Source organism: Lampetra fluviatilis (assembly GCF_964198595.1).
Source record: "Lampetra fluviatilis chromosome 74 unlocalized genomic scaffold, kcLamFluv1.1 SUPER_74_unloc_2, whole genome shotgun sequence".
NCBI lineage: Eukaryota > Metazoa > Chordata > Hyperoartia > Petromyzontiformes > Petromyzontidae > Lampetra > Lampetra fluviatilis.
In genome coordinates this window covers 58,119-130,207 of record NW_027620434.1, presented here as the reverse complement: position 1 = coordinate 130,207, position 72,089 = coordinate 58,119, and the positions used below count along the sequence as shown (strand labels likewise).

General features: G+C 43.3%; 2 protein-coding genes and 1 pseudogene across 3 annotated transcripts; 1 reads left to right on the top strand and 2 right to left on the bottom strand.

The window, feature by feature from the left end:
• Nucleotides 1–23,587: 23,587 nt before the first annotated feature.
• Nucleotides 23,588–57,417, top strand: LOC144953877 (uncharacterized). The gene is made up of 7 exons (XM_078884527.1): nt 23,588–23,914; nt 28,680–28,960; nt 40,299–40,476; nt 44,723–45,181; nt 49,449–49,739; nt 53,697–54,198; nt 57,341–57,417. Exons 1-7 carry the CDS (start codon nt 23,588–23,590, stop codon nt 57,415–57,417), a joined length of 2,115 nt encoding a protein of 704 aa, XP_078740653.1.
• Nucleotides 57,418–58,515: 1,098 nt separating this feature from the next.
• On the bottom strand, nt 58,516–59,371 carry LOC144953876 (uncharacterized). Its single transcript, XM_078884526.1, has 2 exons — nt 59,309–59,371; nt 58,516–59,187 (listed from the first exon to the last, which is right to left on the bottom strand). Exons 1-2 carry the CDS (start codon nt 59,369–59,371, stop codon nt 58,516–58,518), a joined length of 735 nt encoding a protein of 244 aa, XP_078740652.1.
• Nucleotides 59,372–63,497: 4,126 nt separating this feature from the next.
• LOC144953875 (uncharacterized) lies at nt 63,498–69,386 on the bottom strand (annotated as a pseudogene). The gene is made up of 3 exons (XR_013640925.1): nt 69,345–69,386; nt 66,580–66,652; nt 63,498–65,679 (listed from the first exon to the last, which is right to left on the bottom strand). The product of XR_013640925.1 is annotated as an uncharacterized LOC144953875 (transcript).
• Between the last annotated feature and the right edge of the window lie 2,703 nt (nt 69,387–72,089).

Here is a 72,089-nt window from a genome sequence, read left to right as displayed (position 1 = left end):
TGTGATGTTGCTGCTGTTGTTGTTGCTGCTGTTGTTGCTTCTGTTGCTGTGATATAGGCAGGGAAGTGGTGTTCCGTGATGGGATGACGCCTTTGATTAAAGCCTCCGATCAAACTCACCCGATTGATGCCCTTGATCGTCGCGTTTGATCAACTCTGATATTGTAGACTCTCACATGTTAAGCTCTATCATAGTGAAACATAATATTATAATCTATGAACTACAACCTATTGGGTTTCACTCCCTCGTCGAGAAGGCCGCTCTCTTCCTTTTCTAAAGTTACATGCTAATTTCTCTGCATTCACTTTAAATCGAGGACAAAGTTTTTTCCATTAATTCAAAATAAGCGCAAAATTACACACTGAGATGCACTTACATATTCATGCATGAAGCACAATGGGCACATTACCCTTCGGTATGTTAATAGACATGCGGATTGTGCCTTCCAAAATTAACAATCGAATGCAAATATCCTGAAAGACAAAGGATTGGATCCTAGGGGGGGAGTTATAAGGCGGCTCAGAAGCAGAGCTCAATGCCATTTCGAGAAAGAACTTGATGAGGTTGGACGCTCGACTCGTCGCTCTGCTGATCGCCCTTCAACCGCGAGACAACGCAGCCTGGCGAGCAGAATTGCTGTGTCGACAGTTAGGCGACTTCGTTCGGAGAGTTCGTGGCGACATCTTCAGACGGGTTTATATATCGTGAATCTCCAAGTAAGTATCTATTTTCGCGGATAAAATCTTAAACGTGACCGTCGTCAAATTTACGGGATTTTTTTGCGTCTCGGTTAGACGCGAGTGTCGTTCTTGTTTTAGCAGTTAACAAAATCCAAAACTCGACGCTAAACATCCTTGCGGCCGATAGCGTACTTTTGACTCAATAACACCGCTGCTGTTACTACGCTCACATGGAGCAAAGACGCTCTCCACAGCCCCACGCACACGGGGGCAAGGAACAATTCAATTGCTCTGTGTGTGGGAAGGCATTTTCATGGTCATCAAGTCTTAAGAGACACCAGAGAACACACACGGGTGAGAAGCCATTCCTGTGCTCTGTGTGTGGGAAAACATTTGCACACTCATCACATCTTCAGAGTCATCAGAGAACACACACGGGCGAGAAGCCATTCCTGTGCCCTGTGTGTGGGAAGACATTTGCACAGGCATCAAATCTGCAGAGTCATCAGAGAACACACACGGGCGAGAAGCCATTCCTGTGCCTTTGTGTGGGAAGACATTTGCACAGGCATCAAATCTGCAGAGTCATCAGAGAACACACACGGGCGAGAAGCTATTCCTGTGCCCTGTGTGTGGGAAGACATTTGCAGACTCATCAACTCTTCAAACTCATCAGAGAACACACACAGGCGAGAAGCCATTCCTGTGCCCTGTGTGTGGGAAGACATTTGCGCAGGCATCAACTCTTCAAACTCATCAGAGAACACACACGGGCGAGAAGCCATTCCTGTGCCCTGTGTGTGGGAAGACATTTGCACAGTCATCACACATCAACAGGCATCAGAAGGTCCACAATGATAGGAAACTGAAATCAAAAGCTGAAATTCAAGGTGCTGCAATGAGTCCTGAAGAAGTTTCCACCTTCGATCCCATGCAGTTGGATCCCGAGAGATGGCTGGATGTAATGGAGTGGCTCGAGAGTCAACCAGAGAGCTCGGGGTGACTGAAAAAATATTATGTCATGTTGTTATACCTATTAAGCCATATCGAGTACTTTTGTGTGTCATTTTGACCATTTTAGTTTTACAGTTTTTGTGAGAGCTTAATGGCGTGCCGGGTGGTCGTTTGTAATGTTATCGGATTACTTGCCGAAGTGGTGTGATGAGCACTGGTTGTGAGAGGGTTCAATTGTAGTCGTTTAGTGTTCCTGTTGAGCTAAAGTTGGAATGCGTCTGGAGGTATATCTTTACTCAACATTTTAACGTTTTTTTCAAGTATATAGCTTTTTTTGGTTGGTATTAATCGACTTTAGATATACGATTTAAGGATGTACATTGATGACGCGTTCGTTGGATATATGGCCTTGACTTCAACATAGACGCACAGTGAACCAATGTGGTGAACTAATAAGGAAATCATGGGGAATGATACTTTAACGCTTTGGTATTCCTGGAACGGAAATGGTTTGCATTGTACTGGAAATGTGTGAACATAGGACATAATAAATATTCCCTTCGAGTTTTGAAGTAAAAATGATTGCAGATGAATAAAAACGTATTTTTAACAAATGTTTGTCCGTTCTTTATTTTATAATGTTCCTAGCAAAAACATATTAAGCGAGTTTCAGGTGGAGGATCTCCGTCACACAAGTGTGCCCTTAACCGGCAGCATCTTGGCTGTCTACCCGATTAACACGTGTTTCTTGAGGGGAAAGGTCCCGTAGTTAATCGTTTCTCCACGTACCAGTCCTTAATCCCGAAGTGTGCCGGGGATAAACTGTACTCTATAACATGTAAACTGTAACACTATAAACGATAATACTAAACATAAAACGAGTATAACTAGTGTTTTAATTTAGAACGATTTGAACGGAGGTAACGTATTAGAATCTCATTATAAGCAGTAGAATCACAGTGTGGTCTTATTAGAATAGCACTTTGCTCATGTATGTATAGTGTACGTGCAAGGATCGGATTAAAATCATTACAATTACACTACGGTCGTTATAGAATCACGATTTTCACTGCTGGATGAATGTTACATCTCAATGGTATCGAAGAACAATAGACAGTTTTCTACTCATAAATAAACGCATAAACACATTATAAGCTCATGAGCTTATGAATCGTTACAATTATTATAACAATCACAAATTGTAACAAAGCGAAATTCCCACTAAGCAAAACATCACGCTCACGTGGCGGATTATTTATCAAACTGCAACACTAAAGTGGCAGAACTCAACAAGAAATGCGCACGACAACAAGTTCAACAACAATGGACAAATCCTAAAAACAGACCACACGCACGTTAGTAGCTGTTAGAAGAAGACAACACCTAGCACCTTCAACTTTACACATTATACAGCCCCAAAGATCCAACTCGAAAATTAGGCGGTATATGACACCATTTGAACTTCCTACTTTCGTTCTCGATTAATGAAGATATTCTTGGCAAATACTATCGCTTTCGCTTGTGATGTACCTCCTAATTATGGCCTCAGGTTCAAAAAAACAAAAATTAATGCGAATTCCTCCATTATTCCAAGCTGCACAATTCAGGGTTGTGGGCCGCTTTGAATGCTTCAATTTAATCACAGTAAATGCTTCAAACCACATCAGGACACTCAACCTAGAGCATATTTGAAGCAACGTGATGAGATGGCTCAGAGTTTATTCTAGTGTTAACGATATTTTAGCAATATACTAAGAATTAGTCAACATAGCAGGTGTCTTGTTCTCCGTAATCAACCAAAATTACGACAAATCTTGTCATAAATGAGTGTGAGCTAATTATTCGGTAGTATTCGCTAATCACCGTCACACAAGTCTGCCCTTAACGAGCAGCATCTTGGCTGTCTCCCCATTAACATGTTCCTAGACGCGAATGGCCCCGTTATAAATCGTTTCGCAGCATTCTGTTCCCTAATCCCGACGTATACTGGAGATCACCTGTACTCTATAACATGTCAACTGTAACATTATAAAAGATAGCACTAAACATTAAACTACTATAAACTGGTTTAATAATTTATTACACCATTAACGGAGGTACGGTATTAAAATCTCATTAGAAGTATTTGAATAGCACTCTGCTCATAAATATGTATAGTGTATGTTCAATCGAACAGGTTTTTGGGGTTAAATTGCGTAAGTAAAAAATATATATTGTTAAACCCGCCACCACCCAACACATCAAAATAGTAAGGTTTGTCACTTAAACATAAAATGACAATTCGTTACTAAAGCATGTCTATTCCGGTCACTATTCTTCAATTAGGATTACCGTTAGCAGGCTATTTTAGTACACACAATCGACAGAAAGTACAAGGTCAATGGGTTCACTTAATTCGCATGCCTAATGTACGTTGATTACCATATAAATAACCCAAACGGCAATGGGTACCCATAGCCATATATATATATATGCATCCATCACATCTACCTCTCTATTTACTAAACGAAACAGGAGGACGTCTCCACAAAACTGGCCGTCGCCTAATGAAGATTGTTGTTATTACTGGCGAAACGTCGTACTCAGATTGTATATGTTGTGGCTTGGCTCTCAAACACACCATTGTGCTGGACGTGACAACCCTTACTAATTAGGTGTGTTGGGTGGTGGCGGGTTTAACGACGCATTTTCATATTTAGGCAATTTATGGATACGGTATTCACATCTCATTATAAGTATTATATTCGCACTTTGCTCATATGTATGTAAAGTGTTCGTTCAATCGAACCGGGATCGGATATGCGAATTGTGGGAGGTGCAGGGTAAGAATCGCATTAAAATTCCTAGAATAACAATAGTATTAGCATTTTACTGTGCTTGAATGTATGTTATGTGCAAATGCAATCATTTGTCGTAAATGCGAGGCAGTTGTTAAGAGGTGCACGTTGAATCCAGTGTTAACGTTAATTTTAGTATTATATTTAAGGACACTATTGTTTATAATCATTCGCCTGGACATGGCACGTGCCTGGTTCTACTCGATCAACCAAAATTAGTACGATGTCGGTCATAAAGGAGTGCGAGTTCATTAATGAGTAGTATTCGCCTAGCCCCTATGACACTAACCCACACAGTTATGGTGAGACAAAGTAAACTTTATTCGCTCAAACCTCAGCTCAGACATGATCATAGCAATCATTTACAAAGACGTGTGGGGTCCTGCCGGGCAGCAGAAAAATCAGAATCAGAAGTAGCTGCATTGCCCTCGAAATGTGATGTTGCTGCTGTTGTCGTTGCTGATATCGTTGTTGCTGCTGTAGTTGCTTTATTTGCTGTTATATACGCAGGGATGTGGTGTTCCGTGATGGGATAATGCCTTTGATCAAAAACTATGATCAATCGCACCCGATTGACGCCCTTGATCGGCGCATTTGATCAACTAAGACATTGTAAACTCTCACATGTTAAACTCAAACATGTAATATTATATATCATGCTCTCATGCCCTTTGTATTGCACCCGTTGGGTTGCACTCCCTCGTCGAGGAGGCCGCTCTCCTCCTTTTCTACGGTTACATGCTTATTTCTTACATTAACATCATGCTAATCTCTCACACTGTGGTCGTACGTATGGTAAGTAAATATGCGAACCAGGGGTAGGATGTGCAGGATTAGAATCGAATTACAATTATTCGAATCCCGCTAGTCGTATTAGAATCACACTGTCCACTGAATGTGTCGAATCAATGTAATTTTTTTTAAACTAGAATGTCGTTGTCCATGTGGGGAGATGGAGCGCAGTGGATCGTATCGTCTAAGCTGCTTTTCGGAATCCGTGTGATCACCCAGTCACATCGCCTAACTCCAGTCAAAGCGCCTTACCCAAACTACATCTCCCCAACAAGGCAGCCTTCCCGCTGCTGTGTATTGTGTTTATGGGATAACAGAGGTGTGTATTATCCCATACGCCTTGCCCAAAACGACTGATTGTCCGCTTAACACCCTAGCCCATAAACCACTATTGGTGACAGTGTTGTTTGAGAGCAGCTATTAAAGTCGCTGCGGCAAACTTGGTGGTGGCTGGCAAAACCATGCCTCGCTGTTTGTCTCCGGAGTGCTGCATTCACTTGAATCCCATTTATTCAAAATAAGCGCACAATTACACACTGAGATGCACTTACATATTCATGCATGAAGCACAATGGGCACATTACCCTTCGGTATGTTAATAGACATGCGGATTGTGCCTTCCAAAATTAACAATAGAATGCAAATATCCTGAAAGACAAAGGATTGGATCCTAGGGGGGGGAGTTATAAGGCGGCTCAGAAGCAGAGCTCAATGCCATTTCGAGAGGGAACTTGATGAGGTTGGACGCTCGACTCGTCGCTCTGCTGATCGCCCTTCAACCGCGAGACAACGCAGCCTGGCGAGCACAATTGCTGTGTCGACAGTTAGGCGACTTTGCATCGGGAGAGTTCGTGGCGACATCTTCATATCCCGTGAATCTCAAAGTAAGTGTCTATTTTCGCGGATAAACTCTTAAACGTGTTTGTCGTCACATTTACGGGATTTTTTGCCTCTCGGGTTAGACGCGAGTGTCGTTCTTATTTTAGCAGTTAACAAAATCCAAAACTCAACGCTAAACATCCTTGCGGCCGATAGCGTACTTTTGACTCGATAACACCGCTGCTGTTACTACGCTCACATGGAGCAGAGACGCTCTCCACAGCCCCACGCACACGGAGGCAAGAAGCCATTCAATTGCTCTGTGTGTGGGAAGTCCTTTTCACGACCATCACATCTTCAGAGACACCAGAGAACACACACGGGCGAGAAGCTGTTCCTGTGCCCTGTGTGTGGGAAGACATTTGCACTGTCATCACATCTTCAGAGTCATCAGAGAACACACACGGGCGAGAAGCCGTTCCTGTGCTCTGTGTGTGGGAAGGCATTTGCACACTCGTCAACTCTTCAAGACCATCAGAGAAGACACACGGGCGAGAAGCCGTTCCTGTGCTCTGTGTGTGGGAAGGCATTTGCAAAGTCATCACATCTTCAGAGTCATCAGAGAACACACACGGGCGAGAAGCTATTCCTGTGTTCTGTGTGTGGGAAGACATTTGCACACTCGTCAACTCTTCAAAACCATAAGAGAACACACACGGGCGAGAAGCCATTCCTGTGCTCTGTGTGTGGGATAGCATTTGCACAGTCATCAACTCTTCAAGATCATAAGAAAACACACACGGGCGAGAAGCCGTTCTTGTGCTCTGTGTGTGGGGAGGCATTTGCACAGGCATCAACTCTTCAGCGTCACCAGAAAACACACACGGGCGAGAAGAAATTCCCGTGCTCTGTGTGTGGGAAGGCATTTGCACAGTCATCAACTCTTAACAGGCATCAGAAGGTCCACAATGATAGGAAGCTGAAATCAAAAGGTGAAATTCAAGGTGCTGCAATGAATTCTGAAGAAGATTCCACCTTCGATCCCATGCAGTTGGATCCCGAGAGATGGCTGGATGTAATGGAGTGGCTCGAGGATCAAACCGAGAGCTCGGGGTGACTGAAATATAATGTTGCATGCGGTTATACCTTTTAAGCCGTATCGAGTACTTTTGTGTGTAATTTTGACCATTTCAGTTTTACAGTTTTTGTGAGAGTTTATTGACGTGCCCAGTGGTGGTTTGTAATGTTATCGGATTACTTGCCGAAGTGGTGTGATGAGCACTGGTCGTTAAGTGTTTCTGTTGAGCTAAAGTTGGAATGCGTCTGTAGGTACATCTTTACTCAACATTTTAAGCGTTTTTTTTTCAAGTATATAGCTTTTTTTGATTGGTATTAATCGACTTTAGATAGCCGGTTTTCAGGATGTACATTGATGACGCGTTCGTTGGATATATGGCCTTGACTTCAACATAGACGCACAGTAAACACATGTGGTGAACTAATAAGGAAATCATGGGGAATGAAACTTTAACGCTTTGGTATTCCTGGAACGGAAATGGTTTGCATTGTACTGGAAATGTGTGAACAAAGGACATAATAAATATTCCCTTCGAGTTTTGACGTAAAAATGATTGCAGATGAATAAAAACTTATTTTTAACAAATGTTTGTCCGTTCTTTATTTTATAATGTTCCTAGCAAAAACATGTTAAGCGAGTTTCAGTTGGAGGATCTCCGTCACACAAGTGTGCCCTTAACCGGCAGCATCTTGGCTGTCTACACGATTAACACGTGTTCCTTGAGGGGAAAGGTCCCCATAGTTAATTGTTCATCAACGTACCAACGGAGGTAAGGTATTAGAATCTCATTATAAGCAGTAGAATCACAGTGTGGTCTTATTAGAATAGCACTTTGCTCATATGTATGTATAGTGTACGTGCAAGGATCGGATTAAAATCATTACAATTACACTACGGTCGTTATAGAATCACGATTTTCACTGCTGGATGAATGTTACATCTCAATGGTATCGAAGAACAATAGACAGTTTTCTATTCATAAATAAACGCATAAACACATTATAAGCTTATGAATCGTTACAATTATTATAACAATCACAAATTGTAACAAAGCGAAATTCCCACTAAGCAAAACATCACGCTCACGTGGCGGATTCTTTAACAAACTGCAACACTCAAGTGGCAGAACTCAACAAGAAATGCGCACGACAGCAAGTTCAACAACAATGGACAAATCCTAAAAACAGACCACACGCACGTTAGTAGCTGTTAGAAGACGACAACACCTAGCACCTTCAACTTTACACATCATACAGCCCCAAAGATCCAACTCGAAAATTAGGCGGTATATGACACCATTTGAACTTCCTACTTTATTATCGCTTTCGCTTGTGATGTACCTCCTAATTATGGCCTCAGGTTCAAAAAAACAAAAAAAAATAATGCGAATTCCTCCATTATTCCAAGCTGCACAATTCAGGGTTGTGGACCGCTTTGAATGCTTCAATGTAATCACAGTAAATGCTTCAGACCACATCAGGACACTCAACCTAGAGCATATTTGAAGCAACGTGATGAGATGGCTAATAACTTCAAGTTTATTCTAGTGTTAACGATATTTTAGCAATATAGGTAAGTACAATATATGTACATAGCAGGTGTCTTGTTCTCCGTAATCAACCAAAATTACGACAAATTTTGTCATAAATGAGTGTGAGCTAATTCTTCAGTAGTAGTCGCTAATCTCCGTCACACAAGTTTGCCCGTAAACGAGCAGTATCTTGGCTGTCTCCCCATAAACATGTTCCCAGAGGGGAATGGCCCTGTTATAAATCGTTTCGCAGCATCCTGGTCCCTAATCCCGAAGTACAGTATACTGGAGATCACCTGTACTCTATAACATGTCAACTGTAACATTATTAACGATAGCACTAAACATTAAACTACTATTATTTTAAAGCGTCGCAATGTATAGTTTCCGTTGCCGAGCGCCCCACCACGTCGGACACACCAGACTTGGGCTGTACAGGACATGGGGATGAGCTGTCCGGGTGGGGACGGACATAAGTTTTGAGGCGGGACGGGTGGACGAACCAACGGCGACGCCCTATCTACATTTTACACACTTAGGCCGTTTCACCTCTATGGCTTCAGCTGTATCATTATAAACGATATCACTCAACATTAAATGACTATAAACTGGTTTTCTAATTCATTACACCATAAACAGATGTACGGTATTCAAATCTAATTACAAGTATTATAACCACACTGCTCATATGTATGTAAAGCGAACGTTCCATCAAACCGGGGGTTGGATATGCGAACTGTGGGGGGTGCAGGGTTAGAATCTAATTCAAATTCCTAGAATAACAATATTGTCGTATTAACATTTTACTGTGCTTGGCTGTATGTTACGTGTAAATGCAAATTGTTAGTCGTAAATGCGAGGCAGGGGTTAAGAGGTGCATGTTAATCCAGTGTTAACGTTTATTTTAGCATCATATTTAAGGACAATATTGGAAATAAAAGTTCGTCTGGACATGGCACGTGCCTTGTTCGTCTCGATCAACCAAAATTAGTACAATGTCGGTCATAAAGGAGTACGAGTTCTTTCATGAGTAGTATTCGCTGAGCCCCCAGATACTAACCTACACACAGTTATGGTTAAACAAAGTAACGTTTAGTCACATAATTCTCAGCTCAGACATGATCATCGCAATCATTTCCAAAGACGTGTAGCCGAGCAGCCAAAACAGCAGAATCAGAAGTAGCTGTGTCGCCCTCAAAATGTGTTGTTGCTGCTGCTGTTGTCGCTGATGTTATTGATGCTGCTTTAGTTACTTCTGTTGCTGTTTAGCGTCGGGTGGTGGCTCATTTACTCATCACCACCCATAATCATCAACACAAATCATCAATATCAACACCCATTATCATCACCAATCATCATTATCACTATCAACTCACCACCACCACCACCCAACCATCACAACCAACATTCATCATAACCACCACCAATCATCCATCATCATCAACATCCATCATCAACACCCATAATCACAACAACCCATCATCATCACCACCCATCATCATAACCTCCCCAATCATTGCCACCACCCATCATCATCACTACCACCCATCATAATCACTACACATTATCATCACCACCCATCATCATTACCATCCTTCATAATCACCACCCATCATTATCACCACCACCATCCATTATCAAGAAATATCATCATCACCACCCATCATAAATTAACAAACACACACAGCTACAAACAGAGATATGTAACCTGACACAGACATAGATAACAGACACACACAAATAAACAATCTCATTAACCACTTAATTATAAAAAGCCCATATTACCACTGCCAGGATAGGTGCACACAGACAAATCCTTTACACAATAATAATTTACATGGAACTCAAATTCACACTTAGTACAACCACCTCACTCACTTAAATATAACTACAGATCAATAACTATAATACAAACCTGAATTTAAAAGTAAATAAACCAATGGGATGGTGTGTATACGCTTGAAATGTAATGAATGAATTGCAAGTTAATAATTCCAATTAAACAAAAAATAACTACGAACAAATATGAAGCCTGAGGCCTAGGTATATGCCAGGCCTGATGGCCAGGCATCGCTTCAGTCCTCGCCGCAGTAACGGCTGTTTCCGGTGACGCACACCACCCGCACTGCACCACGTGGTGCGCCCGCCAAGCGCGTGGGGGCGGAGCCTCGCTGTAGTGACGTCACGACCGTTACGTCATAGCCACGCCTCCACCCGCAGTCGAGAGGAATGCGCACGAGTGAGCAGCAGAAGAAGCCTTTGCAGAGCGAATCCTCAACGAGGTGAGCGTCCCTGTTGACGATGTGTGTTGTTTATTTTTATTGCACGTTTTGACTACAAACTAAAGCTTCATTATTTTTGAATATTTTGGTATTTGGATTTTCTGCAACCAAATTAGGACTATTAGTTAGGTTACTTGGCATGCTCTGATATGTTGCTGTTACTGTCATTGTTTAGACCCAAAGCAAGTCAACATTTAAAACGTTCATAACGAACCTGTTTAAATGTCATATAATATGATTAACATGTCCATAATGATTGTGTTCTGATTGCCTGCATAATTGTGCCCTGCATTGCATGTATTGAATGTTATCTAACACGGGGGAAGAGTTTGCCTTTTAGTTCAGACCCAAGCTGCTGCCATAGACGTCTCTTATCTGTGATGTCACAGCCACATGGGCGGTATCTCTGACATCACGTGACCTACGACGTCATTCTCGGGTCATAACAAATGATTTAAGTATGGTCATTTGACCCCAATGACCTACAAGACATAGGGGGACCTTTATCAAGCAGTCGATTTATACAAATGGGCTGTGCATCAACATGCTTGTCTGGTTTTTGGAGCTTTCGTGACTGCAGGAATTATTCTTTGGTTCTTTCGGTAAAGTCACGTATAAAGATAAAATAATAAATTAAATAATAGCATACGACGTTTCGATTGCAACACAAGCAATCATCATCAGGTATAATGAAATAGCGACACAAAATCTAACCAGAAAACCACAGACAGACATATAAGCAGACAGATATCACCAAGATACACGGAGAGAACAACACAGGTACAGAGAGGGGTGATCGTCTCTGTGGGGTGGCCTTAAATAGACAGAGGGGGGCGGAGGCAGAGAGAGGGAGGGGTTAGAGAAAACATTTACATGTCAATGAGTACGAAGAGACGCATAGTAAAGTACGCAGGCTTAGAGGGAGAAAGAACACGCTAAATTAAACAACCTAGCAAAGTATCGAAATGTTATGTAAAACGACACAGAGAGTCGGTCAACACACAATTAACGCATAGCCTGGTCGATTACGTATTTCAAAGATTGCTAAGTTAGAATTTAAGTGTGAAAATTCTGCCTCCGCCCCCCTCTGTCTATTTAAGGCCACCCCACAGAGACGATCACCCCTCTCTGTACCTGTGTTGCCCTCTCTGTGTATCTTGGTGATATCTGTCTGCTTATATGTCTGTCTGTGGATGAGTGAGTGATCTGACGCACGCGTGAGTGGGTAAACAAGCGAGTGAGTGGACTTGTAAAGCAAACGGCACGAAAGTGATTTGATTAGTACAGCGAGTGGTCAATATGTAATAATTGAGAGGATGAGTTATTCAAAAGGCTGCTAAATCTTAGCGTTTTTACAACCTCTCCAGGCCCTCCAACATCAAACAGAAACGACTTCTTCCCAACAACATGGACAGACAACGCAAGTGGACTGAGATCTTGGAGGACTATGATGGTAAGTCCAAAATACCTGCAGTGCGTGGTTTTTGTGCAGAGGAGGCAGCTCCCTGATTAATTTATTTTAGTAGACGTGGCGGTGATGGGAAGAGGTAAAGGTCAAGTGTGCAGACAACATGGATTTAGAACCGAGTTTCAGCCATATTGGTTTAAATGAGGGTCTCAACTTTATGAAATTGATGATCTCAACATGCTTACAAAAATATTACTTGTAAAGTTTTACTGCCATGTGATTAATATTTCTCAACAGCAGGTCATGTTATGTGTTAAGAGGTAATTACAGGGATCTTAGTTCCGTGAATCTCCACGTGCTTCGTTCTCTAAGACATTACTCGTCCTTTGAATTAATTTTGTTTTCCGTAGCCCGGGAGTCATGGCGCCAGTCGACCACGTGGGGGGACATTATGGATGAAGTGGACCCTTTCCCAGGCCAAAGCTATGAAAATCGTTCCCCAAAGGTGTGTATGGGGTCTATGGGAGTCAAACACCACATTCTCTCCACACTCCCACACCATTGCACCAAAACATCACTACACCTCACATCACCACACCATCTCTTCACATCACCTTTCTCATCACACCACACCACCACCAACTCAATACAATATACTCTTAGGTTTTTTCGGTAAAGTCACGTATGTGACTCTTTCTTAGGTTTTGTCGGTAGTCACATACGTGAGTATGAATCCTTGCAGTCACGAAAGCTTCAAATCGATAATCAATACAATATCATAGAGCCTCATAAAGCGTCAATACCATCACAAGCCACCATCTCTCCAGAACATTCCACAATTTCACCTCTCCATATCACAACACAATCTCCCAACACCATCACTCCATCCCTCCATCATCACGTCATGCCATGAGTTAATGTGCATGTTTGCATCCGTACATAGATGTGCCAGTATGCATTTTTGTTTGTCTATGTGCCCGTCTATGTTTGTGTGCCTGCGAGAATATATTTTGTCCTGAGTGAACATGTCTTAATAGTCATGTGCTTATCTTCGCGTGAACAGAGGAGCATTGGGGAGGTGAAGAACTTCAGCGGAGTGAAGCGTCTCCAGGAGGACAAGCGCCTTGCGAAGGAGAAATGCACAATGGAAGAGAAGCGCCCCAATGAGGTGAAGTGCCTCGCCAAGGTGAAGCACCAAACGGAGCAGAATTGCCTTCGAAACAAAATCCTCAACGACGTCAAACGCGTCATGGAAAAGCGCCTCCTTGAAGAAACGCGCTTCATGGAGGAGAAGCGCCTTCGCGAGGTGAAGCGTCTCAAGGAGAATCATCTGGAGGAAGAGAAGCGCCTCATAGATGTGAAGCAGGTCAAGGAAGAGAAGCGCCTCATGGAGGAGAAGCGGGTGGAAGAAGAGAAGCGCCTTGTCGAGGATCAGCGCCTCATTGAGGTGCAGCGGGTCGAGGAAGAGAAGCGCCTCATGGAGGAGAATCGCCTATTTGAGGTGAAGCGTCTCATAGAGCTGAAGCGTCTCGAGAAGAAGAAGAAGCGTCTTGAGGAGAGGCGCTTTCGCAAGGTGAAGCTCCTCGAGGAGAAACGTCTCATGCAGGAGAAGCGCCTCGTTGAGGTGAAGCGTCAAGAGGAGGAGCACTTGATGGAGGAGAAGCGTCTTGTGGAGCAAAAGCGCCTCGAGGAGGAGGAGGAGCGTCTCGCCAAGATCGAGCGACAATGGCTCCAGACCGATACCACCAGCAGCACCACCACCACTGCCACCGCCACCACCGCTACCACCACCGCCGCCACATACTCCAATCCTGTGTGGGGCCCAATTGCTCAGAGCTTTGGAGAAGAGGGCTTCCAAGAAGATAAAGAAAACTCCGGAGTCGCTGAGCCACGGTAAACCAGTCTGCGTGTGCATCCCCTGTGTGTTTATTTTTGTTATTTATTGCCATGCTTCTCACGCAGCATCAGCCTTACTCGGTCACAAAACTTTTTTTCAGGAGGATCCTGCCAAGTCTGCTCGCATTTTGCAACAAAGTTGCTACTGTTTGCGATCCAAATTGAACGATTTGCATTGCTTGTGTGGGTTCAGTAACAGGGAGAAAGCTGCAGAACCTTCCCAGAACAGGTGGCTGCATAATCCACACGGAGAATGTGGCCAAACGTGGAAATCAAACCCAGGTCAATGTTGCTGTGACGCACAGGTGCTCAAGCCCTGTCGCGCTCTCAAAATTCACAGACACTGGAAACCCCACGTGTACATTCCGCTATTCTGTGGACAGATGTATTTTTCATAACCGAATTCTGGGTTAGACCACGTAACAAAGTGGGCATATCTTCACCATGTAACCCTCCATCCACCGTGAGATTTTCGCTGTCTATCGCCTGTTTCCAGGCCAGCTGCCAAGTCGCCTTGTAATGCACAGCGACAGCTACCACTGAGAGGGGTGTCCAATTTAAAACGCGATGAGATGAGAGATGCGAGAGGCTCATCGCATGCAATGGATGTGTTGAAGCGGCCAAATGGTCGTGCACGCATTCTTCACCGCTTTCAGTTCAGATCTTGCTTCCCGCCTTGGCTATTATTGCTGCTGCATTGACCACACAGATCCACACCCATTCCGTCACAGTGGACGTTCAGGATCTCTATCGATGCCATTTGAAATGCTTAGGGCATTATGTGCAAGGGGTCAATTAGAATATACATATAGAAACATGTCAATCTAGATTTTCATTTTTCGTGACTGCAGGGATCCATACTCTTTGGTTATATCGGTAAATTCACATAGGTATGAAATAAAATAAATTAAATCACGTTTCGATGGCCATGTCGTTATTGCAAGAAAGTTTCTTTCTGTGGTTTCCCACCTGATGATGATTGCTTGTGTTGCAATCGAAACGTGACTTTACCGAAAGAACCAAAAATGTCACTTCAAATTATTCAGCTGAATTTGCACAGCAACGCCACCCACTACTGTGAAACTACAGCAGTCTGTGTGAGACACAGCTGCACCTATCTCAAGGAGATCCTTGCGCCATGAGAATGACAGCACCAATACTAAGCACACTCACTGGCCATGTCGTTATTGCTGTTTCTATTCAGCTCGAATTAATCCGCCACACATTCTACCCACGGACGATGGGAAGATGGCCATGTCTGCCGTAGCAGGAAGGTGGAACGGTGTCGTGTTGTCTCTTCACAGATCTGAGCCAGCTCAGCCCTCTTCCTCACTCGTCCAGGCCTTTGAAGTGAAGACAGAGGTTATGGAGAAGGAGACGAAGGAAGAGGTGAAGGAGATGATGGAGTATGAAGTAGAGACAAAGGAGGAGAAATCGGAGGAAGAGAAGGCAAAGGAGGACGAGATTGTGATGGTGACAATGGAGGAGAACACGGAGGGAGAAGAGAAAGACAATACAGAGATGGAGGACAAGGAGACAACAAAGGATGAACATATGGTCGTGGTGGAGGACATGAAGACGACGGACAAAGGGGAAACAATGGTGGTGGAGGAGGAAGAGAAGACGGTGTCGGAGATGGTGGTGCCAGAAGTTGAGGAGGAGATGAAGGAGGAAGAGATGTTGCTAGCGGAGGAGAAGAAGATGGAGAAGATGGAGGTGGCGCAGGAAGAGGAGGAGGATAAGATGGTGGCGGAGGATGAAGAAGAGGGGATGGAGGAGGATGAGACGGAGGAGAAAACGGAAGAGGTGCAGGTGGAGATGCACGAAAAGAAGAGGAAGCGAGGGGGCCTCGCTCGCATGGCGAGAGCGATCGCCTCACTCCTCCGCCGCGTGCTGCTTTGTGGTGACAGGTCCACCGCCCAGTAGGGGTGGTGGCGGTGGTCGTGCATCGGTGCCAACCGTGACCACTATCACCACACTACCCACCCAGTGATACTCGCTACACACACCACACGGTTCCCCAGAGAGACGGTGCCACTGGGACCACAGCTGGGGAATGAAGCTGAGCAGCAGATGCCAGGACTACAGCGGAGAATGACTGCTGCCAGGAGACCTCACATCACACACACACACGGGACTATGTCATTAGCATAGCCGGCCCCACACTGGGCCCCTTCCATGCTGGTTTTCATCCAGGCAGTCCTCATGGGATGACCTTGCCATGGTTTCCAGGACATGGTCGTATTAGCATTTTATTGTGCTTGAATGTATGTTATGTGCAAATGCACATCATTAATTCTAGATTTGAAGCTTTCGTGACTGCAAGGAATCATCTTCTTAGGTTTTTTCGGTAAAGTCACGTAGAAAGTAAAATAAAATAAAAACAAAAATCACGACGTTTCGGAGGCAACACAAGTCTCCGTCATCAGGTGGGACCGTCACAGCCAGATTAGCTGTATCAAGTGAGGCAATGATTCAAGGGATTACATCTTGAATCATTGCCTCACTTGATACAGCTAATCTGGCTGTGACGGTCCCACCTGATGACGGAGACTTGTGTTGCCTCCGAAACGTCGTGATTTTTGTTTTTTATTTTATTTTACTTTCTACGTGACTTTACCGAAAAAACCTAAGAAGATGCACATCATTAGTCGTAAATGTGAGGGAGGGGTTAAGAGGTGCACGTTTAATCCAGTGTTAACATTTATTTTAGCATCATATTTAAGGACACTGTTGTTGATAAGAATTCGTCTGGACGTGGCACGTGCCTTGTTCTACTCGATCAACCAAATTTAGTACAATGTTGGTCATACAGGAGTGTGATTTCATTCATGAGTAGTATTCACAGAGCCCCTATGACACTAACCTACCTAAAGTTATGGTTAAACAAAGTAATCTTGAGTGACTTAATTCTCAGCTCAGACATGATCATCGCAATCATTTCCAAAGACGTGTGGGGTCCTGCGAGAGCAGGTCCCGACTACAAACAGCTGGGCGGCAGAATCGGAAGTAGCTGCGTTGCCCTCGAAATGTGATGTTGCTGCTGTTGTTGTCGCTGCTGTTGTTGCTGCTGTTGTTGCTTCTGTTGCTGTGATATAGGCAGGGAAGTGGTGTTCCTTGATGGGACGACGCCTTTGATTAAAGCCTCTGATCAAACTCACCCGATTGATGCCCTTGATCGTCGCGTTTGATCAACTCTGATATTGTAGACTCTCACATGTTAAACTCTATCATAGTGAAACATAATATTATAACCTATGAACTACAACCTATCCATTGTAACGCTGTAAAAGAATATTACCTATTGGGTTTCACTCCCTCGTCGAGAAGGCCGCTTTCCTCCTTTTCTAACGTTACATGCCAATTTCTCTGCATTCACTTTAAATCGAGGACAAAGTTTTTCCATTTATTCAAAATAAGCGCACAATTACACACTGAGATGCACTTACATATTCATGCATGAAGCACAATGGGCACATTACTCTTCGGTATGTTAATAGACATGCGGATTGTACCTTCCAAAATTAACAATCGAATGCAAATATCCTGAAAGACAAAGGATTGGATCCTAGGGGGGGAGTTATAAGGCGGCTCAGAAGCAGAGCTCAATGCCATTTCGAGAGGGAACTTGATGAGGTTGGACGCTCGACTCGTCGCTCTGCTGATCGCCCTTCAACCGCGAGATAACGCAGCCTGGCGAGCACAATTGCTGTGTCGATAGTTATGCGACTTTGCGTCGGGAGAGTTCGTGGCGACATCTTCAGACGGGTTTCAGACACCGATATATATCGTGAATCTCCAAGTAAGTATTTTTTTCGCGGATAAACTCTTAAACGTGTTCATCGTCAAATTAGCGGGATTTTTTTGCGTCTCGGTTAGACGCGAGTGTCGTTCTTGTTTTAGCAGTTAACAAAATCCAAAACTCAACGCTAAACATCCTTTCGGCCGAAAGCGTACTTTTGACTCGATAACAAAACTGCTGTTACTACGCTCACATGGAGCAGAGACGCTCTCCACAGCCCAACGCACACGTAGACAAGAAGCCATTCAATTGCTCTGTGTGTGGTAAGTCCTTTTCATGGCCATCACATCTTCAGAGCCACCAGAAAACACACACGGGCGAGAAGCCATTCCTGTGTGTGGGAAGACATTTGCAGACTCATCAACTCTTAAAAGTCATCAGAGAACACACACGGGCGAGAAGCCATTCCTGTGCCCTGTGTGTGGGAAGGCATTTGCACAGTCATCAACTCTTCAAACTCACCAGAGAACACACACGGGTGAGAAGCCATTCCTGTGCCATGTGTGTGGGAAGGCATTTACACAGGCATCAAATCTTCAAACTCACCAGATAACACACACGGGCGAGAAGCCATTCCTGTGCCCTGTGTGTGGGAAGACATTTGCAGACTCATCAACTCTTAAAAGTCATCAGAGAACACACACAGGCGAGAAGCCATTCGTCAACTCTTAACAGGCATCAGAAGGTCCACAATGATAGGAAACTGAAATCAAAAGCTGACATTCAAGGTGCTGCAATGAGTCCCATGCAGTTGGATCCTGAGAGATGGCTGGATGTAATGGAGTGGCTCGAGAGTCAACCAGAGAGCTCGGGGTGACTGAAAAAATATTACGTCATGTGGTTATACCTATTAAGCCGTATCGAGTACTTTTGTGTGTAATTTTAGTTTAACAGTTTCTGTGAGAGTTTAATGACGTGCACAGTGGTGGTTTGTAATGTTATCGGATTACTTGCCGAAGTGGTGTGATGAGCACTGGTTGTGAGAGGGTTCAATTGTAGTCGTTAAGTGTTCCTGTTGAGCTATAGTTGGAATGCGTCTGGAGGTATATCTTTACTCAACATTTTAAAGTTTTTTTCAAGTATATAGCTTTTTTTGGTTGGTATTAATCGACTTGACTTGGCCTTGACTTCAACATAGACGCACAGTGAACCAATGTGGTGAACTAATAAGGAAATCATGGGGAATGATACTTTAACGCTTTGGTATTCCTGGAACGGAAATGGCTTGCATTATACTAGAAATGTGTGAACAAAGGACATAATAAATATTCCCTTCGAGTTTTGACGTAAAAATGATTGCAGATGAATAAAAACGTATTTTTAACAAATATTTGTCCGTTCTTTATTTTATAATGTTCCTAGCAAAAACATGTTAAGCGAGTTTCAGTTGGAGGATCTCCGTCACACAAGTGTGCCCTTAACCGGCAGCATCTTGGCTGTCTACCCGATTAACACGTGTTCCTTGAGGGTAAAGGTCCCCGTAGTTAATCGTTTCTCAACGTACCAGTCCTTAATCTCGAAGTGTGCCGGGGATAAACTGTACTCTATAACATGTAAACTGTAACACTATAAACGATAATACTAAACATAAAATGACTATAAACTAGTGTTTTAATTTAGAACGATATGAACGGAGGTAAGGTATTAGAATCTCCATTATAAGCAGTAGAATCACAGTGTGGTCTCATTAGAATAGCACTTTGCTCATGTATGTATAGTGTACGTGCAAGGATCGGATTAAAATCATTACAATTACACTACGGTCGTTATAGAATCACGATTTTCACTGCTGGATGAATGTTACATCTCAATGGTATCGAAGAACAATAGACAGTTTTATATTCATAAATTAACGCATAAACACATTAAAAGCTCATGAGCTTATGAATCGTTACAATTATTATAACAATCACAAATTGTAACAAAGCGAAATTCCCACTAAGCAAAATATCACGCTCACGTGGCGAATTCTTTAACAAACTGCAACACTAAAGTGGCAGAACTCAACAAGAAATGCGCACGACAAAGCTAACAACAGCAATGGACAAATCCTAAAAACAGACCACACGCACGTTAGTAGCTGTTAGAAGAAGACAACACCTAGCACCTTCAACTTTACACATTAAACAGCCCCAAAGATCCAACTCGAAAATTAGGCGGTATATGACACCATTTGAACTTCCTACTTTCGTTCTCGATTAATGAAGATATTCTTGGAAAATATTATCGCTTTCGCTTGTGTTGTACCTCCTAATTATGGCCTCAGGTTCAAAAAACCAAAAAAATAAATGCGAATTCCTCCCTTATTCCAAGCTACACAATTCAGGGTTGTGGACCGCTTTGAATGCTTCAATTTAATCACAGTAAATGCTTCAGACCACATCAGGACACTCAACCTAGAGCATATTTGAAGCAACGTGATGAGATGGCTAAGAACGTCAAGTTCATTCTAGTGTTAACGATATTTTAGCAATATAGGTAAGTACACTATATGTACTAAGAATTCGTCAACATAGCAGGTGTCTTGTTCTCTGTAATCAACCAAAATTGTGACACATTCTATCATAAATGATAGATAATTCTTCAGTAGTAGTCGCTAATCTCCGTCACACAAGTCTGCCCTTAACCAGCAGTATCTTGGCTGTCTCCCCATAAACATGTTCCTAGAGGCGAATGGCCCCGTTATAAATCGTTTCGCAGCATTCTGGTCCCTAATCCCGAAGTATACTGGATATCACCTGTACTCTATAACATGTCAACTGTAACATTATAAACGATAGCACTAAACATTAAACTACTATAAACTGGTTTAATAATTTATTACACCATTAACGGAGGTACGGTATTAAAATCTCATTAGAAGTATTTGAATAGCACTCTGCTCATAAATATGTATAGTGTATGTTCAATCGAACAGGTTTTTGGGGTTAAATTGCGTAAGTAAAAAATATATTTTGTTAAACCCGCCTCAACCCGACACATGAAAATAGTAAGGATTGTCACTAAAACAGAACATGACAATTCGTTACTAAAGCATGTCTATTCCGGTCACTATTCTTCAATTAGGATTACCGTTGGCACGGCTATTTTAGTACACACAATCGACAGGAAGTACAAGGTCAATGGGTTCACTTAATTCGCATGCCTAATGTACGTTGATTACCATATACATTACCCAAACGGCAATGGGTACCCAGAGCCATATATATATATGTATCCATTAACACCGCCCCTCCCCCACTTCGCGCAAGAAGAGCACACACGTTTTGTCATCACATCTACCTCTCTATTTACGGAACGAAACAGGAGGACGTCTCCACAAAACTGGCCGTCGCCCAATGAAGATTGTTGTAATTACTGGCGAAACGTCGTACTCAGATTGTATATGTTGTGGCTTGGCTCTCAAACACACCATTGTGCTGGACGTGACAACCCTTACTTATTAGGTGTGTTGGGTGGTGGCGGGTTTAACGACGCATTTTCATATTTAGGCAATTTATGGATACGGTATTCACATCTCATTAGAAGTATTATATTCGCACTTTGCTCATATGTATGTAAAGTGTTCGTTCAATCGAACCGGGGATCGGATATGCGAATTGTGGGAGGTGCAGGGTAAGAATCGCATTAAAATTCCTAGAATAACAATAGTATTAGCATTTTACTGTGCTTGAATGTATGTTATGTGCAAATGCAATCATTTGTCGTAAATGCGAGGCAGTTGTTAAGAGGTGCACGTTGAATCCAGTGTTAACGTTAATTTTAGCATTATATTTAAGGACACTATTGTGTATAATCATTCGCCTGGACATGGCACGTGCCTGGTTCTACTCGATCAACCAAAATTAGTACAATGTCGGTCATAAAGGAGTGCGAGTTCATTAATGAGTAGTATTCGCCTAGCCCCTATGACACTAACCCACACACAGTTATGGTGAGACAAAGTAAACTTTATTCGCTCAAACCTCAGCTCAGACATGATCATAGCAATCATTTACAAAGACGTGTGGGGTCCTGCCGGGCAGCAGAAAAATCAGAATCAGAAGTAGCTGCATTGCCCTCGAAATGTGATGTTGCTGCTGTTGTCGTTGCTGATATCGTTGTTGCTGCTGTAGTTGCTTTATTTGCTGTTATATACGCAGGGATGTGGTGTTCCGTGATGGGATAATGCCTTTGATCAAAAACTATGATCAATCGCACCCGATTGACGCCCTTGATCGGCGCATTTGATCAACTCAGACATTGTAAACTCTCACATGTTAAACTCAAACATATAATATTATATATCATGCTCTCATGCCCTTTGGATTGCACCCGTTGGGTTGCACTTCCTCGTCGAGGAGGCCGCTCTCCTCCTTTTCTACGGTTACATGCTTATTTCTTACATTAACATCATGCTAATCTCTCACACTGTGGTCGTACGTATGATAAGTGAATATGCGAACCAGGGGTAGGATGTGCAGGATTAGAATCGAATTACAATTATTCGAATCCCGCTAGTCGTATTAGAATCACACTGTCCACTGAATGTGTCGAATCAATGTAATTTTTTTTAAACTAGAATGTCGTTGTCTATGTGGGGAGATGGAGCGCAGTGGATCGTATCGTATAAGCTGCTTTTCGGAATCCGTGTGATCACCCAGTCACATCGCCGAACTCCAGTCAAAGCGCCTTACCCAAACTACATCTCCCAAACAAGGCAGCCTTCCCGCAGCTGTGTATTGTGTTTATGGGATAACAGAGGTGTGTATTATCCCATACGCCTTGCCCAAAACGACTGATTGTCCGCTTAACACCCTAGCCCATAAACCACTATTGGTGACAGTGTTGTTTGAGAGCAGCTATTAAAGTCGCTGCGGCAAACGAGGTGGTGGCTGGCAAAACCATGCCTCGCTGTTTGTCTCCGGAGTGCTGCATTCACTTTAATCCCATTTATTCAAAATAAGCGCACAATTACACACTGAGATGCACTTACATATTCATGCATGCAGCACAATGGACACATTACCCTTCGGTATGTTAATAGACATGCGGATTGTGCCTTCCAAAATTAACAATCGAATGTAAATATCCTGAAAGACAAAGGATTGGATTCTTGGGGGGGGAGTTATAAGTCGGCTCAGAAGCAGAGCTCAATGCCATTTCGAGAAGAAACTTGATGAGGTTGGACGCTCTGCTGATCGCCCTTCAACCGCGAGACAACGCAGCCTGGCGAGCACAATTGCTGTGACGACAGTTAGGCGACTTTGCGTCGGAGAGTTCGTGGCGACATCTTCAGACGGGTTTCAGACATCGATATACCGTCAATTTCCAAGTAAGTGTCTATTTTCGCGGATAAACTCTTAAACGTGTTCGTCGTCAAATTTAGGGGATTTGTTTGCGTCTCGGTTAGACGCGAGTGTCGTTCTTGTTTTAGCAGTTAACAAAATCCAAAACTCAACGCTAAACATCCTTGCGACCGATAGCGTACTTTTGACTCGATAACACCGCTGCTGTTACTACGCTCACATGGAGCAGATACGCTCTCCACAGCCCCACGCACACGGAGGCAAGAAGCCATTCAATTGCTCTGTGTGTGAGAAGACATTTTCATGGCCATCACATCTTCAGAGACACCAGAGAACACACACGGGCGAGAAGCCGTTCCTGTGCCCTGTGTGTGGGAAGACATTTGCACACTCGTCACATCTTCAGAGTCACCAGAGAACACACACGGGCGAGAAGCCATTCCTGTGCCCTGTGTGTGGGAAGGCATTTGCACGGTCGTCAACTCTTCAAAACCATCAGAGAACACACACTGGTGAGAAGCCATTCCCGTGCTCTGTGTGTGGGAAGGCATTTGCACGGTCATCAACCATGAACAAGCATCAGAAGGTCCACAATGATAGGAAACTGAAATCAAAACCTGAAATTCAAGGTGCTGCAATGAGTCCTGAAGAAGTTTCCACCTTCGATCCCATGCAGTTGGATCCCGAGAGATGGCTGGATGTAATGGAGTGGCTCGATGATCAAACCGAGAGCTCGGGGTGACTGAAATATAATGTTGCATGCGGTTATACCTATTAAGCTGTCTTGAGTACTTTTGTGTTTAATTTTGACCATTTTAGTTTTATAGTTTTTTTGAGAGTTTAATGACGTGTACAGTGGTGGTTTGTAATGTTATCGGATTACTTGCTGAAGTGGTGTGATGAGTACTGGTTGTGAGATGGTTCAATTGTAGTCGTTAAGTGTTCCTGTTGAGCTAAAGTTGGAATGCGTCTGTAGTTAGATCTTTACTCAACATTTTAAAAGGTATTTTTTTCAAGTATAAAGTTTTTTTTGGTTGGTAATAATCGACTTTAGATAGTCGATTTCAGGATGTACATTGATGACGCGTTCGTTGGATATATGGCCTTGACTTCAACATAGACGCACAGGTGAACAAACGTGATGAACTAATAAGGAAATAATGGGGAATGATACTTTAACGCTTTGGTATTCCTGGAACGGAAATGGTTTGCATGGTACTGGAAATGTGTGAACATAGGACATAATAAATATTCCCTTCGAGTTTTGACGTAAAAATGATTGCAGATGAATAAAAACGTATTTTTAACAAATGTTTGTCCGGTCTTTATTTTATAATGTTCCTAGCAAAAACATGTTCAGAGAATTTCAGGTGGAGGATCTCCGTCACACAAGTGTGCCCTTAACCGGCAGCATCTTGGCTGTCTACCCGATTAACACGTGCTCCTTGAGGGGAAAGGTCCCCGTAGTTAATCGTTCATCAACGTACCAGTCCCTAATCCCGAAGTATGTCTTGGGATAAACTGTACTTTATAACATGTAAACTGTAATACTATAAACGATAACACAAAACATTAAACGATTATAAACTAGTGTTTTCATTTATAACCATATAAACGGAGGTAAGGTATTATAATATCATTAGAAGCATTAGAATCACAGCGTGGTCGTATAAGAATCGCTAATATGTTTGTATAGTGTACGTGCAATGATCGGATAAAAATCATTACAATTACAACATGGTTATATTACAATCACGATTTTCACTGCTAGATGTAATCGAATAACAAAAGACGGAATATATTTATATAAATACACGCACAAACTCATTATAAACTCATCAGATTATGAATGGTGACAATTATTAAAACAATCACAAATTGTGACAGAGAAATTCCCACAAGCAAAACACCACGCTCACGTGACGAATTCTTAAACAAACTGCAACACTCAAGTGACAAAATTCAACAAAAAAAGGCCGCAATTAAAAGAAAAACATCAATGGACAAATCCAAAAAACAGTCAATACATAGACGTTAGTAGCTGTTAGAAGAAGACAACACCTAGCACCTTCAACTAAACACATTATACAGCCCCAAACAGCCAACTCGTAAATGGGGCGGTATATGACAGCCTTCGCTGCTGTCGACGGGGCCTAGCAGCGAGTGTTTAACTCCATTGTTTCAGAATCCGTGTCATCACCCGGTCACAGCGCGTTAGCCAAACTACGTCTCCCGAACAAGGCAGCCTTCCCTATGCTGTGCATTATAGCAATATATTTACGGACGCACTTGAAGATAACAATTCGTCTAGAAAAGGCAGGCTACTTGTTCTACCAACATGATTTCAATTTATATCCGAAATTAGTTTGGCTTCATTCATGAGTAGTATTCACTAAGCCCCGATTGCACTAACCTACATCCAGTTATGATTAAACAAAGTAAACGCTCATCCCAGCTCAAACATGATTATAGCAATTATTTCCAAATCCGTGTCGGGTCCCACGAGAACAGGGCACTTCAACAAACTCTCAAATTGTAAACTCACATTGCATACTCTAACATTATAAACTCTAACAATATAACCTTTAAACTATGAGCTATACATTGTAACGCTTTAAAATAACACTACAAACTAGTATAGTAAACTAAAATGTTGTGAACTCTAACAATATTAGCTATGAGCGATATATTATAACGCTATAAAATAACATCATAAATTTTGTTAAAGATTAGAACACCGAACATTGAAGTGTGATATTCGAATTCGAATTCTAGCCTCACACTGTGATCCTCTAAGAATCACACTTTGCTCGTCAGTATGTAACATGTCTGTATGTAATATGCATGAATGTAATATGTCTGTATGTAATATGTATGCATGTAAAATGTATGTATGTAATATGGACGTGCGAACCAATGGTGGAATATGTGAAACATGAAGGTGCATGATCAGGTTGGGATTAACATTTTTATTAACACTTTGGTGGTATTAGGATCAAGCTGTCCACTGCTGGATGAATGTTCCATCTCAATGGCATCAAATAGCAATATTCAGTATGAATATGTAAAATAATCGCACAAACCCAATATTAGCCCGTGAAATAATGAATCGTTACAATTGTAATGACTCCGGACTCAGACTGCAGAGGGTTCTTTTATTTAATCTTAATTTGGAGCTTTCGTGACTGCAGGAATTACTCTTTGGTTCTTTCGGTAGCCTTTAACGCGGTTTCAGACCCCAGGCGTCACGATATGGCAACGACGACGAGACAGCAACCAGCCAACACAGCCCCAAACCTCGTTCCTCCTCCTCTCTTATTCTCGGCGTGAACCTCCGCCCACACTTGGTCTCGCATTCCCTTCTCGAACTCTCTCTATCTTGTTGTCACCACTTGTCCCTTAGTTGATGCACTGTCTTTACATCACCCACCTCTATGACCTCTACCTGACCCCGCCATGGGCGAAGCAACTTGGGGGATTTTCCCGGTGGCACCTGTAGGCAATACAACCATGCCCTGTCCCCCACTGCCCATGGAAGCACGTGTTCCCGCCGCCCGAGTTCTTTTCATTAGTGGATTGCGCTCTGGTGGTTAAAGGTCCTCGTTATGAATCGTTTCGCAACGTTCAGGTCCAGAATACCGAAGTATACCGGGAATCACCTGTACTTAAAAACATGCAAATTGATAACACTATAAACAATAACACTAAACATTGAACGGCATCAAAATTATCAACTGGTTTTATAATTTATAGCACCATAAACGGAGGTACGGTATTTAAATCTCATTAGAAGTATTACAATCGCACTCTACAGATATGTATGTAAATGATCTGTTCAATCGAACCGGGGGTCGGATATGTGAACTGTGGAGGGTAAATGGCAAGAATCGCATTCAAATTTTAGGATAACAATATGGTCGTATTAGCATTTTACTGTGCGTGAATGTATGTTATGTGCAAATGCAAACCGTTAGTCGTAAATGCGAGGGAGGGGTTAAGAGGTGCACGTTTAATCCAGTGTTAACATTTATTTTAGCATCATATTTAAGGACACTGTTGTTGATAATAATTCGTCTGGACATGGCACATGCCTTGTTCTACTCGATCAACCAAAATTAGTACAATGTGGGTCATACAGGAGTGTGATTTCATTCATGAGTAGTATTCACAGAGCCCCGATGACACTAACCTACCTAAAGTTATGGTTAAACAAAGTAATCTTGAGTTACTTAATTCTCAGCTCAGACATGATCATCGCAATAATTTCCAAAGACGTGTGTGGTCCTGCGAGAGCAGGTCCTGACTCCAAACAGCTGGGCAGCATAATCGGAAGTAGCTGCGTCGCCCTCGAAATGTGAGGTTGCTGCTGTTGTTGCTGCTGTAGTTGCTTCTGTTGCTGTAATAAACGCAGGGATGTGGTGTTCCGTGATGGGATGACGCCTTTGATTAAAGCCTTTGATCAAACTCACCCGATTGACGCCCTTGATCGTCGCATTTGATCAACTCTGATATTGTATACTCTCACATGTTAAGCTCTATCATAGTGAAACATAATATTATAACCTATGAACTACAACCTATCCATTGTAACGCTGTAAAAGAATATTACCCATTGGGTTTCACTCCCTCGTCGAGAAGGCCGCTCTCTTCCTTTTCTAAAGTTACATGCTCATTTCTCTGCATTCACTTTAATTCAAAATAAGCGCACAATTACACACTGAGATGCACTTACATATTCATGCATGACGCACAATGGGCACATTACTCTTCGGTATGTTAATAGACATGCGGATTGTACCTTCCAAAATTAACAATCGAATGCAAATACCCTGAAAGACAAAGGATTGGATCCTAGGTGGGGAGTTATAAGGCGGCTCAGAAGCAGAGCTCAATGCCATTTCTAGAGGGAACTTGATGAGGTTGGACGCTCGACTCGTCGCTCTGCTGATCGCCCTTCAACCGCGAGACAACGCAGCCTGGCGAGCACAATTGCTGTGTCGACAGTTAGGCGACTTTGCGTCGGGAGAGTTCGTGGCGACATCTTCAGACGGGTTCCAGACATCGATATACCTTGAATCTCCAAGTAAGTGTCTATTTTCGCGGAACGTGTTCGTTGTCAAATTAGCGGGATTTTTTTGCGTCTCGCTTAGACGCGAGTGTCGTTCTTGTTTTAGCAGTTAACGAAATCTAAAACTCAACGCTAAACATCCTTGCGGCCGATAGCGTACTACGCTCACATGGAGCAGAGACGCTCTCCACAGCCCCACGCACACGGAGGCAAGAAGCAATTCAATTGCTCTGTGTGTGGGAAGTCCTTTTCATGGCCATCACATCTTCAGAGACACCAGATAACACACACGGGCGAGAAGCCGTTCCTGTGCTCTGTGTGTGGGAAGGCATTTGCACAGTCATCAACTCTTCATAGTCATCGGAAAACACACACTGGTGAGAAGCCATTCCGGTGCCCTGTGTGTGGGAAGACATTTGCACACTCATCACATCTTCAGAAGCACCAGAGAACACACACGGGCGTGAAGCCATTTTTGTGCTCTGTGTGTGGGAAGGCATTTTCACAGTCGTCAAATCTTAACAGGCATCAGAAGGTCCACAATGATAGAAAACTGAAATCAAAAGCTGAAATTCAAGGTGCTGCAATGAGTCCTGACGAAGTTTCCACCTTCGATCCCATGCAGTTGGATCCCGAGAGATGGCTGGATGTAATGGAGTGGCTCGAGAGTCAACCAGAGAGCTCGGGGTGACTGAAAAAATATTATGTAATGTGGTTATACCTATTAAGCCGTATCGAGTACTTTTGTGTGTAATTTTGACCATTTTAGTTTTACAGTTTTTATGAGAGTTTAATGACGTGCCGAGTGGTGGTTTGTAATGTTATCGGATTACTTGCCGAAGTGGTGTGATGAGCACTGGTTGTGAGAGGGTTCAATTGTAGTCGTTAAGTGTTCCTGTTGAGCTAAAGTTGGAATGCGTCTGGAAGTATATCTTTACTCAACATTTTAAAGTTTTTTTCAAGTATATAGCTTTTTTTGGTTGGTATTAATCGACTTTAGATATACGATTTATGGATGTACATTGATGACGCGTTCGTTGGATATATGGCCTTGACTTCAACATAGACGCACAGTGAACCAATGTGGTGAACTAATAAGGAAATCATGGGGAATGATACTTTAACGCTTTGGTATTCCTGGAACGGAAATGGTTTGCATTGTACTGGAAATGTGTGAACATAGGACATAATAAATATTCCCTTCGAGTTTTGAAGTTAAAATGATTGCAGATGAATAAAAACGTATTTTTAACAAATGTTTGTCCGTTCTTTATTTTATAATGTTCCTGGCAAAAACATGTTAAGCGAGTTTCAGGTGGAGGATCTCCGTCACACAAGTGTGCCCTTAACCGGCAGCATCTTTGCTGTCTACCCGATTAACACGTGTTTCTTGAGGGGAAAGGTCCCGTAGTTAATCGTTTCTCAACGTACCAGTCCTTAATCCCGAATTGTGCCGGGGATAAACTGTACTCTATAACATGTAAACTGTAACACTATAAACGATAATACTAAACATAAAACGACTATAACTAGTGTTTTAATTTAGAACGATATGAACGGAGGTAAGGTATTAGAATCTCATTATAAGCAGTAGAATCACAGTGTTGTCTTATTAGAATAGCACTTTGCTCATATGTATGTATAGTGTACGTGCAAGGATCGGATTAAAATCATTACAATTACACTACGGTCGTTATAGAATCACGATTTTCACTGCTGGATGAATGTTACATCTCAATGGTATCGAAGAACAATAGACAGTTTTCTATTCATAAATAAACGCATAAACACATTATAAGCTCATGAGCTTATGAATCGTTACAATTATTATAACAATCACAAATTGTAACAAAGCGAAATTCCCACTAAGCAAAACATCACGCTCACGTGGCGGATTATTTATCAAACTGCAACACTAAAGTGGCAGAACTCAACAAGAAATGCGCACGACAACAAGTTCAACAACAATGGACAAATCCTAAAAACAGACCACACGCACGTTAGTAGCTGTTAGAAGAAGACAACACCTAGCACCTTCAACTTTACACATTATACAGCCCCAAAGATCCAACTCGAATTCCTCCATTATTCCAAGCTGCACAATTCAGGGTTGTGGACCGCTTTGAATGCTTCAATGTAATCACAGTAAATGCTTCAGACCACATCAGGACACTCAACCTAGAGCATATTTGAAGCAACGTGATGGGATGGCTAAGAGTTTATTCTAGTGTTAACGATATTTTAGCAATATAGGTAAGTACACTATATGTACTAAGAATTCGTCAACAAAGCAGGTGTCTTGTTCTCCGTAATGAACCAAAATTACGACAAATCTTGTCATAAATGAGTGTGAGCTAATTATTCGGTAGTATTCGCTAATCACCGTCACACAAGTCTGCCCTTAACGAGCAGCATCTTGGATGTCTCCCCATTAACATGTTCCTAGACGCGAATGGTGCCCGTTATAAATCGTTTCGCAGCATTCTGGTCCCTAATCCCGAAGTATACTGGAGATCACCTGTACTCTATAACATGTCAACTGTAACATTATAAACGATAGCACTAAACATTAAACTACTATAAACTGGTTTAATAATTTATTACACCATTAACGGAGGTACGGTATTAAAATCTCATTAGAAGTATTTGAATTGCACTCTGCTCATAAATATGTATAGTGTATGTTCAATCGAACAGGTTTTTGGGGTTAAATTGCGCAAGGAAAAATATATTTTGTTAAACCCGCCAAATGAAAATAGTAAGGATTGTCACTAAAACAGAACATGACAATTCGTTACTAAAGCATGTCTATTCCGGTCACTATTCTTCAATAGGGATTACCGTTGGCAGGCTATTTTAGTACTCACAATCGACAGGAAGCACAAGGACAATGGGTTCACTTAATTCGCATGCCTAATGTACGTTGATTACCATATAAATTACCCAAACGGCAATGGATACCCATCGCCATATATGTATATATGTATCCATTAACACCCCCCTCCCCCACTTCGCGCAAGAAGAGCACACACGTTTTGTCATCACATCTACCTCTCTATTTACGGAACAAAACAGGAGCACTTCTCCACAAAACTGGCCGTCGCCTAATGAAGATTGTTGTAATTACTGGCGAAAAGTCGTACTCAGATTGTAAATGTTGTGGCTTGGCTCTCCAACACACCATTGTGCTGGACTAGCAACGAATTAGCCTGTCCTGTTTACGTGACAAACCTTACTAATTGGGTGTGTGGGTGGTGGCGGGTTTAACGACACATTTTCATATTTAGGCGATTCGTGGATACGATATTCGAATCTCATTAAAAGTATTATAATGGAAATCTGCTCATATAAAAGAAAGTTTACGTTCAATAGACCCGGGGGTTGGATATGCTAACTGTGGGGGTGCAGGGTTAGAATCGAATTCAAATTCCTAGAATAACAATACTGTCGTATTAGCATTTTACTGTGCTTGACTGTATGTTTTGTGTAAATGCAAATTGTTAGTCGTAAATGCGAGGCAGGGGTTAAGAGGTACATGTTTAATCCAGAGTTAACGTTTATTTTAGCATCATATTTAAGGACAATATTAGTAATAAAAATTCGTCTGGACATGGCACGTGCCTTGTTCGTCTCGATCAACCAAAATTAGTAGAATGTCGGTCATAAAGGAGTGCGAGTTATTTCATGAGTAGTATTCGCTGAGCCCCCATGCAGATACTAACCTACACACAGTTATGGTTAGACAAAGTAAAGTTTAGTCACTTAATTTTCAGCTCAGACACGATCATCGCATTCATTTCCAAAGACGTGTGGGGTCCCGCAAGAGCAGGACCTGGCTACAAATAGTCGAGCAGCAGAAACAGCAGAATCAGAAGTAGTTGCGTCGCCCTCGAAATGTGTTGTTGCTGCTGCTGTTGTCGCTGATGTTATTGGTGCTGCTGTAGTTACTTCTGTTGCTGTTATGTATTGGGTGGTGGCTCATTTACTCATCACCACCCATAATCATCAACACAAATCATCAGCATCAACACCCATTATCATCACCAATCATCATTATCACTATCAACTCACCATCACCAACCATCACAACCAACATTCATCATAACCACCACCAATCATCCATCATCATCAACACCCATAATCACAACAACCCATCATCATCACCACCCATAACCATCACCACCCATCATCATAACCTCACCAATCATTACCACCACCCATGATCATTACTACCACCCATCATAATCACTACACATTATCATCACCAACCATCATCATTACCACCCTTCATAATCATCACCCATCATCATCACCACCATCCATTATCAAGAAACATCATCATCACCACCCATCATAAATTAACAAACACACACAGCTACAAACATAGATATGTAACCTTACACAGACATTGATAACAGACACACACAAATAAACAATCTCATTAACAACTTAATTATAAAAATCCCATATTACTACTGCCAGGATAGGTGCACACAGACACATCCTTTATTCAATTATAGTTTACATGGAACTCAAATTCACACTTAGTACAACCACCTCACTCATTTAAATATAACTACAGATCAAAAACTCTAACAAAAACCTGAATTTAAAAGTAAATAAACCAATGGGATGGTGTTTATATGCTTGAAATGTAATTAATGAAATGCAAGTTAATAATCCAATTAAACAAAAAATAACTACGAACAAATATGAAGCCTGAGGCCTAGGTATATGCCAGGCCTGATGGCCAGGCATCGCTTCAGTCCTCGCCGCAGTAACGGCGACATCAAAGACAGCACAAAGCGAGGGGGCAAATGTTTAACGTCGAACAGAGGGCTCTGCTGTTTCCGGTGACGCACACCACCCGCACTGCACCACGTGGTGCGCCCGCCAAGCGCGTGGGGGCGGAGCCTCGCTATAGTGACGTCACCTCTGTTACGTCATAGCCACGCCTCCACCCGCAGTCGAGAGGAATGCGCACGAGTGAGCAGCAGCCGAAGAAGCCTTTGCAGAGCGAATCGTCAACGAGGTGAGCGTCCCTATGGGAACCTCATTTGCCAGTAAAAATATGATAATTGTTTTTTTTACCCTTCTATCTGGCAACAAAACTGACACCTTTTTACAGTGCGCCTTTTAGCGTCATCAGGTCCAACCCATGTGAGACTAGGCTCTAAGGAAAGCTGTCTCGGGTGTGGACCAATCAACTTCAAGGACAGTGCACATTATCAGAGTTATGTTCTTTTGTTTGTATTATGACTGCAGTTATTGCGGTCTATGCAAACATGACTCCTTGTAAAAAGGTGTCAGTTTTGTTGCCAGATAGAAGGGTAAAAAAACAATTATCGTGAGCGTCCCTGTTGACGATGCGTGTTGTTTATTTTTATTGCACGTTTTGACTACAAACTAAATCTTCATTATTTTTGTATATGTTGGTATTTTGATTTTCTGCAACCAAATTAGGACTATTAGTTTGATTACTTGGCATGCTCTGATATGTTGCTGTTACTGTCATTGTTTAGACCCAAAGCAAGTCAACATTTAAGTACGTTCATAACTAACCTGTTTAAATGTCATATAATATGATTAACATGTCTATAATGATTGTGTTCTGATTGCCTGCATAATTGTGCCCTGCATTACATGTATTGAATGTTATCCAACACGGGGGAGGAGTCTGCCTTTTAGTTCAGACCCTAGCTGCTGCCATAGACGTCTCCTATCTGTGATGTCACAGCCACATGGGCGGTACCTCTGACATCACGTGACCTACGACGTCATTCTCGGGTTATAACAAATGATGTACGTATGGTCATTTGACCCCAATGACCTACAAGACATAGGGGGGCCTTTATCAAGCAGTCGATTAATACAAATGGGCTGTGCATCAACATGCTTGTCTGGATTAGAGGTTAAACATCACGGTTATGTCTGGCGATTATGTTTAATGCAATAGGCAGTTGGAATAAATATGTTCGCGTGGGTGGATGAGTGAGTGATCTGACGCACGCGTGAGTGGGCAAACAAGCGAGTGAGTGGACTTGTAAAACAAACGGCACGAAAGTGATTGGATTGGTACAGCGAGTGGTCCAATATGTAATAATTGAGAGGATGAGTGATTCAAAAGGTTGCTAAATCTGAGCGTTTTTACAACCTCCCCAGGCCCTCCAACATCAAACAGAAACGACTTCTTCACCACAAAACATGGACAGACAACGCAAGTGGGCTGACATCTTGGAGGACTATGATGGTAAGTCCCAAATACCTGCAGCACTTGGTTTTAATGCAGAGGAGGCAGCTCCCTGATTAATTATTTTTAGTAGACGTGGCTTGGTGGTGAGGGGAAGAGGTAACGGTCAAGTGTGCAGACAGCATGGATTTAGAACCGAGTTTCAGCCATATTGGTTTAAATTGGGGTCTCAACTTTATGAAATTGATGATCTCAACATCCTTACAAAAATATTACTTGCAAAGTTTTACTGTCATGTAACTAATGTTTCTCAACAGCAGGTCATGTTATGTGTTAAGAGGTAATTACAGGGATCTCAGAATTAGTTGCGTGAATATCCACGTGCTTCGTTCTCTAATACATTACTCGTCCTTTGAATTAATTTTGTTTTCCGTAGCCCGGGAGTTATGGCGCCAGTCGACCACGTGGGGGGACATTATGGATGAAGTGGACCCTTTCCCAGGCCAAAGCTACGATCATTCCTCCCCAAAGGTGTGTATGGGGTCTATGGGGGTCAAACACCACATTCTCTCCACACTCCCACACCATTGCACCAAAACATCACTACACCTCACATCACCACACCATCTCTTCACATCACCTTTCTCATCACACCACACCACCACCAACTCAATACAATATACTCTTAGTTTTTTCGGAAAAGTCACGTATGTGACTCTTTCTTAAGTTTTTTCGGTAAAGTCACATACGTGAGTAGGAATCCTTGCAGTCACGAAAGCTTCAAATCGCGAATCAATACAATATCATAGAGCCTCATAACGTGTCAATACCATCACAAGGCACCGTCTCTCCAGAACATTCCACAATTTCACCTCTCCATATCACAACACCATCTCTCAACACCATCACTCCATCCCTCCATCATCACGTCATGCCATGTATTAATGTGCATGTTTTCATCCGTACATAGATGTGCTAGTATGCATTTTTGTTTGTCTATGTGCCCGTCTATGTTTGTGTGCCTGCGAGAATATATTTTGTCCTGAGTGAACATGTCTGAATAGTCATGTGCTTATCTTCGCGTGAACAGAGGAGCATTGGGGAGGTGAAGAACTTCAGCGGAGTGAAGCGTCTCCAGGAGGACAAGCGCCTTGCGAAGGAGAAATGCCCAATGGAAGAGAAGCGCCCCAATGAGGTGAAGCACCTCGCCAAGGTGAAGCACCAAACGGAGCAGAAGTGCCTTCGAAACAAAATCCTCAACGACGTCAAACGCGTCATGGAAAAGCGCCTCCTTGAAGAAACGTGCTTCATGGAGGAGAAGCGCCTTCGCGAGGTGAAGCGTCTCAAGGAGAAGCATCTGGAGGGAGAGAAGCGCCTCATCGATGTGAAGCGGGTCAAGGAAGAGAAGCGCCTCGTGGAGGAGAAGCGGGTGGAAGAAGAGAAGCGCCTTGTCGAGGAGCAGCGCCTCAATGAGGTGCAGCAGGTCGAGGAAGAGAAGCACCTCATGGAGGAGAATCGCCTCATGGAGGAGAATCGCCTCTTTGAGGTGAAGCGTCTCGAGAAGAAGAAGAAGAAGCGTCTTGAGGAGAGGCGCTTTCGCAAGGTGAAGCTCCTCGAGGAGAAACGTCTCATGCAGGAGAAGCGCCTCGTTGAGGTGAAGCGTCAAGAGGAGGAGCACTTGATGGAGGAGAAGCGTCTTGTGGAGCAAAAGCGCCTCGAGGAGGAGGAGGAGCGTCTCGCCAAGATCGAGCGACAATGGCTCCAGACCGATACCACCAGCAGCACCACCACCACTGCCACCGCCACCACCGCTACCACCACCGCCGCCACATACTCCAATCCTGTGTGGGGCCCAATTGCTCAGAGCTTTGGAGAAGAGGGCTTCCAAGAAGATAAAGAAAACTCCGGAGTCGCTGAGCCACGGTAAACCAGTCTGCTTGTGCATCCCCTGTGTGTTTATTTTTGTTATTTATTGCCATGCTTCTCACGCAGCATCAGCCTTACTCAGTCACGAAACTTTTTTTCAGGAGGATCCTGCCAAGTTTGCTCGCATTTTGCAACAAAGTTGCTACTGTTTGCGATCCAAATTGAACGATTTGCATTGCTTGTGTGGGTTCAGTAACAGGGAGAAAGCTGCAGAACCTTCCCAGAACAGGTGGCTGCATAATCCACACGGAGAATGTGGCCAAACGTGGAAATCAAAGCCAGGTCAATGTTGCTGTGACGCACAGGTGCTCAAGCCCTGTCGCGCTCTCAAAATTCACAGACACTGCAAACCCCACGTGTACATTCCGCTATACTGTGGACAGATTTATTTTTCAAAACTGGTTTCTGGGTTAGACCACATAACAAAGTGGGCATATCTTCACCATGTAACCCTCCATCCACCGTGAGATTTTCGCTGACTATCGCCTGTTTCTAGGCCAGCTGCCAAGTCGCCTTGTAATGCACAGCGACAGCTACCACTGAGAGGGGTGTCCAATTTAAAACGCGATGAGATGAGAGATGCGAGAGGCTCATCGCATGCAATGGATGTGTTGAAGCGGCCAAATGGTCGTGCACGCATTCTTCACCGCTTACAGTTCAGATCTTGCTTCCCGCCTTGGCTATTATTGCTGCTGCATTGACCACACAGATCCACACCCATTCCGTCACAGTGGACGTTCAGGATCTCTATCGATGCCATTTGAAATGCTTAGGACATTATGTGCAAGGGGTCAATTAGAATATACATATAGAAAAATGTCAATCTAGATTTTCATTTTTCGTGACTGCAGGGATCCATACTCTTTGGTTATATCGGTAAATTCACATAGGTATGAAATAAAATAAATTAAATCACGTTTCGATGGCCTTGTCGTTATTGCAAGAAAGTTTATTTCTGTGGTTTCCCACCTGATGATGATTGCTTGTGTTGCAATCGAAACGTGACTTTACCGAAAGAACCAAAAATGTCACTTCAAATTATTCAGCTGAATTTGCACAGCAACGCCACCCACTACTGTGAAACTACAGCAGTCTGTGTGAGACACAGCTGCACCTATCTCAAGGATAGCCTGGCGCCATGAGAATGACAGCACCAATACTAAGCACACTCACTGGCCATGTCGGTATTGCTGTTTCTATTCAGCTCGAATTAATCCGCCACACATTCCACCCACGGACGATGGGAAGATGGCCATGTCTGCCGTAGCAGCAAGGTGGAACGGTGTCGTGTTGTCTCTTCACAGATCTGAGCCAGCTCAGCCCTCTTCCTCACTCGTCCAGGCCTTTGAAGTGAAGACAGAGGTTATGGAGAAGGAGACGAAGGAAGAGGTGAAGGAGATGATGGAGTATGAGGTAGAGACAGAGGAGGAGAAATCGGAGGAAGAGAAGGCAAAGGAGGACGAGATTGTGATGGTGACAATAGAGGAGAACATGGAGGGAGAGGAGAAAGACAATACGGAGATGGAGGACAAGGAGACAACAAAGGATGAACAGATGGTCGTGGTGGAGGACATGGAGACGACGGACAAAGGGGCAACAGTGGTGGTAGAGGAGGAAGAGAAGACGGTGGCGGAGATGGTGGTGCCAGAAGTTGAGGAGGAGATGAAGGAGAAAGAGATGGTGCTAGCGGAGGAGAAGAAGATGGAGATGATGGAGGTGGCGCAGGAAGAGGAGGAGGATAAGATGGTGGCGGAGGATGAAGAAGAGGGGATGGAGGAGGATGAGACGGAGGAGAAAACGGAAGAGGTGCAGGTGGAGATGCACGAAAAGAAGAGGAAGCGAGGGGGCCTCGCTCGCGTGGCGAGAGCGATCGCCTCACTCCTACCCCGCGTGCTGCTTTGTGGTGACAGGTCCACCGCCCAGTAGGGGTGGTGGCGGTGGTCGTGCATCGGTGCCAACCGTGACTATCACCACACTACCCGCCCACCCCGTGATACTCGCTACACACACCACACGGGTCCCCAGAGAGACGGTGCCACTGGGACCACAGCTGGGGAATGAAGCTGAGCAGCAGATGCCAGGACTACAGCTGAGAATGACTGCTGCCAGGAGACCTCACATCACACACACACACACACGGGACTATGTCATTAGCATAGCCGGCCCCACACTGGGCCCCTTCCATGCTGGTTTTCATCCAGACAGTCCTCATGGGTTGACATTGCATTGGTTTCCAGGACATGGTCGTATTAGCATTTTATTGTGCTTGAATGTATGTTATGTGCAAATGCACATCATTAGTCGTAAATGCGAGGGAGGGGTTAAGAGGTGCACGTTTAATCCAGTGTTAGCATGTATTTTAGCAACATATTTAAGGACACTGTTGTTGATAAGAATTCGTCTGGACGTGGCACGTGCCTTGTTCTATTCGATCAACCAAATTTAGTACAATGTTGGTCATACAGGAGTGTGATTTCATTCATGAGTAGTATTCACAGAGCCCCTATGACACTAACCTACCTAAAGTTATGGTTAAACAAAGTAATTTTGAGTGACTTAATTCTCAGCTCAGACATGATCATCGCAATTATTTCCAAAGACGTGTGGGGTCCTGCGAGAGCAGGTCCCGACTACAAACAGCTGGGCAGCAGAATCGGAAGTAGCTGCGTCGCCCTCGAAATGTGATGTTGCTGCTGTTGTTGTCGCTGCTGTTGTTGCTGTTGTAGTTGCTTCTGTTGCTGTGATAAACGTAGGGAGGTGGTGTTCCGTGATGGGATGACGCCTTTGATTAAAGCCTCTAATCAAACTCACCCGATTGACGCCCTTGATCGTCGCATTTGATCAACTCTGATATTGTATACTCTCACATGTTAAGCTCTATCACAGTGAAACGTAATATTATAACCTATGAACTACAACCTATCCATTGTAACGCTGTAAAAAATATTACCTATTGGGATTCACTCCCTCGTCGAGAAGGCCGCTCTCTTCCTTTTCTAAAGTTACATGCTAATTTCTCTGCATTCACTTTATATCGAGGACAAAGTTTTTCCATTTATTCAAAATAAGCACATAATTACACACTGAGATGCTCTTACATATTCATGCATGAAGCACAATGGGCACATTACCCTCCGGTATGTTAATATACATGCATATTGTACCTTCCAAAATTAACAATCGAATGCAAATATCCTGAAAGACAAAGGATTGGATCTTAGGGGTGGAGTTATAAGGCGGCTCAGAAGCAGAGCTCAATGCCATTTCGAGAGGGAACTTGATGAGGTTGGACGCTCGACTCGTCGCTCTGCTGATCGCCCTTCAACCGCGAGACAACGCAGCCTGGCGAGAACAATTGCTGTGTCGACAGTCAGGCGACTTTGCGTCGGGAGAGTTCGTGGCGACATCTTCAGACTGCTTCCAGACATCGATATACCGTGAATCTCCAAGTAAGTGTCTATTTTCGCGGATAAACTCTTAAACGTGCTCGTCGTCAAATTAGCGGGATTATTTTGCGTCTCGGTTAGACGCGAGTGTCTTTCTTGTTTTAACAGTTAACGAAATCTAAAACTCAACGCTAAACATCCTTGCGGCCGATAGCGTACTTTTGACTCAATAACACCGCTGCTGTTACTACGCTCACATGGAGCAGAGACGCTCTCCACAGCCCCACGCACACGGGGGCAAGAAGCCATTCAATTGCTCTGTGTGTGGGAAGTCATTTTCACGGCCATCTCATCTTAAGAGACACCAGAAAACACACACTGGCGAGAAGCCATTCCTGTGCTCTGTGTGTGGGAAGACATTTGCACAGTCATCACATCTTCAGATTCATCAGAGAGCACACACGGGCGATAAGCCATTCCTGTGCCCTGTGTGTGGGAAGGCATTTTCACAGTCGTCAAATCTTAACACGCATCAAAAGGTCCACAATGATAGGAAACTGAAATCAAAAGCTGAAGTTCAAGGTGCTGCAATGAGTCTTGAAGAATTTTCCACCTTCGATCCCATGCAGTTGGATCACGAGAGATGGCTGGATGTAATGGAGTGGCTCGACGATCAAACCGAGAGTCAGGGATGACTGAACAAATATTACGTCAGGTAATATTTGTTAGTTTTACAGTTTTTGTGAGAGTTTAATGACGTGCACAATGGTGGTTTGTAATGTTATAGGATTACTTGCCGAAGTGGCGTGATGAGCAGTGGTTGTGATATGATTCAATTCCGGACAATATTGTAGTGTTTAAGTCTTCCTGTTGAGCTAAAGTTGGAATGCATTTTTAGTTAGATCTTTTCTCAACATTTTAAACGGGTTTTTTCAAGAATATAGCTTTTTTTGGTTGGTATTAATCGACTTTAGATAACCGATTTAGGGATGTACATTGATGACGCGTTCGTTGGATATATGACCTTGACTTCAACATAGACGCACTGTGAACAAATGTGGTGAACTAATAAGGAAATAATGGGGAATGATACTTTAACGCTTTGGTATTCCTGGAACGGATATGGTTTGCGTTGTATTGTAACTGTTTGAACATAGGACATAATACATTCGGTTCGAGTTTTGACTTAAAAATGATTGCAGATGAATAAAAACGTTTTTTAACAAATGTGTGTCCGTTTATTTATTCATATCAACAACGTGTTTTAAGCGAGTTTCATGTGGAGGATCTTCGTCACACATCTGCCCTTAACCGGCAGCATCTTGGCTGTCTCCCCATTAACATGTGTTCCTGGAGGGGAAAGGGCCCCATTATTAATCGTTCATCAACGTACCAGTCCCTAATCCCTAAGTATGTCGGGGATAAACTGTACTCTATAACATGTAAACTGTAATACTAAAAACGATAACACTAAACATTAAACGATTATAAACCAGTGTTTAATTTATAACCATATAAACGGAGGTAAGGTATTATAATATCATTAGAATCACAGCGTGGTCGTATAAGAATCACGCACAAACCCATTATAAACGCATGAGATTATGAATCGTTACAATTATTATAACAATCACAAATTGTGACAAAGCGAAATTCCCACATGCAAAACACCACGCTCACGTGACGAATTCTTAAACAAACTGCAACACTCAAGTGACAGAACTCAACAAATAAACGCCGCAATAAAAAAAAAACAACATCAATGGACAAATCCTAAAAACAGACAACACACGCACGTTAGTAGCTGTTAGAAGAAGACAACACCTAGCACCTTCAACTATACACATTATACAGCCCCAAAGAGCAAACTCGTAAATGGGGCGGTATATGACAGCCTTCGCTGCTGTCGACGGGGCCAAGCAGCGAGTGTTTAACTCCATTGTTTGAGAATCCGTGTCATCACCCGGCCACAGTGCCTTAGCCAAACTACATCTCCCAAACAAGGCAGCTTTCCCTATGCTGTGTATTTTAGCAGTATATTTACGGACGCACTTGAAGATAACAATTCGTCTAGAAAAGGCAGGCGACTTGTTCTACCAACACTATTTCAAATTTCTATCCAAAAGAAGTATGAGTTCATTCATGAGTAGTATTCACTAAGCCCCGATTGCACTAACCTACACACAGTTATGATTAATCAAAGTAAACATTAGTCGCTCATCCCAGCTCAAACATGATCATACCAATTATTTCCAAATCCGTGTCGGGTCCCACGAGAATAGGGCACGTCCACAAACTATCAAATTGTAAACTCACATTGCATACTCTAACATTATAACCTCTAAGAATATAACCTTTAAACTATGAGCTATACATTTCAACGCTTTAAAATAACACTACAAACTAGTGTCATAGTAAACTATAATGTTGTGAACTCGTATTACAGATTAGAACACCGTACATTGAATTGTGATATTCGAATCTCATTCGAATTCTTAGCTTCACACTCGTGAGTATGTAACATGTATGTAATATGCATGAATGTAATGTCTGTATGTAACATGTATGCATGTAATATGGACGTGCGAACCAAGGGTGGGATATGTGAAACGGAAGGTGCAGGATCAGGATGGGATTAAAATTATTTGAATAACACTTTGGTGGTATTAATATCAAGCTGTCCACTAATGGATGAATGTTCCATCTAAATGGAATCAAATAACAATATTCAGTATGAATATGTAAAATAATCGCACAAACCCAATATTAGCCCGTGAAATAATTAATCATTACAATTGCAATGACTCCGGACTCACACTGCAGAGGGTTATTTTATTTAGCCTTTAACGCGGTTTCAGACCCCAGGCGTCACGATATAGCAACGACGACGACGAGACAGCAACCAGCCAAAACAGCCCCAAACCTCGTTCCTCCCCCTCTCTCATTCTCGGCGTGAACCTCCGCCAACACTTGGTCTCGCCTTCCTTTCTCGAACTCTCTCTTTCTTGTCCCTTAGTTGATGCACTGTCTTTAGATCACCCACCTCTATGACCTCTACCTGACCCCGCCATGGGCGGAGCAACTTGGGGGACATACAGATATGTATGTAAATTATCTGTTCAATCGAACCGGGGGTCGGATATGTGAACTGTGGGGGGGGGGGGGGGGGGTACAGGGCAAGAATCGCATTCAATTTTTAGAATAACAATATGGTCGTATTAGCATTTTAATGGACTTTAATATATGTTACGTGCAAATGCAAATCGTTAGTCGTAAATGCGAGGGAGGGGTTAAGAGGTGCACGTTAAATCCAGCGTTAACATTTATTTTAGCATCATATTTAAGGACACTGTTGTTGATAAGAATTCGTCTGGACATGGCACGTGCCTTGTTCTACTAGATCAACCAAAATTAGTACAACATTAGTACAATGTCGGTTATTCAGGAGTGTGATTTCATTCATGAGTAGTATTCACAGAGCCCCGATGACACTAACCTACCTAAAGTTATGGTTAAACAAAGTAATCTTGAGTGACTTAATTCTCAACTCAGACATGATCATCGCAATCATTTCCAAAGACGTGTGGGGTCCTGCAAGAGCAGGTCCCGACTACAAACAGCTTGGCAGCAGAATCGGAAGTAGCTGCGCCGCCCTCGAAATGTGATGTTGCTGCTGTTGTTGTCGCTGCTGTTGTTGCTGCTGTAGTTGTTTCTGTTGCTGTTATATACGCAGGGAGGTGGTGTTCCGTGATGGGATGACGCCTTTGATCAAAGACTGATCAAACTTAACCAATTGACGCCCTTGATCGTCGCATTTGATCAACTCTGATATTGTAGACTCTCACATCTTAAGCGCTATCATAGTGAAACATAATATTATAACCTATGAACTACAACCTATCCATTGTAACGCTGTAAAAGAATATTACCCATTGGGTTTCACTCCCTCGTCGAGAAGGCCGCTCTCTTCCTTTTCTAAAGTTACATGCTAATTTCTCTGCATTCACTTTAAGTCGAGGACAATGTTTTTCCATTTATTCAAAATAAGCGCACAATTACACACTGAGATGCACTTACATATTCATGCATGAAGCACAATGGGCACATTACAATTCGGTATGTTAATAGACATGCGGATTGTACCTTCCAAAATGAACAATCGAATGCAAATATCCTGAAAGACAAAGGATTGGATCCTGGGGGGGGAGTTATAAGGCGGCTCAGAAGCAGAGCTCGATGCCATTTCCAGAGGGAACTTGATGAGGTTGGACGCTCGACTCGTCGCTCTGCTGATCGCCCTTCAACCGCCAGACAACGCAGCCTGGCGAGCACAATTGCAGTGTCGACAGTTAGGCGACTTTGCGTCGGGAGAGTTCGTGGCGACATCTTCAGACGGGTTCCAGACATCGATATACCGTGAATCTCCTAGTAAGTGTCTATTTTCGTGGATAAACTCTTAAACGTGTTCGTCGTCAAATTAGCGGGAATTTTTTGCGTCTCGGTTAGACGCGAGTGTCGTTCTTGTTTTAGCAGTTAACAAAATCCAAAACTCAACGCTAAACACTTTAAATCGAGGCCGATTGCGTACTTTTGACTCGATAACACCGCTGCTGTTACTACGCTCACATGGAGCAGAGACGCTCTCCACAGCCCCACGTACACGGAGGCAAGAAGCCATTTAATTGCTCTGTGTGCGGGAAGTCCTTTTCACGACCATCACTTCTTCAGAGACACCAGAGAACACACAAGGGCGAGAAGCCATTCCTGTGCCCTGTGTGTGGGAAGACATTTGCACACTCATCAACTCTTCAAGACCATCAGAGAACGCACACGGGCGAGAAGCCATTCCTGTGCCCTGTGTGTGGCAAGACATTTACAAAGTCATCACATCTTCAGAGTCATCAGAGAACACACACGGGTGAGATGCCATTCCTGTGCCCTGTGTGTGGGAAGGCATTTGCACACTCGTCAACTCTTCAAGACCATCAGAGAACACACACGGGAGAGAAGCCATTCCTGTGCCCTGTGTGTGGGAAGGCATTTGCACAGTCATCACATCTTCAGAGTCATCAGAGAACACACACGGGTGAGAAGCCATTCCTGTGCCCTGTGTGTGGGAAGGCATTTTCACACTCGTCAACTCTTCAAAACCATCAGAGAACACACACTGGTGAGAAGCCATTCCCGTGCTCTGTGTGTGGGAAGGCATTTGCACGGTCATCAACCATGAACAAGCATCAGAAGGTCCACAATGATAGGAAACTGAAATCAAAAGCTGAAATTCAAGGTGCTGCAATGAGTCCTGAAGAAGTTTCCACCTTCGATCCCATGCAGTTGGATCCCGAGAGATGGCTGGATGTAATGGAGTGGCTCGAGAGTCAACCAGAGAGCTCGGGGTGACTGAAAAAATATTATGTCATGTGGTTATACCTATTAATCCGTATCGAGTATTTTTGTGTGTAATTTTAGCCATTTTAGTTTTACAGTTTTTGTGAGTTTAATGACGTGCACAGTTGTGGTTTGTAATGTTATCGGATTGCTTGCCGAAGTGGTGTAATGAGCACTGGTTGTGAGATTGTTCAATTGTAGTCGTTAAGTGTTCCTGTTGTGCTAAAGTTAGAATGCATCTGTAGGTACATCTTTGCTCAATATTTTAAAGATTTTTTTGTCAAGTGTACAGCTTTTTTTGATTGGTATTAATCGATTTTAGATAGCTGATTTCAGGATGTACATTGATGACGCGTTCGTTGGATATATGGCCTTGACTTCAACATAGACGCACAGTGAACAAATGTGGTGAACTAATAAGGAAATCATGGGGAATGATACTTTAACGCTTTGGTATTCCTGGAACGGATATGGTTTGCATTGTACTGGAAATGTGTGAACATAGGACATAATAAATATCTCCTTCGAGTTTTGACGTAAAAATGATTGCAGATGAATAAAAACGTATTTTTAACAAATGTTTGTCCGGTCTTTATTTTATAATGTTCCTATGTCAAGAGAATTTCAGGTGGAGGATCTCCGTCACACAAGTGTGCCCTTAACTGGCAGCATCTTGGCTGTCTACACGATTAACACGTGTTCCTTGAGGGGAAAGATCCCCGTAGTTAATCGTTCATCAACGTAACAGTCCCTAATCCTGAAGTATGTCGGGGATAAACTGTACTCTATAACATGTAAACTGTAATACTATAAACGATAACACTAAACATTAAACGATTATAAACTAGTGTTTAATTTATAACTATGTAAACGTAGGTAAGGTATTACAATATCATTAGAAGAACACTGGTTGTATAAGAATCGCACTCTGCTCATATGTATGTATAGTGTACTGCTAGATGTCATCGAAAAACAAAAGACGGAAAATATTTATATAAATACACGCACAAACCCATTATAAACTCATGACATTATGAATCGTTACAATTATTATGACAATCACAAATTGTGACAAAGCGAAATTCCCACAAGCAAAACACCACGCTCACGTGACGAATTCTTAAACAAACTGCAACACTCAAGTGACAGAACGCCGCAATAAAAACAACATCAATGGACAAATCGTAAAAACAGACAACACAGGCACGTTAATAGCTGTTAGAAGAAGACAACACCTAACACCTTCAACTATACACATCATACAGCCAACTCGTAAATGGGGCGGTATATGACAGCCTTCGCTGCTGTCGACGGGGCCAAGCAGCGAGTGTTTAACTCCATTGTTTCAGAATCCGTGTCATCACCCGGCGACAACGACTTAGCCAAACTACATCTCCCCAACAAGGCAGCCTTCCCTATGCTGTGTATTTTAGCACTATATTTACGGACGCACTTGAAGATAACAATTCGTCTAGAAAAGGCAGGCGACTTGTTCTACCAACAGGATTTCAATTTAAATGCGAAAGAAGTATGAGTGCATTCATGAGTAGTATTCACTAAGCCCCGATGGCACTAACCTACACACAGTTATGATTAATCAAAGTAAACATTAGTCGCTCATCCCAGCTCAAACATGATCATACCAATTATTTCCAAATCCGTGTCGGGTCCCACGAGAATAGGGCACGTCCACAAACTCTCAAATTGTAAACTCACATTGCATACTCTAACATTATAACCTCTAAGAATATAACATTTAAACTATGAGCTATACATTTCAACGCTTTAAAATAACACTACAAACTAGTGTTATAGTAAACTATAATGTTGTGAACTCGTATTACAGATTAGAACACCGTACATTGAATTGTGATATTCGAATCTCATTCGAATTCTTAGCTTCACACTCGTGAGTATGTAACATGTATGTAATATGCATGAATGTAATGTCTGTATGTAACATGTATGCATGTAATATGGACGTGCGAACCAAGGGTGGGATATGTGAAACGGAAGGTGCAGGATCAGGATGGGATTAAAATTATTTGAATAACCCTTTGGTGGTATTAATATCAAGCTGTCCACTAATGGATGAATGTTTCATCTAAATGGAATCAAATAACAATATTCGGTATGAATATGTAAAATAATCGCACAAACCCAATATTAGCCCGTGAAATAATGAATCATTACAATTGCAATGACTCCGGACTCACACTGCAGAGGGTTATTTTATTTAGCCTTTAACGCGGTTTCAGACCCCAGGCGTCACGATAGAGCAACGACGACGACGAGACAGCAACCAGCCAAAACAGCCCCAAACCTCGTTCCTCCCCCTCTCTCATTCTCGGCGTGAACCTTCGCCCACACTTGGTCTCGACTTCCCTTCTCGAACTCTCTTAGTTGATGCACTGTCTTTAGATCACCCACTTCTATGACCTCTACCTGACCCCGCCATTGGCGGAGCAACTTGGGGGACATACAGATATGTATGTAAATTATCTGTTCAATCGAACCGGGGGTCGGATATGTGAACTGTGGGGGGGGGATACAGGGCAAGAATCGCATTCAATTTTTAGAATAACAATATGGTCGTATTAGCATTTTAATGGACTTTAATATATGTTACGTGCAAATGCAAATCATTAGTCGTAAATGCGAGGGAGGGGTTAAGAGGTGCACGTTAAATCCAGCGTTAACAATTATTTTAGCATCATATTTAAGGACACTATTGTTGATAAGAATTCGTCTGGACATGGCACGTGCCTTGTTCTACTAGATCAACCAAAATTAGTACAACATTAGTACAATGTCGGTTATTCAGGAGTGTGATTTCATTCAAGAGTAGTATTCACAGAGCCCCGATGACACTAACCTACCTAAAGTTATGGTTAAACAAAGTAATCTTGAGTTACTTAATTCTCAGCTCAGACATGATCATCGCAATCATTTCCAAAGACGTGTGGGTCCTGCGAGAGCAGGTCCCGACTACAAACAGCTGGGCAGCAGAATCGGAAGTAGCTGCGTCGCCCTCGAAATGTGATGTTGCTGCTGTTGTTGTCGCTGCTGTTGTTGCTGCTGTAGTTGCTTCTGTTGCTGTGATATACGCAGGGTGGTGATGTTCCGTGATGGGATGACGCCTTTGATTCAAGCCTCTGATCAAACTCACCCGATTGACGCCCTTGATCGTCGCATTTGATCAACTCTGATATTGTCTACTCTCACATATTAAGCTCTATCATAGTGAAACATAATATTATAACCTATGAACTACAACCTATCCATTGTAACGCTGTAAAATAATATTACCTATTGGGGTTCACTCCCTCGTCGAGAAGGCGCTCTCTTCCTTTTCTAAAGTTACATGCTAATTTCTCTGCATTCACTTTAAATCGAGGACAAAGCTTTTCGATTTATTCAAAATAAGCGCACAATTACACACTGAGATGCACTTACATATTCATGCATGAAGCACAATGGGCACATTACCCTTCGGTATGTTAATAGACATGCGGATTGTGCCTTCCAAAATTAACAATCGAATGCAAATATCCTGAAAGACAAAGGATTGGATCCTAGGGGGGGGGGAGTTATAAGGCGGCTCAGAAGCAGAGCTCAATGCCATTTCGAGAGGGAACTTGATGAGGTTGGACGCTCGACTCGTCGCTCTGCTGATCGCCCTTCAACCACGAGACAACGCAGCCTGGCGAGCACAATTGCTGTGTCGACAGTTAGGCGACTTTGCGTCGGGAGAGTTTGTGGCGACATCTTCAGACGGGTTACAGACATCGATATACCGTGAATCTACAAGTACGTGTCTATTTTCGCGGATGAACTCTTAAACGTTTTCGTAGTTAAATTAGCGGGATTTTTTTCCTCTCGGTTAGACGCGAGTGTCGTTATTGTTTTAGCAGTTAACAAAATCCAAAACTCAACGTTAAACATCCTTGCGGCCGATAGCGTACATTTGACTCAATTACACCGCTGCTGTTACTACGCTCACATGGAGCAGAGAGGCTCTCCACAGCCCCACGCACACGGAGGCAAGAAGCCATTCAATTGCTCTGTGTGTGGGAAGTCCTTTTCATGGCCATCACATCTTCAGAGACACCAGAGAACACACACGGGCGAGAAGCCATTCCTGTGCCCTGTGTGTGGGAAGACATTTGCAAAGTCATCACATCTTCATATTCACCAGAAAACACACACGGGCGAGAAGCCATTCCTGTGCCCTGTGTGTGGGAAGACATTTGCACAGTCATCACATCTTCAGAGTCATCAGAGAACACACACGGGCGAGAAGCCATTCCTGTGCCCTGTGTGTGGGAAGACATTTGCACAGTCATCACATCTTCAGAGTCACCAGAGAACACACACGGGCGAGAAGCCATTCCTGTGTCCTGTGTGTGGGAAGGCATTTGCACAGTCTTCAAAACGGAACGGGCATCAGAAGGTCCACGATGATAGGAAGCTGAAATCAAAAGGTGAAATTCAAGGTTCTGAAATAAGTCCTGAAGATAATTCCACCTTCGATCCCATGCAGTTGGATCCCGAGAGATGGCTGGATGTAATGGAGTGGCTCGAGGATCAAACCGAGAGCTCGGGGTGACTGAAAAAAGTATTACGTCATGTGGTTATACCTTTTAATCCGTATCAAGTACTTTTGTGTATAATTTTGACCATTTTAGTTTTACAGTTTTTGTGAGTTTCATTCCGTGCACAGTGGTGGTTTGTAATGTTATCGGATTACTTGCCGAAGTGGTGTGATGAGCACTGGTTGTGAGAGGGTTCAATTGTAGTCGTTAAGTGTTCCTGTTGAGCTAAAGTTGGAATGCGTCTGGAGGTATATCTTTTCTCAACATTTTAAACGTTTTTTTTCAAGTATATAGCTTTTTTCTTCTTGGTTCTTTCGGTAAAGTCACGTAGAAGGGAAGTAATAAAATAATAAAAATAAAACATAATAAAATTATTCTCACGACGTTTCGGTCACAACGCAAGCAGCTAATTTTATTATGTTTTATTTTTATTATTTTATTACTTCCCTTCTATGTGACTTTACCGAAAGAACCAAGAAGATGAATCCCTGCAGTCACGAAAGCTTTAAATCGAAAAGTAAATAGCTTTTTTTGATTGGTATTAATCGACTTTAGATATCCGATTTCAGGATGTACATTGATGACGCGTTCGTTGGATATATGGCCTTGACTTCAACATAGACGCACAGTGAACACATGTGGTGAACTAATAAGGAAATCATGGGGAATGATACTTTAACGCTTTGGCATTCCTGGAACGGAAATGGTTTGCATTGTACTGGAAATGTGTGAACATAGGACATAATAAATATTCCCTTCGAGTTTTGACGTAAAAATTATTGCAGATGAATAAAAACGTATTTTTAACAAATGTTTGTCAGTTCTTTATTTTAGAATGTTCCTAGCAAAAACATGTTCAGAGAATTTCAGGTGGAGGATCTCCATCACACAAGTGTGCCCTTAACCGGCAGCATCTTGGCTGTCTACCCGATTAACACGTGTTCCTTGAGAGGAAAGGTCCCCGTAGTTAATCGTTCATCAACGTACCAGTCCCTAATCCCGAAGTATGTCGGGGATAAACTGTGCTCTATAACATGTAAACTGTAATACAATTAACGATAGTGCTTTAATTTATAACCATATACACGGAGGTAAGGTATTATAATATCATTAGAAGAATTAGAATCACAGTGTGGTCGGATAAGAATCGCTAATATGTTTGTATAGTGTACGTGCAAGGATCGGATAAAAATTATTACAATTACAACATGGTCATATTACTATCACGATTTTCACTGCTAGATGTCATCGAATAACAAAAGACGGAATACATTTATATAAATACACGCACAAACTCATTATAAACTCATCAGATTATGAATGGTGACAATTATTAAAACAAATCACAAATTGTGACAGAAATTCCCACATGCAAAACACCACGCTCACGTGACGAATTCTTAAACAAACTGCAACACTCAAGTGACAGAACTCAACAAAAAAACGCCGCAATAAAAAATCAATGGACAAATCGTAAAAACAGACAACACACGCACCTTAATAGCTGTTAGAAGAAGACAACACCTAGCACCTTCAACTATACACATCATACAGCCAACTCGTAAATGGGGCGGTATATGACAGCCTTCGCTGCTGTCGACGGGCCAAGCAGCGAGTGTTTAACTCCATTGTTTCAGAATCCGTGTCATCACCCGGTCACAGCGCCTTAGCCAAACTACATCTCCCCAACAAGGCAGCCTTCCCTATGCTGTGTATTTTAGCAGTTCATTTACGGACGCACTTGAAGATAACCATTTCGTCTAGAAAATGCAGGCGACTTGTTCTACCAACACGATTTCAAATTTCTACCGAAAGAAGTATGAGTTCATTCATGAGTAGTATTCACTAAGCACCGATGTCACTACCTACACACAGTTATGATTAAACAAAGTAAACATTCGTCGCTCATCCCAGCTCAGACATGATCATAGCAATTATTTCCAAATCCGTGTCGGGTCCCACGAGAACAGGGCACGTCCACAAACTCTCAAATTATAAACTCACATTGCATACTCTAACATTATAAACTCTATCAATATAACCTTTAAACTATGAGCTATACATTGCAACGCTTTAAAATAACACTACAAACTAGTGTTATAGTAAACTATAATGTTGTGAACTCTAACAATATAAGCTATGTGCGATACATTATAACGCTATAAAATTACATCATAAACTAGTGTTACAGATTAGAACACCGTACATTGAAGTGTGATTTTCTCATTCGAATTCTTAGCTTCACACTGTGGTCCTCTAAGAATCACACTATGCTCGTGAGTATGTAACATGTCTGTATGTAATATGCATGAATGTAATATGTCTGTATGTAACATGTATGCATGTAAAATGTATGTATGTAATATGGACGTGCGAAACAAGGGTGGAATATGTGAAACGACTACAAACAGCTGGGCAGCAGAATCGGAAGTAGCTGCGTCGCCCTGGAAATGTGATGTTGCTGCTGCTGTTGTTGTCGCTGCTGTTGTTGCTGCTGTAGTTGCTTCTGTTGCTGTGATATACGCAGGGAGGTGGTGTTCCGTGATGGGATGACGCATTTGATTAAAGCCTCTGACCAAACTCACCCGATTGACGCCCTTGATCGTCGCATTTGATCAACTCTGATATTGTAGACTCTCACATGTTAAGCTCTATCATAGTGAAACATTATATTATAACCTATGAACTACAACCTATCCATTGTAACGCTGTAAAAATTAACCCGTAAAAACAAAGTTTTTCACTATAAATCCCTTATATGCGTGGCGGCTAGAGTCCTCTCGTCCTCTGGCTTGAGATTGCTGCCACCTAGGGGTCAGATGATTGCCTGCCACCATTAAGCAATTGGTAATTAAATATAATTTATTTTTTCCTTAAAAGTGTACCATTTTTGACAAAAAAATTCACGAAAATAAATTGTCATGCACAACGAGTCTGTGTGCAAAATGTCAGCTCGATTGGATCACGGGAAGTGGGTTAAAGAACGACTGAAAGATTTGCACGGTCGTAAGCGTGCAAGCAAGCAAGTGAACTTAATAAAAAGGATTTAAAAATTAACCTGTAAAAACTAAGTTTTTCACTATAAGTGCTTTATATGCGTGGCGGCTAGAGTCCTCTCGTCCTCTGGCTTGAGATTGCTGCCACCTAGGGGTCAGATGATTGCCTGCCACCATTAAGCAATTGGTACCCTTCGGTATGTTAATATACATGCATATTTTACCTTCCAAAATTAACAATCGAATGCAAATATCCTGAAAGACAAAGGATTGGATCCTAGGGGGGGGAGTTATAAGGCGGCTCAGAAGCAGAGCTCAATGCCATTTCGAGAGGGAACTTAATGAGGTTGGACGCTCGACTCGTCGCTCTGCTGATCGCCCTTCAACCGCGAGACAACGCAGCCTGGCGAGCACAATTGCTGTGTCGACAGTGAGGCGACTTTGCGTTCGGAGAGTTCGTGGCGACATCTTCAGACGGGTTCCAGACATCGATAAACCGTGAATCTCCAAGTAAGTGTCTATTTTCGCGGATAAATTCTTAAACGTGTTCGTCGTCAAATTAGCGGGATTTGTTTTGCCTCTCGTTTAGACACGAGCGTCGTTCTTGTTTTAGCAGTTAACAAAATCCAAAACTCAACGCTAAACATCCTTGCGGCCGATAGCGTACTTTTGACTTGATAACACCGCTGCTGTTACTACGCTAACATGGAGCAGAGACGCTCTCCACAGCCCCACGCACACGGAGGCAAGAAGCAATTCAATTGCTCTGTGTGTGGGAAGTCATTTCCACGGCCATCACATCTTCAGAGACACCAGAGAACACACACGGGCGAGAAGCCGTTCCTGTGTTCTGTGTGTGGGAAGACATTTGCTCAGTCATCACATCTTCAGATTCATCAGAGAACACACACGGGCGAGAAGCCATTGCTGTGCCCTGTGTGTGGGAAGGCATTTGCACACTCGTCAACTCTTCAAACTCATCAGAGAACACACACGGGCGAGAAGCCATTCCTGTGCCCTGTGTGTGGGAAGACATTTGCTCAGTCATCACATCTTCAGATTCATCAGAGAACACACACGGGCGAGAAGCCATTCCTGTGCCCTGTGTGTGGGAAGACATTTGCAAAGTCATCAAATCTTCAAGACCATCAGAGAACACACACGGGCGATAAGCCATTCTTGTGCCCTGTGTGTGGGAAGGCATTTGCACAGTCGTCAAATCTTAACACGCATCAGAAGGTCCACAATGATAGGAAACTGAAATCAAAAGCTGAAGTTCAAGGTGCTGCAATGAGTCCTGAAGAATTTTCCACCTTCGATCCCATGCAGTTGGATCCCGAGAGATGGCTGGATGTAATGGAGTGGCTCGACGATCAAACCGAGAGTCAGGGATGACTGAACAAATATTAATGACGTGCACAATGGTGGTTTGTAATGTTATCGGATTACTTGCCGAAGTGGCGTGATGAGCAGTGGTTGTAATATGATTCAATTCCGGACAATATTGTAGTGTTTAAGTCTTCCTGTTGAGCTAAAGTTGGAATGCATCTTTAGTTAGATCTTTTCTCAACATTTTAAACGGGTTTTTTCAAGCATATAGCTTTTTTTGGTTGGTATTAATCGACTTTAGATAACCGATTTAAGGATGTACATTGATGACGCGTTCGTTGGATATATGGCCTTGACTTCAACATAGACGCACAGTGAACAAATGTGGTGAACTAATAAGGAAATAATGGGGAATGATACTTTAGCGCGTTGGTATTCCTGGAACGGATATGTTTTGCTGTTTGAACATAGGACATAATACATTCGGTTCGAGTTTTGACTTAAAAATGATTGCAGATGAATAAAAAGTTTTTTCAACAAATGTGTGTCCGTTTATTTATTCATATCAACAACGTGTTTTAAGCGAGTTTCAGGTGGAGGATCTTCGTCACACATCTGCCCTTAACCGGCAGCATCTCGGCTGTCTCCCCATTAACATGTGTTCCTGGAGGGGAAAGGGCCCCATTATTTATCGATTCACAACGTTACGGTCACTAATCATCAAGTATACAGGGAATCCTATACGCTAACACTTTGGTAGTATTAGAATTACACTGAGCTAGAATGTATGTTAAATGTAGATGCACATCGGGAGTCGTAAATGCGGCCTGGGTGGTGCCAGATTTATAATCGCATCAAAATTATTACAATCGCACCATGGTCGTATTAGAATCAAGCTGCCCACTGCTGGTAGAATGTTCCATCGCAATGGCACCGAATAGCAATATACAGCATTGATATTGGGCGTGGAGCCTTCAAGCTCAACCTTGCGCATTTTGACCTGGTTCTCGACGCCGGTCCCTCGCCCATGGTAGAATCTTGTGCATTTCGGGGCGTCAAGGGTTTGCACCACAGCCTTGAAGGATTAGGCAGGTCCCTGGCTTCTTTTGAAGAATTTGACCAGGCTCCAGGCACCGGTTCCGCGCACGTGGCGAATCACACTACAGTCGTAAGTATGTAACATGTATGTATGTAATATGTCTGTTTGTAGTAAGTATATGTGCATGTAACATGTATGTATGTAACATGTATGTATGTAATATTGGGTTTGTGCGATTATTTTATATATACATACTGAATATTGCTATTTGATGCCATTGAGATTAACATTCATCCAGCAGTGGACAGCTTGATCCAAATACCACCAACGTGTTATTCAAATAATTTTAATCCCATCCTGATTCTGCACGTTCCGTTTCACATATCCCACCATTGGTTCGCACGTCCATATTACATACATGTTACATGCATACATGTTACATGCATACATGTTACATGCATACATGTTACATGCATACATGTTACATGCATACATACTACATGCATACATACTACATGCATAATTACTACGTACAGACATGTTACATGCACATATACTTACTACAAACAGACATATAAAATGCAATCTTAATTTTGGAGCTTTCGTGACTGCAGGAATTATTCTAAAGATAAAATAATAAATTAAAATAATAGCGACGTTTCGATTGCAACACAAGCAATCATCAGACGTGACTTAACCGAAAGAAACAAAGAATAATTCCTGCAGTCACGAAAGCTCCAAAATTAAGATTGAACCACTTCAACGGGGAAGTTTTAAGCTTATCCTTTTCTCTCTCTGGCTATGTGTTCTCTCTGCCTGTGTCCTCTCTTTGGAATTTTCACACTTAAAATTCTAACTTAGCAATCTTTGGGATACGTAATCAACCAGGCTATGCGTTAATTGTGTGTTAACCGACTCTCTGTGTTGTATTACATCACATTTCGATATTTTGCTAGGTTATTTAATTTTCGTGTGCCTTTCTCCTAGTTTTCAGGCTTGCGTGCCCGTGCCGCGTCGTCATCTTGCTTGCAGCAGCGGTGCGTTGCCGTACACTCATTGATGTGCTGGTTTTCTCTGCCCCCTCCCTCTCTCCGTCCCCGCCCCCCCTCTCTATGTTTAAGGGACCGTCACAGGGGCGGCCCCTCTCTTTGTGCCGATGTGTGTCCTCTCTCTGTGTGCCGTTGTGATATCTGTCTGCTTGTATGTCTGTCTATAGTTTTCTAGTTAGTTTTTTGTTGCTATTTCTTTTATGCCTGATGATGATTGCTTGTGTTGCAATCGAAACGTCGCTATTATTTTAATTTATTATTTTATCTTTAGACGTTACTTAACCGAAAGAAACAAAGAATATAAAATGCACATATACTTACTACATACAGACATGTTACATGCATGCATGTTACATACTTACGACCGGAGTGTGATTCGAAGAGGACCACGGAGTGATTCGAATAATTTGAATGCGATTCGAATATCACACTTCAATGTAGGTTGTTCTAATCGAATTACAATTATTCGAATCCCACTATAGTCGTATTAGAATCACACTCTCCACTGTTAGATGAATGTGTGGTAATGGAATTTAATAGCTATTTACAGTATATACACACATTTAAAGAGTATAACAATCACACATTATAACATACATACAATACACATGAATAGAAATATAAACATTTCTATTCATTTTTTAAAACTGAGAATGTGGTTGTCCATGTGGGGACGGAGAACGGTGGAATGTATCGTCTCCGCTGTGTTTCGGAATCCGTGTGATCACCCAGTCACATCGCCTAACTCCAGTCACAGCGCCTTACCGTTCAAAAATAACACTACAAACTAGTGTTATAGTAAACTATAATATTGTGAACTCTAGCAATATAAGCTATGAGCGATACATTATAACGCTATAAAATAACATCATAAACTAGTGTTACAGATTAGAACACCGTACATTGAAGTGTGATATTCGAATCTTGTTCGAATTCTTAGCTTCACACCGTGGTCCTGTCTTTGCCGCTGGCCCCCGAGGTCTCTCCCTGCTGGGCGCCGACTGCAGGGGTCCCGCCCTTCCCCGACCCCTCGCTGGTCTGCGAACAGATGCTGCCGCCGCTGGGCTCATCGCTCGCGGGGTAAGGACTGTCGCCCGACGGTTCACCTCCCTGGTTCGCACCTCCGCGAGTTCGCGAGAGGGGCATGGCTCGTCGCCGGCTTCCGTACGCCTGTAAACACATCGTTGCCTCTCCGCCAATCCAATGCGACGCCTCCCCTCACACAGCCCCGCGCAGCGATCACACGCTCTGAACGGGGGTCAGGGGTCGGAGGGCGAATGACTTTGCTCGCACACGCGCGACCGCCGCGAGCGGGTGATAACGTTCGTTTAAAGGGACCGCGGAACCGGTGTTTACGGTGGGTGTGAGCCCTCACACCGCACAAGTCTCCACGGCGACAGACGGAGCGGGCACCCGTGTTCTCTAACACACGTAAACTGTAACACCTTAAAGATAACATTAAATATGAAACGACTATAAACTAGTTTTTTTATATATAATTTATAACACCGTAAACGGAGGGACAGAATTAGAATATCTATACTCTTGGTGCTTTCGGCAAAGTCACGTAGGAAGAAATAAAACAAAATGAACATTGTAAAATAAATAAACGGACAAACATTTGTTAAAAATACGTTTTTATTAATCTGCAATAATTTATACGTTAAAACTCCAACCGAATATGTATTATGTTCTATGTTCAAACAGTTACAGTACAATGCAAACCATATATGTTCCAGGAATACCAAAGTGTTAAAGTATCATTACCCATGATGCTCTAATTAGTTCACCACGTTTGTTCACTGCTCGTCTATGTTGAAGTCAAGGCCATATATCCAACGAACGCGTCATCAATGTACATCCTAAAGTAGATTATTACCATCCAAAAAAAGCTTTATACTTGAAAAAAACCCGTTTAAAATGTTGAGTAAAGATCTAACTACAGATGCATTCCAACTTTAGCTCAACAGGAAGACTTAAACACTACAATATTGTCCGGAATTGAACCATCTCACAACCACTGCTCATCACACCACTTCACAAAGTAATCCGACAACATCAAAAATCACCACCTGCACGTCAAGAAACTCTCAAACGAACTGTAAAATAAAGGGTCAGAATTACACACAAAAGTACTCAAGACAGCTTAATAGGTATAACCTCATGCAACATTATATTTCATTCACCGCGAGCTCTCGGTTTGATCCTCGAGCCACTCCATGACATCCAGCCATCTTTCGGGATCCAACTTCATGGGATCGAAGGCGGAATTATCTTCAGGAATCATTGCAGCACCTTGAATTTCACCTTTTGATTTCAGCTTCCTATCATCGTGGACCTTCTGATGCCTCTTCCGTTTTGATGACCGTGCAAATGACTTTCCACACACAGTGCACAGGAATGGCTTCTCGCCCGTGTGTGTTCTTTGGTGTCTCTGAAGATGTGATGACTGTGCAAATGTCTTCCCACACACAGGGCACAGGAATGGCTTCTGGCCCGTGTGTATTTTCTGGTGTCTCTGAAGATGTGATGACTTTGCAAATGTCTTCCCACACACAGAGCACAGGAATGGCTTCTCACCCGTGTGTGTTCTCTGATGGTTTTGAAGAGTTGACAAGTGTGCAAATGTCTTCCCACACACAGAACACAGGAATAGCTTCTCGCCCGTGTGTGTTCTCTGTTGACTCTGAAGATGTGATGACTTAGAAAATGTCTTCCCACACACAGGGCACAGGAATGGCTTCTCACGCGTGTGTGTTTTCTTATGATCTTGAAGAGTTGATGACCGTGCAAATGTCTTCCCACACACAGAACACAGGAATAGCTTCTCGCCCGTGTGTGTTCTCTGGTGACTCTGAAGATGTGACGAGTGTGCAAATGTCTTCCCACACACAGAGCACATGAACGTCTTCTCGCCCGTGTGTTCTCTGGTGTCTCTGAAGATGTGATGGCCATGAAAAGGACTTCCCACACACAGAGCAATTGAATGGCTTCTTTCCTCCGTATGCGTGGGGCTGTGGGGAGCGCCTCTGCTCCATGTGAGCGTAGTAACAGTAGCGGTGTTATTGAGTCAAAAGTACGCTATCGGCCGCAAGGATGTGGGAAATGTGAAACATGAAGGTGCAGGATCAGGATGGGATTACAATTATTTGAATAACACTTTGGTGGTATTAGGATTAAGCTGTCCACTGCTGGATGGATGTTCCATCTCAATGGCATCAAATAGCAATATTCAGTATGAATATATAAATAATCGAACAAACCCAATATAAGCCAGTGCAATTATGAATCCTTAAAATTGTAATGACTCCAGACTCAGACTACAGAGGGTTCTTTTATTTAGCCTTTAACGCGGCTTAGGACCCAGGCGTCAAAATATAGCAACGATGACGACGAGACGGCAACCAGCCTCGACCCGAATCCCGGCCAACACAGCCCCGAACCTCGTTTCTCCCCCTCTCTTATTCTCAGCATGAACCTCCGTCCACACTTGGTCCCGCCTTCCCTTCTCGAAATCTCTCAATCCTGTTGTCACCACTTGTCGCTTAGTTGACGCACTGTCTTTACATCACCCACCTCGATGACCTCGACCGGAACCGGCCATGGGCGGACATATCCGATGGCACCTGTGGGCAATACAACAATGCCCTCTCCCTAACCAACCATGGAAGCACGTGCTCCCGCCGGTGTTCTTTTCATTAGCTGCTTGCGCTCTGGTGGGGAAATGTCTTCGTTAGGAATTGTTTTGCAACGTTCAGGTCCAGAATACCGAAGTATACCGGGGATCACCTGTACTTAAAAACACGTAAACTGATAACACTATAAACAATAACACTGAACATTAAACGTCTATAAACTATCAACTGGTTTAATAATTTATACCACCATAAACGGAGGTACGATATTTTAATCTCATTAGAAGTATTAAATCGCACTCTATACATATGTATGTAAAGTATCTGTTAAATCGAACCAGGGGTCGGATATGTGAACTGTGGGGGGTACAGGGCAAGAATCGTATTAAATTTCGATTCAAAGCTTTCGTGACTGCAGGGATTTATCTTCTTGGTTCTTTCGGTAAAGTCACGTAGAAGGGAAGTAATAAAATAATAAACATAAAACATAATTAAAATTCAGCCACAACGCAAGCAGCCGTCCTCAGGTGAAGAACAAAACTGGGTTGGAGGGTGGGAGGTTGGAAGAAGAGCGCCTTGACAAAATAATTTGCATATCAAGAGGATTTTGGCATATATATGGTAAATGCGTAGGAGGTGGGCGGGGGGTTTCAAAGTCATATTATGTCCGTGCATTATGCAGGACCAGCAGCATCATGCTACCCCCATCCCCTCCCTTTGATGCTGCTGGTCCTGCATAAAGCACGGGCATAAGTAGTACTAATCACATACCTGCATTTCCCATATCCCCTCCCTTTGATGCTGATAATCCTGCATAATGCACGGGCATAAGTAGTACTAATCACATACCTGCATTTCCCATATCCCCTTCGTTTGATGTTGCTAATCCTGCATAATGCACGGGCATAAGTAGTGCTAATCACATACCTGCATTTACCATGAATATGCTAAATCCCTCTTGATATGCAAATTCCTTTGTCAAGGCGCTCTTCCCCCTCCAACCCAGCTTAAAAATACGCTGCCAAGCCTGGTGGTGTTCATTCAGACGCTGTCTTTCTGACAGACCTGTTCTTCGCCTGAGGTCGGCTGCTTGCGTTGTGGCCGAAACGTCGTGAGAATTATTTTATTATTTTTATTCTTTTATTATTTACATTCTACGTGACTTTACCGAAAGAACCATGAAGATGAATCCCTGCAGTCACGAAAGCTTTAAATAGAAATTTGGTGGAACATGTTTTTTGTCGTTTATTGTGAAATTTCGGTCACAGTTCCTATGATCACTGTTACATTGCTTATGGCTTTATTTTGGTGATTTCAAAAATATTTTTGGTTTAGCCATGTTTGTTGTAGTACGGAGTTAGAATGATGGCTTTAATCTAAGTTGTCTTGTGGTTGTTGTTGTTTGACTGGCATCCCATTGGGATTTTTGCACAGCGTTGGTGTACGGTGCTTTTTTCTGGAATACTTTGCAGTTTTTCCATGGATTTTTCTGTTTGCGCATAGTCACTTTGAGATGTTTTCTAGTTCATGTTTTTTATTTGTTGCGGTTGCACCCGATTCAAGAGCCGAATGGCTCACAGGGCTATACCAAATACATGAAAATGAAATGAAACTGTTAAGGCTATATGGGGGATCTTTCTGTTTGTGTTAGGTGCTCGCTAACAGCACTTGCCCCTACAGTCTGTCCAGGCTATATGGGGGGTCTTTGTCTTAGATGCTCACTAACAGCACTTGCCCCAACATTCTGTGCAGGCTATACGGGGGATCTTTGTGTTTGTGTTAGGTGCTCGCTAACAGCACTTGCCCTGACATTCTGTCCAGTCTACACGGGGGATGTTTGTCTTTGTGTGTTGGGAGCAAGTTTGAGTGGCGTGTAGCCGTGGGAGTTGAACGGGAGCCTGCTGCTACTGACAGTCGTTGACTCCGGTTGGACAGACGCTGATAGACAGACACACACAGACAAGACAGGTGGACAGACACAGACAAGAGGAACACAGAGACAGAGATACAGAGACGACATAAGACACATGCAGAGAGAAACACACAGAGGCGAACAGAGACACAGACGGGCAGAGAGATGTTGAATCGAACTAACTGAACTCGCTCCATTGAAAGAGTTTCCTTGATAATTGCCCATCCCCAGAAGTCGTTCTAGTTTCTATTTATTTCATTGTGTGTGGTGTGAACGTGTAATCAATGTGGGATATCGATGTACACGGATATGAACAAGATCAGCAGACAACACGTATTTCATCCTCTTTGGTTCTTTCAGTAAAGTCACGTAGGTAAAACAAATAAAATAATAATAAATAAATCACGACGTTTCGATCGCAACACGAGCGATCGTCCTCAGGCGAAAACATCCAGACATTGTCGCGGCAGATGTCACGTGAGCTACGGCACGTGACAAATATGAGGTGAGCCCCCCCCCTCCCGGGGCTCGCCTCGCTCAGCTGAGCATTGTTTCAATGCGGTGGGCTCACGCGAAATAGATTTCTGTAAAACGAAGGTACTTTGAAAACCCACTGGCTATACTCTTTTATATAAGTGTTGTGTCCTTAACTAACCACACGGGGACGTCTGGTTGAGGCAACACGTTAATTATAACTCTTTCGAACTCGGCTCTACACACGACTGAAACACGAAGGGGTACGACCCCTTCCACCCGATAGCCTACGGGAGCGACAGCCTCCCTTCTATCGCAGCCTGCACACTCCGGGCTCTGCCACCCACGGGTCCCTTAGCCCGGAGTTAAGGGAAGACTGGACGACCCGTCCCAGCCAGGGTACTGGAGCTCATTTCTCGTCCGCTACAACCCGGCTCTGGCTAGAGCTGGGGGAGGGTCCCAGAGTGTCTGAGCTCACCTCGGGTCCGCTACAACCCGGCTCTAACAAGAGCCTCGGTTGAGGGTCCCCGGGTGCTGTTCCAGTCTTTAGGTCTTCGGATGTCCTCAGGCTTGAGTTGGTGAACACTGCCCGGTCCGTCCAGAGGGCCGGCCTTTTATCCCCAGGTCGGGATCACCCCTCCCCTCCTGACCCCCCCCCCGTCCCAGAACCTTCTGAAAGATCTTAATGGGCCTTAGGGACGAGTGGGGGGTCAGGGGTATTAGTCTCCGGTCACGGTGGGGGGCAGGGGGTTTAACCTTTGGTCGACCCCTACGCACCTCGCTCTCTCTCGCCTGCTCCCTGTTGACCAGTGCACGTGGTGGCAGGTCAGCTTACAGCGCCTTATTATGGCGCTTACGCACAACTTCGTGACGAACGCTGCACGTTCCGTCGCTTTCATGCAGGGGGCGCTGCAAACCTACGTGCCCCCTGCATGAACGACGGAGGGGCAGGGACAGACGTTCGATCGCGTTGGAATCGATCTGCAGACGGCGGTCTTATCGCACGGCCAGCTCTGTGTCGCCTCATCTCGATCCCGCGATCCCAAACAGGTGAAAGTCCGCATCGAACCGAACCCCCAGCAAGGCCATCTACTTCACGACGAGAGAAAATTCACACGAAATATCGTTTTCAATGAATAAGCTTTTAATGAAGAAGTACATTTATCTAATTCAAAACATAATACAATTCAAAGTTGTTTCATTTTCAAACTTCAAAACGGAGCATCGGGAGCTTGCGTGGATGTGTCGCTCGTGTGCAATATTTTTCGTCACTTTACAATCAGCAAGGACAATTTCTCGTCCTAATTCGACAAAATGTATGTCAACACATAATACAAAATTATAATTCGTGTTGTAGAGAATGTTCCTCCTTTTCGTGTAACTTTTAATTGGGATGCCTTGTAACTGATTAATGATCCGAGCGTGCTCACTATTTAAAAGACAATGAGTTGCTCCAGAGGCAGACGCTTCTTGAATACACAAAAGTACCTTTTGACCTGTATCACAAGAACAATGAGTCTCACCCGAGTGATCTGTACAGGTTACTTGCAAAACACAAACTTTGTCCTAACATCACTTATTCAATGTTTGACCCTTATAGACAAAATGTTACATGTACACACACCATCAGACAAGTATTCATTCTAAATTATTGACAATCATTTTAACTAATACTATTACGCCATTCAAAACGAATGCTGGTGTCTGGGTCAAAATTGAGCAAATTCCAAACATTACCTACAAACTCCACAACCAAGATGCCACATCAACCATCGCCCTCTACTGACAGGCTCTTGTCTACATGCAGACCGGTGCAGGGCCACCACCTTGTGCCACACAGGGGCAGCTGCTACTTGGGGGTGCTCTTCGAGTGTTTGAAACGAGATACGATACAAAACTCCGAGTTGCCGAGGCGATTAAGTAAGCACCATATAAATGCAATTTATAACAGTGAATGCTTGGGAGCTTATTGGCTCTCGCTCCTGGTTAGAAATCTACCCAACACACAGGTCCACAAAGACTGGCCGCTCTTACCCTGCAGGTTGAACCTAGGAACTGAGTGTTCAACTTCACATTCTTGTCATTAAAGGCCTGTGACAAAGGTGCATCTATTGGAGAACAATCGTCTCAAGCTGACACATCTACCGGGTCTCCATTTGACTTTGTATTGTCTCGGAGGAAGTCCACCCACACCTCCACCTCCACAAACTGCTGGGAGTTGCCTCGCTCTGCCTCACAGTCAGAATTCTCCTCCTGCTTCACGTTGCCTCCATCGATGTGACGGTCCGATTTTGGAGTTGACTCTTCATCTTCACATTTTACCTTCACTTCTTCACTCTTCACCATCACTTCTTCACATTTCACCTTCACCTCCTCATATTTCACCTCGATACCGTTAAAAGTGTCCAAGCTGGGCTTTTCTTCCGGTTCTTGTTTGATGAGGGACGGGCTCATTGCGGCACTTTGATTTTCACAAGCCGATTTCACACTCCACTCCTGGTGGATCTTCTGATGCTTGTGTGTTCTCTGGTGTTTTTGAAGAATTTGTTTAAGTGCAAACGCCATCCCGCACAGAGTGCACCTAAAGGGTTTCTCTACCGTGTGTGTTCTCTGGTGTACTACAAAAGCAGATGGATGTGCAAACGCCTTCCCACACACACTGCACTTGAAGGGTTTCTCTCCCGTATGTGTTCTCTGGTGTTGTACAAGATTAGATGAAACTGAAAACGTCTTCCCACACACACTGCACTTGAAGGGTTTCTCTCCCGTGTGTGTCCTCTGGTGTATTTGAAGATGTGTTGACTGTGCAAACGCCTTCCCACACACACTGCACTTGAAGGGTTTCTCTCCCGTGTGTGTTCTCTGGTGTGTCACAAGAGTAGATAAATGTGTAAACGCCTTCCCACACACACTGTACTTGACGGGTTTCTCTCCCGTGTGTGTTCTCTGGTGTGCTACAAGAGTAGATGACTGTGAAAATGCCTTCCCACACACACTGCACTTGAAGGGTTTCTCTCCCGTGTGTGTTCTCTGGTGTGTTACAAGAGTAGATAAATGTGTAAACGCCTTCCCACACACACTGCACTTGACGGGTTTCTCTCCCGTGTGTGTTCTCTGGTGTGCTACAAGAGTAGATCACTGTGAAAATGCCTTCCCACACACACTGCACTTGAAGGGTTTCTCTCCTGTGCGAGTTCTCTGGTGCCGTGTAAAATATGCAGTACAATCCGTGCTGTATGCACACCGGTCGCATTGTTGCCTTTTTGCACCGAGCCGTGCCGAGTGTCTTTGCTCCATCAGATCAATTCTGCAGAGGAAGCGACAGCTGCAGACAGAAAAAAAGAATATCCACACCATGTACACATCAGTATCGAGGCATAGAGGAATACATATATACACAGTCACACGTGGCTTACACGTCTATACTTATTCATATATTCATGATATAGTGAAAAAGTGTCCCAAATGAATCACACGGGCTGTTATGGCACACAATGAGAGGGCAAATGGTCATAAACATGCCTGGAAGCCCTCGTATCTTCAAAATGAATGTTAACCCAAAATTCCGAGCACACAATATTGGCTGTCTGGCTTCAAAAGGAATATTTATAAAAGCTAAATTCAGCTGACATAGCAAAGGGTGTTGAAAATAATATTTGTGTTATGCAGAAATGCATAAATTAATGTTCAATTGGAACTTAGAGGTGTGAAGGCAGCCAGGCTCACGATGTCCTTGAATGCTGAGATGAGCAGATCTGACTTCAGCTGCACGTGTGTGCTGTGTTAACTTCTTGACTCCATTCTTACAAAGAGTTCCAGAGGAAAACTAAAATAAACTACTGTTTTGATATAAACTCCACGCTCAATCAAGTTAATTGACTTTACTGCAAATACAAACTTGACACCGTCACACACTCAGAGGCGGAGCCAGGATTTCCAGATAGGGGGGGAAACCCCTCCAGCAATGAAAATAATAGGAGTTGTTAGTAAGGAAGGAGTTGTTAGTAAAGAGTTGTTAGTAAGTAAGGACTTGTCCTATGTTTTTTATTCGACGCGTGAACACCGCCACGTGTCCAGAGTGAACACCGCCACGCGTCCAGAGTGAACACCGCCACGCGTCCGGAGTGAACACCGCCACACGTCCAGAGTGAACACCGCCACGCCTCTAGAGTGAACACCGCCACGTGTCCAGAGTGAACACCACCACGCTGTTGACAAGCCCCACCTTGTTGTTATTGTTGTTGTGGGCAGATCGCTTCTGAAAACAAGAGCGGTACAGCAGCTCAAGCAGGCGTGCCCTGGTAAAAAATGGAAAAAGAACTGTGAATATTAAAAATAAAACAAAGTTACAAAGTAGCGAGCCAGGTGAAGAGAAATTAAAACTTAAGCAAGATACTCTTTGGTTCTTTCGGTAAAGTCACGTAGAATAAATAGATAAATTAAATAATAGTTTCAGTTTCATTTATTTGGTATAGCCCTGTGAGCCATTTGGCTCTTGAATCGGATGCAACCGCAACAAACAAAAAACAAAAACATGAACGAGAAAACATCTTAAAGTGAATATATGACTGTGCAAACATAAAATCTAGGAAAAAACAGCAAAATATTTCACAAAAAGCACCGTACACCAACGCTGTGTGCAAATCGCATACGACGTTTCGATTGCAACACAAGTAATCATCATCAGGTACAAATGAAAAAGAAAACAAACCTAGTAAACTTAGAAATGTAATGCAATACAACACAGAGAGTCGGCTAACATAACAGTCAACACCCCACCTGGTTGATAACGTTCTTCCAAAGATTGCTCAATTTGAGAGAGAGACAAAACACAGACACGGAGACACATTGACAGAGAGATGACACAGAGACATAGAGAGGGAGACACACACACATAGGCACACAGAGAGAGATGACACAGAGACACAGAGAGACACACACATAGAGACACACACACATAGACACACAGAGAAATGACACAGAGACACACAGAAAGAGACACACACATAGACACACAGAGAGATGACACACATAGGCACACAGAGAAACACCGCCTGTGTCGAGGCCTTAGAGAGAGGGGGGCAGAGAGGGGGGGGTAGAGAGAGGGGGGGTAGAGAGAGGGGGGGGTAGAGAGAGGGGGTAGAGAGAGAGGGGGTAGAGAGAGAGGGGGTAGAGAGAGAGGGGGGGTGTAGAGAAATTAGCATGTCAATGCAAGGCCGTAGCCATGGAGTCAACATTGGGGAGGACCAAATCTTCTAGGGGTCTGGGGTCACCTCCCCCCCCAGAAAAATATCTAAATTTGAAAACTCATTTCCTGCCATTTCCTCCCTAAATATTTTTAAGAGTTCACTAACACATGGGATGGACTTTTTTTTATTTGATACAATAATGTCTAATAGTGTATTGTATTACATTGCTATGTTTTTTCTTTTTTACCTTTTCTTGTTTCATAGTGTGTAATGGCAGAGATTAGGGATTCATAAAGTACAACGCAATCATATAAACAGAAATCTATGCATTGTTATATGAAGACAAGTCCAAATTTTGTGGCCGAAGTTTAGCAAATTGTTTTTATTAACATAGCATCGTAATTATTAGTAAAAAAATATTTTTATAGCAATATATTGGGGGGGGGGGGGGGGAGGGGATTTTGAGCAAATTTGATTATTGGGGGGGATATGTCCCCTCAATATATATTATAATTATTATAACATATTATCATTATTACAACATATTATAATTATTATATATTCTAATTATAATAATATTTAATAATTATTACAACATATTATAATTATTATATATTCTAATTATAATAACATTTAATAATTATTACAACATTATAATTAGGGCCTTGTGTCAATGAGAGATTTGGAGGTTTGGTGACTGCACTTAATCAAACAAACTTCGTAACATTTGAAATGTAATGCAATGCAACACAGAGAGTCGGTCAACACACAATTAACGCATAGTCTGGCTGATTACGTTCTTCCACAGATTGCTAAACTAAGCGAGAGAAGCTACATCATGGGACCTCCTTTGCAAGTACCAAAATATACTAATAGGGGTTTTCCCCTTTTTTTCTGGCAACAAAACTGATACCTTTTGCAAGGAATCATGCTTACATTAACCACAATACTTGCAGTCAAATGCAAACAAAAAACAATACTCTGATCATTTATGCATTGTCTTTGAAATTGATTGGTCCACACCAGAGACAGCTTTCTTTGGAGCCTCGTCTCATATGGTGTTCGACCAGTTTCAGTTTCAAAGACAATGCATAAATGATCAGAGTATTGTTTTTTGTTTGCATTTGACTGCAAGTATTGTGGTTAATGTAAACATGATTCCTTGCAAAAGGTATCAGTTTTGTTGCCAGAAAAAAGGGGAAACCCCCTATTAGTATAAGCGAGAGAATTGAAGCAAACGCGATCAGCCGAGGGCAGGAGACAAGGCCCCGCGTTGTAAAGTTCCAACCTGGACATCGCTTCCATGCTCGCTGCTACTCAATTGACATCCCTACGAGAGAGAGAGCGAGGCTCTACCTCGGTAAACAACAACAACCACCACAACAACCACCACCACATCCACAACCACATCCACCACCACCACCGCAACAACCACCACACAACCACCACCACAACCACCACCACACCGCAACCACCGCCGCAACCACCACCACAACCAACGCCACAACCACCACAACCACCGCAACCACCACCGCAACCACCGCCGCAACCACCACCACAACAACCACCACCACAACAACCACCACCACCGACGCAACCACCACTACCGCCGCAACCACTACCGCCGCAACCACCACCACAACAACCACCACCACAACAACCACCACCACAACAACCACAACAACCACCACCACCGCCGCAACCACCACCACAACAACCACCACAACAACCACCACCACAACAACCACCACAACAACCAACCACCACCACAACCACCACAACCGCGATGAAAATTTCTCACCTCGGATTTCAGTTCACAGGCCGAGCAGCAACTTCCTGGTCCCTCGCGACGTCACGCGGCAGCAGGTGACATGACGTCACTTGCGGGGTACGATGACGCCTCCCACAATGAGCGGCTCTCAACTCGCGACCGCTTTCACGAATACATTATGTTAATGAGTCGCCAGTTACCGGCCGAACGGAAATGACGTCACGCTCAAGAGTGCGGTGGTCGGGGGTGGGTGACATGACGTCACTAAAGGCACACCTCTCCCTGGCGTTTGACGCCGATGAGGTCACGCTGAGCGGCGACGTCAGAGAGCGGGGTCAGAGTTCAAGATTGTTGACAGAAGGGGAGCGGCAGTGTCGTGGTGAGCGCTGCGCTCCGCACCGACCAGCCGAGTTCCATTCCCGCTCGTGGCCAACACCGCCAGTGACGACTTTCTGAACCGGTCCTGAGGCTCCCCTACGTCGACTCAGCCTCAAACGAGTACCAGGTGCGGTGTGTCAACATCGCCACTGGGGAGACAAAGGCGGCCGGGCGTGGTGCTGGCCACCCACCCCCTCGTGTGCCGTCCCACCCTTATTAGGTGCTCGCTAACAGAACTTGCCCCTAGAGTCTGTTGCCTCCCTATCGCCGGAACCACTCCATGTCTGCAGATGTGGCTCAAGTCAGGCAGAGATTGCAACCAGGTGGTCCGTTGTCAACAGGTGCAATCACAAGAGCGGCGTCGGCCCAGCTGCAGACTCACGACTTGATGGATCTTGGGAGCGAAGATGAGCTACTGGATGTTGGTGGCAGCAATGGAAGCCAGGACAGCAACCTTGACATTGCCGCAGGTAGCACAAGTTATACTGGTTGGAACCTCCTGGTTACACCAGCCCACAGGGGATTATTGTGTCCGTCCGTCCGTCGTGCAGGAAGGGGCTGGGTGGGGAGGTAGGGGCTGGGTAGGGAGGGGAGGGTGGGTAGGGGCTGGTCACCCCGTGGTGCCCGTGTAAAACTCAACGTTTAACCTACTCACGCCGGCTTGTGCCCGCCCTCACAGTCGGGCATATTTGCGGAATACACCACGCCGCCGTTGACCCTAGCCATTGACCGAGCAACCCAATGTTCCTGCCAGCTCTCTCCGCAGGAATGTGTTTCTGTTCATTTCCCATCACAACAACGGCAACAATGAAATAACCTAAGAGTTAAATATTACCGCTTGATGGAATAAATTATCTTTCACTTGCACTAAGTGGAGTGTAATTTACTGTTGCGTTGCACAATTTGTTGAACAATTTGTGATAGCCTTGTGACCTTTACAACTGACACACTGCCCCAAACAAGACTTTTTTGATCTTGTTCAAGGGTTATTAAAGGCCCGAACATTCCAACTCTGTGTGCGTTTTTTTTGTGCGTTGATATGCAAATTACTTTGTCAATGCGCCCTCCTCCTCTAACCCAGCTTAAATATACGCTGCCAAGCTTGGTGGTGTTCATTCAGACGCTGTCTTTCCGACAGACCTGTTCTTCTCCTGAGGACGGCTGCTTGCATTGTGGCCGAAACGTCGTGAGAATTGTATTTTATTATATAAATGTTTTATTATTTTATTATTTCCCTTCTACATGACTTTGCCGAAAGAACCAAGAAGATGAATCCTTGCAGTTATGAAAGCTTTAAATCGAAATCTTTAGAAATAGTTTTAAACAATCCAGAACGGTTTGCTTTTATGGAAACATTCCAACTGTGATTGTATTTGTTTGGGATGTCCCCACGGCAGTCGAGGTTTTTGGCAATGATCTGCAGGGATGGTGCGTTTCCGTTCCTCGCCGCGAGGGCATATCCTTGTTACTGCCCCGTCTGTTAGCGTTGGTTCACATTCAGAGCAGTGAAGAAGCCCGCTTATATTGCTTATGTTGTTGAGTTGCGTCGGCAATAAACCCAAAGGGCAACCTTACCCGGTAAATACAGTAAACCACATAGTAAACCACTGTAGTCTTCGTTCCTGCAATGAAGAAATAACAAAGCTACACCAACTCTCTCCCGAAGCCCTCTTCTGGCTAGCAGACCTCGACATTTTTATTTATCTCCTGAACATATTACCAGAATTGGAGTAAATTGTAATATGGTGCCACCTAGTAGCGATGCAGCTCAGACGAGTCTTTTAAGTAAACGGACGGCAAAGCTTAGTTATAGATTCATGTTCATCATCATTTTTTTCTGTCCTGGACTTTTCCAGCTGTTTTAGACTAATTTCAGGGTGCTGATTCCAAATCTGATCTCAGATTTGCTCTATCACATCTCATTTTATGCTATCGGCATACCCCATTTTCATTGATTTTACCCGAAATTAACTGTCACTTATGATTGCAAGTTGTTGCGAGTCAGTGACTGCTTTAGTGTTAAAATATGGTGCTGTATTTTTAGGATAGTATGTTTATAATATCATTGTATGTAGATATCCACATTTATTTAATATTTTTCTTTTGCCGTTTTTATTGAAAACACAATATTTGATATCTCAAAAACCTGATGTGATAGACAAAAGCTGATGCCAGATTTAGAATCAGCACCCCAAAATTACCTTAAAACCGTAGGAATACCTTATGCCAGAAAAAGTGTGTTGACCAGTGTTATCAACCATAATTAAATCCAATGCTGGATGGAGGCCTCTCCAAGCTGTCATCATCAAATTTTCTTGCAATGCAACAATTCACGGAGCACCTGCATACGAGCCGATTTCAGAGCTGTCCATCTTTGATTTTAAAGGTGCATTTGAA

Bases quoted from the DNA above. Each gene is read 5' to 3' on its own strand.
- LOC144953877 (XM_078884527.1), top strand. From the start codon at position 23,588: ATGGAGCAGATACGCTCTCCACAGCCCCACGCACACGGAGGCAAGAAG. The intron at 28,961-40,298 runs GCATCAGAAGGT...TCATCTTAAGAG, and splicing joins CAGTCGTCAAATCTTAACAG to ACACCAGAAAACACACACTG. The intron at 40,477-44,722 runs GTCCACAATGAT...GTGTGTGGGAAG, and splicing joins ATCTTAACACGCATCAAAAG to ACATTTGCACACTCATCAAC.
- LOC144953876 (XM_078884526.1), bottom strand. From the start codon at position 59,371: ATGGAGCAGAGGCGCTCCCCACAGCCCCACGCATACGGAGGAAAGAAG. The intron at 59,188-59,308 runs GTGTGTGGGAAG...TCACATCTTCAG, and splicing joins AGAAGCCATTCAATTGCTCT to AGTCACCAGAGAACACACAC.